Source organism: Benincasa hispida, chromosome 9 (genome assembly GCF_027475165.1).
Source record: "Benincasa hispida cultivar pf3 chromosome 9, pf3_genome.v1.1, whole genome shotgun sequence".
Lineage (NCBI taxonomy): Eukaryota > Viridiplantae > Streptophyta > Magnoliopsida > Cucurbitales > Cucurbitaceae > Benincasa > Benincasa hispida.
This window is the reverse complement of record NC_143486.1, coordinates 1,571,889-1,643,977: the sequence shown is the minus strand read 5'-3', so window position 1 is coordinate 1,643,977 and position 72,089 is coordinate 1,571,889. Positions and strand designations below refer to the sequence as shown.

The 72,089-nt window shown below is 36.3% G+C and overlaps 2 long non-coding RNA genes, 1 other non-coding gene and 1 pseudogene across 3 annotated transcripts; all 4 read left to right on the top strand.

Annotated features, from left to right (window-relative positions):
- Nucleotides 1–17,707: 17,707 nt before the first annotated feature.
- Nucleotides 17,708–17,814, top strand: LOC120087396 (small nucleolar RNA R71). Its single transcript, XR_005484533.1, has one exon. It is a non-coding gene; the product is annotated as a small nucleolar RNA R71 (small nucleolar RNA).
- A 5,885-nt stretch (nucleotides 17,815–23,699) lies between these two features.
- LOC150033573 (uncharacterized) lies at nucleotides 23,700–24,745 on the top strand. Its single transcript, XR_016532441.1, has 2 exons — nucleotides 23,700–23,900; nucleotides 24,368–24,745. It is a non-coding gene; the product is annotated as an uncharacterized LOC150033573 (long non-coding RNA).
- A 10,985-nt stretch (nucleotides 24,746–35,730) lies between these two features.
- On the top strand, nucleotides 35,731–39,389 carry LOC150033572 (uncharacterized; annotated as a pseudogene).
- Nucleotides 39,390–60,128: 20,739 nt separating this feature from the next.
- Nucleotides 60,129–61,827, top strand: LOC150033571 (uncharacterized). The gene is made up of 2 exons (XR_016532356.1): nucleotides 60,129–60,324; nucleotides 61,497–61,827. It is a non-coding gene; the product is annotated as an uncharacterized LOC150033571 (long non-coding RNA).
- Nucleotides 61,828–72,089: the final 10,262 nt, after the last annotated feature.

The window sequence follows — 72,089 nt, the reverse complement described above, 5'->3', positions numbered from 1 at the left end:
GGGTGAAATGACGCTCAACTTTGGAACAGGAGACGCCATTTCAGCACGTGCAGTAGGAGTTGGTAAGTTGTCATTTGGAAATAGATTTTTGTTTTTAGAAAACTTTTACATTGCTACCAAGATAAAGAGGAACTTTGTTTCTATTTCCTGTTTAATTGAACAATCATACTCGATTTCTTTTAATTCAAATGAAGAGTTCATTTTGAAAAATGGTGTGATTATTTGTTCAGCTAAGTTAGAAGACTACTTATATGTGTTAAGACCAACTAAATAAAAAACACTTTTAAATTATGAGATGTTTAAAACTGTTAGTACTCAAAGTAAAAGACATGGAATTTCTCCAAGTAACCTATCTTTGGCATTTGAAATTAGGCCACATAAATCTCGATAGTATTGAGAGATAGGTAAAGAATGGACTTCTAAGCAGGTTAGAAGATGATTCATTACCTCCATGTGAATCCTATCTCGAAAAAAAATGACCAAAAGGCCTTTTACTGGAAAAGGTTATAGAGTCAAAGAATCTTTAGAGCTCATACATTCAGATCTTTGTGGTCCAATGAATGTAAAATCTAGATGAGAGTACGAATATTTCATTTATTTTATAGATGATTATTCAAGGTATGGTTACTTATACCTAATAGAACAGTATGAAGCCTTTGAAAAAATCAAAGTCAAAGTGTATAAGGCTGAAGTTGTAGACCTATTAGGTAAAATAATTAAAACACTTTGATCTAATCGGGGTGGAGAGTATATGGAATTAGAATTCTAAGACTACTTGATAGAACATGGAATTTAATCCCAACTCAGCACCTGGTACACCTCAGCAGAACGGTGTATTTGAAAGAAGAAATAGAACTTTATTAGACATGGTTTGTTCTATGATGAGTTATGCTCAATTGCCTTACTCGTTTTGGGAGTATGTAGTGGAGACTGCAGTTCACATCTTGAACAATGTTCCCTCGAATAATGTTTCTGAAACACCTTTCAAGTTACCCTAAGAAAATGAGAGGTGGTTTGTTCTTTGACCCTAAAAAAATTAAAGTGTTTGTATCAACAAACGTTACAATTTTTTTTTTTTTTTTGAGGAAGAACACATGAGAGATCATAAGCCACATAGCAGAGTAGTATTAAATGAAGCTACTTAAGAATCAACAAAGGTTATTGATGAAGCTGGTCCTTTATCAAGAGTTAATTAAGGAGCTAGTACTTTAGGTCAATCTCATCCTTCTCAATTGTTGAGAGTGCCTCGACACAGTGGGAGAGTTGTAATACAACCTGACCCTTACTTGGGTTTAACTAAAACTCAGGTTGTCATACCAGATGATGGTGTTGAGGATCCATTGTCCTATAAACAGGCAATGAATGACATAGACAAGGACCAATAGGTCAAAGCCATGGACTTTGAAATGGAGTCTATGTACTCTAATTCAGTATGGAAGCTTATAGATTTATCTGAAGGGGTCAAACCCATAGGATGTAAATGGATCTATAAAAGAAAGAGAGATATAGCTGGAAAGGTACAGACATTCAAAGCTAGGGTTGTAGCAAAAGGTTATACCCAAAGGGAGGAGGTTGACTATAAGGAAACTTTTTTCTCTGTTGTTATGCTTAAGCCTAAAGAATTCTCTTGTCCATAGCCACATATTATGAATATGAGGTATGGCAAATGGATGTCAAGACTACTTTTATGAATGAAAATCTTAAGGAGAATGTCTTTATGTCTCAGTCCGAGAGGTTCATAGCCCAAGGTCAGAAGCAAAAAGTTTACAAGTTGAATCGATCCATTTATGGGTTGAAACATGCATCCAGATCTTGAAACATTAGATTTGATATGGTGATAAAATCTTTTAGTTTTTCTAATACTTTATATGGACGATAAAGTATCTACAAGAAAATCATCAAAGAGAAAGTAGCTTTTCTAATACTTTATATGGACGATATCCTACTTATTAAGGAATAATGTAGGATACCTTATTGACTCTAAGGAACAATGTACTTAGACACCTCAAGAAGTTGAGGATAGACACCTGAAGAAGTTGAGGATGTATCACTATATGCTCTGCACTAGGCAAGACATTTGTTATGCAGTGGGAATTGTCATTAAGTATCGGTTCAATCCAAGGTAAGACCACTAGACAGCGATTAACAACATCCTCAAGTATCTTAGGAGAACAAGGGACTACAAGCTGATGTATAGAGCTAAGTATTTGATTCTTACGAGATACACCAACTCTGATTTCAAATTGACAAGGATTCTGAAAAATTCACGTCAGGATCAATGTTTACACTAAACAGGGAAGTTGTAGTGAGGTGCAATGCCAAACAAGGATGCACTGCAAATTCCATTATGGAATCTGAGTATGTGGCTGCTTGTGAAGCAGAAAAGGAAGAAGTTTGGCTAAGGAAGCTCCTAAGTGATTTGGAATGGTTCCAAATATGGACTTGCCCATCCCTTAATACTGTGACTGTTGGGGTTGATGCCCTAAAGTCTTGTGTCCTGTAGTTTGTAAACAGTTTGTACGAACACTTGTGGAATGGTCACAAGCTTCTAAGGAGGTCGTCTGGCTAAGGAAGTTCTTGACAGAACTAGAAGTTATTCCAGATATGTCTAGGCCCATTACCCTTTATTGTGATAATAGTGGGGCAGTGGCGAACTCCAAGGAGCCGAGGAGTCACAGGCGCGACAAACATATAGACCAGAAGTATCATCTTATCCGCAAGATAGTGCATCAAGGGGACATGATTGTCACGAAGATCGCTTCGAAGCACAATGTTGCTGAACCGTTTACGAAGGCTCTCACAGCTACAGTGTTTGAGGGTCACCTACGGAGCATGGGTCTACAGGATCGCCCGCGGCTGGAATATGGCAAGTGGGAGATTTTCTTGTACTGGGCTTTGATGCCCTAGCTTATTGTTTTATACTAGTTTATTGTACACCCCACTTCGGTTTAGGACAATTGGGAGATTGTTGGGGTTGATGCCCTAAAGTCTCGTGTCCTGTAGTTTGTAAATAGTTTGTACGAACACTTGTGTTGTATAATATATAATATTTACTTCGCATCTTGTATTTTGCTCAGTTGCATGTTTTATTTGCTTTACCACAAACCAATAAACATAAAATCCCTGGTTATCTGTATGTGACTCAAGCATGTATGTGATGACATACAAGTGGATAATGTCTTGAGTGATAACCAAAATGCTCTGTAGTATATGGATATAGGAGGGAAACTTTATCCTAGTAACGCTACGGATGCGGCCCGCTTTTTGGAATGGTCACAAGTGTTGTGACTTGTCACAGATGGTTTGATCCTGATCATTCGTGTTGAGGACATGCGAGCAGGGGCATCTTATACAAAGAGTTTGTATAAGACCTGACCACGAAGTGTTAACATCTCGTTATATAACACCGTTCTTGACAGAGACTTCACTTCACTAGGATGACCATAGGTAACATGACCTCAATCCTGAGTGAGTTGGGAAATCCTACCATTGAGGGCGGTCCTTTGATTTGTATAGGTGCAAATGGCCAGGTCGTCGATTCAAACTTACCATTTTGGGGATTCGTCTGATTTGGGAGCTGGGAACTCAGCTACACAAGATGGAATTCACTCCTTTCTGGAGGTAGGGGTAAGTAGATAGATAGCTCTCTTAAGGGCTGATTTCAAGGCTTGAACGATGTGGCGCCATACACCTTCTCTTGGGCCGAGAGGTGTTCACACATAATTGAACTATGTTGTATTGTTCATTAGAGGAATCAGTGGTACTTAAGGAGTGAGATTTAACTATAGGGGCAAAACGATAATTTGGCCCAACTGTACTTACGAGCATCTGTGAAGGGTCATCGTACTCATGATTGGTTATATCCGATGGACACAGAAATATATCTGTGGTAAGAAGAGTTCAGTTATTGGTCTTTAATGGAATGGGTGACAGTTAACGGATGATGGATCTCGTGACTAAAGAGTTTAGTCAGCTATTCACGGACCATTGGAGTTTCGAGCCACAGGTCCATTAGGTCCCCTGGTAGCTTGAATAAAGTCGAGAATCAGTGTTTGGATTAATTTGAAATATTCAAATTGACAAGAGGAAGTTTGATTATATATGATATAATTGGACTGGTTAATTATATATGATATAATTGGCTAAATGTATGAGATACATTATTTTAGAGGAAATTAGACATAAATATGATTTATATCAAGTAGAGGAGAAATTACTGTAGTAGATATGTGATATCAAACTATAGGGTAAAAATATAATATGATTATATTTATTACTAATTTAATTGGTTCATTATATGATAATTAACCTAAAATCTCTCTTGGACGTGCATTAGTGGGAACAACGTCGGTTATTGTAATCGATGAATAAAAGTGAAATTTGTTTCATTTTGAATGGTTCGGAAAAATATCAGAAGGTTTTGTGTTGGTGTGAAAACGTAATCGATCGCTTAAACTTGAGAGCCTATACGATAGTCGCTCAGCGCCTAAACGATCGCATACCTCGCGCCTAAACGATTACATACTAAGTCCTAAACGATCGGTTAGCTTTCCTAAACGATCATATAGTGTGTCGTGTTTGCTAAATGATCACCTACTGTTTTCTAAATGATCGTTCAGTAAAATCTACACGATCATGTAGTTTCTTCTAAGTGATAAGCATTTTGCTATGTGATAGCTTCATATTCTCTCCCACTTGCTTATCGCCTATACGATCAGTTCTTTCTCCTACCTCTACCAAACTCACCGAAGACCACGCTTTGGATTCTCACTCCGATAATACCTAAGGCTTCTTTCTAGTGGTGTCGTCCCCATTGCGTTCGTGTGTTTGCGGTTGTTCATGCTGGTGTAGTCGACGCATCTACTGGGCGTTGGTTGTTCAGTAGAGGTCTTCCGCTGCATTGAGTTCCATAGTTAGAAGAGCGTCTTCAACTGGTATGAGAACTCATTCCCTTGTTATTTTGTTGTTCAAAGCATGCTGTTAATTACTGTTTGTTTGCATAACTGTGTGTTTGAATGTATATGGTGTATTTCAGTCAACGTGAAATTGAAGCGATCCGATCGAACTCATGGAACTCTTCGTTAAGAGATCCTTCAATTGGTATCAGAGCCAGGTTCTGATACTCCAATTTCATATGTTGCAACGAAATGACATTTACGTTCTTGGTGGGTGCATTTCTACACTGTTTAATCGTTAAATTGCTGTGGATGTGCGGGATTAATGGATGTTTTCGTGGATGATTAGCCTCGATTTGATTTAATTCTTTTACATTTGGGGTTGTTTGTAAAGGCCCCTGAGTTTTTGGGCATTAATAATCGTTATTGAGTCTGTATTCAAAGTTTGTTTGAAGTTTTGAGTCGTTCGTGAAGAAGATCCGAGCAAGCGTTGCGGTTCTTCAAGGAAGAAGGCAATCAAGGGTTGATCGCATCGTGCAGACGATGGAGTACGCAATCGCTGTTGACCACATCGTGTAGACGATGGGTACGCAATCACTGTTGATTGCATCGGTTAAACGATGGGGTATGCGATCAAGGGTTGATCACATCGTGTTAACGATCGGGTACGGGATCGTTAAATATCGCGTCGTTTAGACGATGGGATGCTCGCGTATCTTTAACGCACGCGTGCACTGGACGATCGTTTAGGTCAACAAGCTTCATTGCTTAGTAACTGACTAAACGATTGCTTAATAATGCAAGGTAAATCATTTACTTATCGCCGCGTTAAGCGATCGCATAGACGATCAGGCTTTGCAGCCTCGTTGTGGTCTACACGATCGTTTAATTTTGCTTCTATCATCTAGTGCGTGCTGGACGATTTTCTATCTACGGCATTTACTACATGACGGACACCTCCTGGTTGTTCAAGACCCGATTCGCCTGTGAACCGGTTTGCTCGATGAAAAATGTAATAGACAGGGTTATTTCATTCCCTTTTTTTTTTTGTAAAGGCTCATCCTGGTCCATTAATCCTTTATTTATTACATGCGATGTATGTTTTTTATATGTCATTTGGTATGTATATATAGTAAATCCCACCTTAGGTTATGCAATGGTCATGCATCATCTCTTTATTGTAATTGTTATAATTTAGAGAAGCATGATTTAATTATGTAAGAGCATGCTCATGCATCATATAATATAAGGGTTATATTTATGCATGCATAAAAAGCATTGACATGCATCATCTTTATATTATAATTGTTATAGTATAAGGGTGAATGATAATATGTTTGCTTGGTTGTTACGCGTTATATAAAAGTTATATATAGTAATGACCAGAAATTGCATGAAGCATGACACATAGGTTAATAGGATTAAATTGGCTAATAAAAGGTTAACGTGTAGCAAATCTATCTATAAGGGACCTTTTATCTAAGGCGGGTTCTATCTAGGCTGGGGTATTTAAGTTGACAGAAACGTAACACCGCTACCTGGGAACTTACCTGGAAAGGTGAATTAGATAGATTTGATGCATGCATGCAAATTAAGGACAATCCATTAAAGTGTTTAAATGTGACTACTTGAACTTGTTCTTTTTTCATAGACAATGAGCAGAGTTTAAAAAGTCGACTTAGACTAAAATCAGTAGCCGGATTGTCTAAGTTAATGAACCCCTAGGTAGAACATTCACTTAAACCTTTGGATTGTGTATAACCCACTGACTAGAATTTTTTTCAAGTGAGAGTTTGTTGGGTTTTATGCCCTAAAACTCGTAGATAGTAAATGTCATTAATTGAATGTCATTAAATCAATAAATGTTATTGTTTGTATTGTTGTATAATTTGTCTTAATAACCCAAAATTCAATAAACTAACGTCCAAGGCTGCCTTATGAGTCTTGAACTATATATGGAGATATATGGGGATAAATGTTCAAGATTTAGCCTATAGAGTCTATAGTATAGGTATAAGACTTGGTACCTTATCCTAGTAATACTATGGATACGACCCACTTTGTATTTGATAAACACGTAATGATCCAACACGTTTGTGTAGGTGACACGCGAGTGGGGGTATCCTATAAAATGAGTTTGTATAAAACTAGACCGCGAAATAATATCACTAGATGTAACATCGTTGACTAGTTTGGTTCCTATTTAAATAGGATGGCCTATGCTACTTAGTTTTAATCTTGAGTATATTTGAACTCCTATTCATGAGGAATTGTCCTTTGATTTGCATGGGTAAGGGTGGCCAGATTACGGACCCAATATGCTTACCATTTTGGGGACGAGACCGAGTGGGAAGTTGGGAACATAATAATACAAGATGGAATTCACTCCTTCCCTCCTTGAGGTAAGTAGATGAGTGTTTCCTTAAGTGGTGTCTCTAGGACTTGAACAAAGGGCCCTACCCTTTCATTGGCTCAAGAGAGTTTCTGTTTATTAGTTGAACCATAAACAGGTTGTTCATTGGAAGGTGATACTTAAGGAGCTAGAGGTAACCCAGGGGTAAAACGATAATTTGACTCAGTTGGAGTTACGACGTGAAGGATTAACTGGCTGTTATTGGTCTATATCCGTGGACATAGAAATATATCTGTAGTGAGAAGAGTGCATCTGCTGGTCTCTAATGGAATGTACCACGTTTAACGAATATTAATTAACTTAGTTAAAGAGTTTGACCAATTAAGCTCATATCGTTGGAACTTCTGATCTATAGGTTCACCAGATCCCCTCGTTAGCACGCTAACGGATACTTAAGAGGGGTCATTTGAATTGCTTAAATTAATTTGAGGAAACTATATATTAATGTGATTAATATATAATTAATTATGGATATGATCTATAATTAAATTTGGAGAAGCAATATTTGAATAAGATTCAAATTAATTAATTCAAGTGAATTAGATTCACAAAGAATGAATTAATAGAGAGATTTTGCACATATATAGGATGTATATGATAATTAAATATATATATTAAATGGGTTTAATTTATAAATATTTATTTAATTATTGTACAAATTAAAAATTAAATAAGTGTTATTTAATTAAATGGCTTATTAATTAAATAAAAGTTATTTAATTAATTATAGAAAAGAAAACTATTGGGAAAGATCCTTGGCCCTTCCCTATATAAAGACCTCCTCATAGCCCTTTGAAATGCACTGAAAACACAATTGGCATTGTAGAGAAATTCTGACAATACACAACAGCTTATTGTTATTGTGCAGAATTTTCTCTAGGTCAAATCCTCTCAAATCTCCAAGACACTTTTCTCCTCTCCCTCTACCAATAGTTGGATACCACCTATCTATCTATTGGAATCCCAGAGAGTAACGAGGTAACTCTTGTGATAGTGTTCGAGATCTCAAGGAATTGTTCGTGACCGAGACTGTTTGGAGATCCATTCGTTAGAACCTTGGAGAGGCTTGTTCCTGGCGCTAAGGAATGTACAAAGGTAAGAACTGTTCTAACCCTTTCTCCTAGAAGCATGCTAATTTACGTGTTTATTTATTCCATCTAGTATAACGATTATGTTTATTGTAAAAATCGAATCGCAAGATGCAAGGCGATCTCTCACGCGAGAACACTTCTACTGCAGGATTCGATCCCTACATCTAGTTATTTTTCTTCTTCTAGGTTCTAGGTCGACTTCTTTTGTAGAGGTAGGATTTCTAACTAGGGTTAGACTACTAAATCCTGAGCCCCCACCATTTCTCGATTTAAAAGAAAATCTATCCTCAAAGAAGTCAGTGTCATTTGACTCAATGCTACTATAGAAATTGGATTACTTGATTTTTTTCAATATCAAGTAGAGGGTATACTTGACGCTACTAAAAGCGTCGTCTATTCGACTATCAAGTATAATGTCATAACTTGATATTGTAAAAACATCAAGAGAAATAATTCTTGACACAATTTCTGTGTCAAGAAATATAATACACTTGACACTAATGGCATGTCAAGTGTATTAATTCTTGACACTTATTATTGTGATTACTCTCGACATTTTTTATTTTTCAAATATATTTTTATCTTGACACGAAATACTGGTCAAATAATCTAATTCTTGACACATTTCTAATGTCATCTATACTTTTTTTTTCCAAATTAAACATTCAAATTTAATTTCCATTTCTCATTTCCTACATTACATTTATTCTAATAAGACAATTTCATCAACTAAACAGTTGCACATATATTTCAGGTCTACATATCAGCCCAACATATCCAATGTAACAATTGAGAATACTAAAATAAACAATTCCATTCTTCTATTACTCATGTCTATATGAACGATTCCAAAATTTACAAGACGAATCGTACAACAGTATATACTCTATCAACCCATCCCAATATATGATAATTCCAAAATTGTAAGACCAATCTATATGTGCTATGTATTCCAAAAATCATAAGACTAAAATTCTATCCTCCACCACACATTTCTTTGAAGTATATAACCTATAATTGCTGAACAAAATATTTACACAAAAAAAGTTTTGGGCATTCCCATGTAGCCACATACACAATTTATAGGAAGTCCATCAGATATAGCTACCTAAATATTCAGCCCATTCCATGCGTACTTCGTCAAATTCAAGTTGCGCGTACGTGCTCCTCGTATCAATCTATAAAACATAGAAAGTGAGATATACATATTTATTTACTATTTACACTATCTATAATGTTACAATATATATAAGTAGTTTAAAGACATACCGCATCTATTATAATATTCTTATCTTTAGTCACGATTTCTCGCATATATCTCATAACTTAATACCCACATTCGACAGTTCCCACTTGTAAAGGACACTACAATACAAAGCCAATAATTAATACACATATCATATAGATGCATTAAATAAACATCATTCGAATGCCACTTCAAAACTACAACAAAGTAATCTAACCTATGAAAAGTTCAATAATAATGGTTACAAAACGCAAATCCCAGCAACTATGTAACAATTCCAAAAGAGTTTCAAGGCATCAATACCTATCAAAATGTCTAAACATCGTTAACTTTGCTTTCAATCCGTTGAAATCTTTGAATTGAACATCAAAATTGAAAATAACTCAATTATTTGACCAATACTTCAATGGGTCACAAAGAACTATTAATTCTAACCTCCAAACTTACCAAAACCTTGCAAAGATCGGTCTCAAACCTATGGGATAGCAACTCAACTCTTTCCAACACTTCAAAAATCATAGAACACAAATCAAAAATCACTTTTAACTTTTAAGCCCAAATCCAACAGACCAATCGTTCCAAACTTACCAACACGACTTACCCAAAAATTAGGCTAAAATCCAAATCCGCTTTATTACTTCACCAATGGACTCCAACCTATGCATAAGTCACAATTAAAGCTCACATAACCAATTTCTAACAATAACAATCAACCAAAAAGGATTTCAAAACCTTCGTACTCACTAAAATCCTTTGAAACAACTTCGAATTTGTTGGAAAATGACTTATGACACACCAAAACAACATTTGACCAGCTGGATAGTATCTCAAAACCTTCAAACCTCCAAATCTAGCATCCAACCATAATGGGTAAATTAAAATCCAAACCAAAATCAAGTGAGTAAACATAATTAAGTGATGCGTGTTGTTATGCGATGAAATAATGGTGTAGAATGCGATGGTGGAAAAATGCGTTGTGCATTCAAGTTTTCTCAATAAGATCCAAGTATAAATCCTACTGAATTGCCTGGTAAGCCCAGGGTCGAACACAAGGACTAAGGAAAACAGTATGCGATGGTAAATTTCGATTACTTTGCGGTAACAAATAAATCAAAGTGTTGGTTGGTTTGTTGTTTAAGGTATAAAGTGTATGCGGCAGATTTGAGAAAAGAGTTAATTATACGAAAGATACAATGAGTATGCAGAGGAACGAGTGAGAAGGTCTTTACCTAGCGTTTCCTGAGAATGCGTTCAAGCTATGCGATCATGCTACACTCACACGACATCAATTCATTTTCCAATGCAAATGCGATAGCTTCTAGTTTTAGGACGCATGCGATGTATGTGATGATGTCTATAGAGCTTATTCCTAAGTCTCTACTTCTTGCCTATGCGATGATGAAAGATGCATACAGGTACAAGGTGACCGCATACAATCATATCCTATCTCTAGGGTGCATGGGATACGTTAATAGCAAACAGAACTTATTCCTAAGCTTCTATCTCTTGATTATGTGGTTCTAATCTGAATCTCCCGAGCTTAGATTCTAATCTGACTTTTCCAAGCCTAGATTCTATCCTTAGACTACCCTCCCGAGTATCTCAAATGGACGAATGACGCGTACATAATACAAGATGATCGTAGAATAAAGATCTCAGGTTATGCTAGTTAAGTGCTTCTCAACCCATTCGACAGATTTAGCTACTCATGCGTAAAGAGAGTGGATAGATATAAAGATGTAATTTCAATTTTTATAAATAGGTTCAAAGTACAAAATGACAATGGAAAATAAGGGTAGAGAGCCTAGTAGCAATATCTTGCTTCACAAGGCTTTTACACTGTGTTATCTCTATTCTGCCTAAAAGATGTTCTTACTTCCGCAAGAGTTGGCTCTCTCTCTAGTTTCGACGCTTCCCAACACTCTTCCAAGTTCACTGGGATGATCTCTCGGTGTAATCTCCCTTCACTCGCTTACGCCTTCTAAGTAAAAGAAAACTATGAACAAGGCTAACTTCTATCTATATGGTGAGCTCTCTGGACTGAGCGAACTCCTTCAACGAAGGTGACCTTTGGTATTTATAGAGCTTCAGGGTGAAGAACTTTTTCTCTCGAATGATTGCACTGATGGGATGTCATTAATTCTGTCTGATGCACCGAATATTTGTCACTAAAAAGTTGAGTGTACTTGCTATAGTATGTCGTTAACGACTTGTCAACTTAATTTGGAATCGACCATCATCAGCTTTCTGTCCCATCGTGATTTATTAAGCTTTCACCCAGATCGCCCACCTTGATGCGCCGGCTCTATACGGCCACCTTCTTGAGCAGATTTTCACGAATGCAAACGATCTCATATCCTTGCGGTCGCAATCTCTTATGCGCTCGGACGCTAATTTCCTTGGATCGCAATTTCGCCTTGCGTCACCGCATTTTCCTACATAAAATACATAAGTTAGCTGTTTTAATGCGATGGACGCATGCAATCACAATATTGTAAACTTAATGCTTTTAGATGCAATATTATATATTTTTACCGTCGCAATCCTGCATTGTTTTATATCTTTGCGCTAAAATAACGTGCATTTCTTCCCGTTATCACACCCCCAAATTTAAAACAATGCTTGTCCTCAAGCATAGACTAAAGATTTTCTTCAGCAAGTTGACCGCCTTCTTTTTTCCTAGATTATTTTAAGGTTGCCTTATTCCAATCCTATGCACCAGAATCTCCTTAATTCTTATCCACGTCTCTTCTTGAAATATTTCTAAAATTTAGGGACCGCAAGTTTAACCTTCAAAAAAACTTTACTAGATTCTAGGGCATCGCATGATTTATTTTATAAAAAAAAAAAAAAAAACTTTTTTAACTAGGGTATTTTCAAATTATTTTTATCCTTGTGTATTTTAGACATGTATTTTTTTTTTATGACTTTGCGCTGATCCGAGTGCCTAGCCTTTGTTTTGGCTTGCCCCCACGTGTGTCATGTGGACATCCTACTATGAGCGAGGCGCTCTTTCTCAGTCTAAACCCGTGCCCATTTGGCAACGAAGTTGTGATCATTTATTTATGCGTTGCTCACGATTCCTACCTTCGTTTTGTCTTGCCCCCACGTGTGTCATGCGGACATCCAACTACGAGTAGAATCCGATCGCAACTTTATGATTTATTATTATTATTATTATTATTTTAAGACAAATAAACGATAATTGAAATAACAGAAGAGTAGTGAGAGTTCATTAATCATTGGTAAGAAAAGGATATTCCAAAAGACTTGCGCCCCTGATGATTTTCTATCGCATACCATCACAGGGGCCACTCGATTTTTCTTCATTCCGGATTTCTCAGGTCTACAAAGGTTTTTCCCCAATGAAAATCACCTCCGCAATATATCTTGACTCTTTGCCCATTAACCTTAAATGTGTGGGTCCCTTCCTCATTAATTAGTTCAACCGCGCCATGCGGGAATACTTCTTTGATTATAAAGGGTCCGGACCAACATGACTTTAATTTGCCGGAAAAGAGCCATAGCCGCGAATTGAAAAATAAGACCTTTAGTCCGAAGTGGAGATTCTTCCCATATAGTTGTTTGTCATGCCAACAATTTGCTCGTTCTTTGTAAATTTTGGCATTCTCATAAGCTTGTGTTCTCCATTCATCAAGCTCGACCAACTGAAGTTTCCTTGCTTCCTCTACTGCCTTTAAGTCGAAGTTAAGCTTTTTCTCCGCCCACAGTGCTTTGTGCTCCAGCTCAAGTGGTAAATGAGACGACTTACCAAACACCAGCGCATACGGAGACATGCCTATAGGTGTCTTATAGGCGGTCCTGTATGCCCACAATGCATCGTCCAGCTTTGTTGCCTAATCTTTTCGTGAAGGCTTTACCACCTTCTCTAATATCAGCTTGATTTCCCGGTTGGATACTTCAGCTTGACCATTTGTCTATGGATGGTATGCGGTGGCCACCTTCTGGAGGATATTATATTTGAGCAGCAAGTTATTGTGGAGGATATTATATATGAGCAACAAGTTGTTGACTATGTGATTGACAAAGTGGGAGCCTTCATCATTTATTATGGCACGTTGAGTGCCAAAACGAGTGAAAATATTTTTCTTCCAGAACTTGGAGACTACCGCTGCATCGCTTGTGGTGCATGCTACCGTTTCTACCCATTTGGAAACGTAGTCGATGGATAACAGAATATATTTATGACCATTCGATGGTGGAAATGGTCCCATGAAGTCAATGCCCTAGACGTCGAACAATTCCAGTTCTAAAATGATGTTCATGGGCATCGCATGCTTCCATGAAATATTACCCATGCGTTGGCACCAGTCACACTTCATCGCGTAGTCTCTTGCATCCTTGAATAGTGTTGGCCAATAATACCCACTTTGTAATACTTTCGCTGCTGTGCATTGGCGTCCAAAGTGCCCTCCATATGGCGAGTCATGACGTTGTGATAATATGCGTTGGTGAGCAGCATCAGGTACACACAGGCGCAAAATCTGGTCTGACCCCCTCTTATAAAGATTTGGTTCATCCCAATAATATGATATGCATTCATGTCTGAGACGCCTCTTTTGGTGGTCTATATAGTCTTCAGGAAATTGTTCGCAAACCAGAAAATTAACCACGTCCGCGTACCATGGTAACTCTTCAATCTTAAATAGCTACTCGTCTGGGAATGTTGCGCTGACCTCTGACTGGTTGTGGTCAACTTCTGGATTTTCTAATCTGGATAAATGGTCTGTAACCTAGTTCTCCGTCCCCTTGCGATCAATGATTTCCATATCGAATTCCTGGAGGAGGAGAACCCATCTAATCAATCTCGGCTTTGCATCTTTCTTTCTCATCAAATATTTTATCGCCGAGTGGTCAGTGTGAATGAGGACTTTAATTCCCAGCAAATAAGCTCTGAATTTTTCCAATGCAAATATCACTGCAAGAAATTCTTTTTCTATGGTGGTGTAATTTATTTGAGCAAGATTCAAGGTTTTACTCGCATATGCGATGAGGTGTAGTATTGTTTTCTTCTTCTGCACCAGCAATGTTTCCATCGCATAACCGCTTACGTCGCACATTAATTCAAAGGGTTATGTTCAGTCTCGTGCGATCAACACAGGTGCGACTGTTAATGCGTTCTTCAGTATTATGAATGCGTTGCGGCATTGATCATCAAAGTCAAAATTTCTTTCTACCTTTAGCAACGCACTCAATGGTCATGCAATCTTTGAAAAGTCTTTCACAAAATGTCTATAAAATCCAGCATGTCCCAAGAAGCTCCTGACAGCCTTTACATTCGCTGGAGGTGGGAGCTTTTCAATCTCCTCAATTTTTGCTTTGTCCACCTCTAGCCCATCCTTGGAGACCTTGTGCCCAAGCACAATGCCTTTCTTCACCATGAAGTGGCATTTCTCCCAATTTAGCACGAGGATCATCTTTTCACATCTTTTCAATATCTTCTCCAGGTTGTTGAGACAGACTTCGTATGTTTGCCCATACACAGAGAAGTCGTCCATGAAAATTTCTACAGAGTCTTCGCGATATTTAGAAAAGATGGCCATCATATACCTTTGGAAAGTGCTCGGTGCATTGCAAAGGTCAAAGGGCATGTGTCAAAATGAAAATGTTCCATACGGGCAGGTGAATGTGCTCTTCTTTTGATCTTCAGGAGCAATCATGATCTGGTTATAGCCGGCATATCAATCCAGGAAGCAGTAGAAATCATTTCTAGCTAGGTGGTCTAACATTTGGTAGATAAAAGGCGAAGGGAAATGATCCTTCTTTGTTGCCGCATTTAGTTTGCGATAGTCCATGCAAATCCGCCATCCCGTGATAGTCCTAATTGGTATCAGTTCATTATTTGCATTGGGGACTACCGTCATCCCTTCTTTCTTCGGCACGCATTGCATAGGGCTGACCCACGTGTTGTCGGCTATTGGATAGATAATTTCCGCATCTAACCACTTGATTATCTCCTTCTTTATGACCTCTTTCATTGCAGGGTTGAGTCTGTGTTGATGTTCGATCGATCCTTTGTGATTCTCTTTGAGACGAATCCTATGCATGCAGTATGCGGGGCTGATTCCTCTAATGTCTGCGAGCGTCCGGCCAATTGCTTTTACATACTTTCTCAGGACGCTCAACAGCGCATTTTCTTGGTCTTCATTAAGTGTAGAGGAAATGATTACAGGTAGCTTTTCATTCTGCCCCAGAAACGTATACTTCAGGTGGTTTGGAAGGGTCTATTGTTGGTGGTTATTCCAAGGATGATTTTGTTGTTTTTCTTTCTTCATTCACTGTCAGCTTATCTTCTTGGGATGCGATCATCTCATCTTCTTTGGTTGTTTTTTCTGTGATCGCATTGCATGCTACTATTGATGCAATCGCATCCTCATCTTCATTTTCATCTTCGGACTTTTCTTCTTCAATCAAACTTGGTTCATCTTCAGATTCATTAAGGTCTTCTTCATCAGGATATTTCATGGCTCAAATAATGTCAAACTTGAGCTTCTGTCCATTCACGCTCAGTGTGATCTTTCCTTTGTACACATCAATCTGAGCGCGATCGGTGGATAAAAATGGTCGCCTCAGGATGATGGGTAGATCCTTGTCTATTTTGTAGTCCAGGATGATGAAGTCTACCGGTAATATAAATTTGTCGATTGTAACTAGGACATCTTTCACCTTCCCCTCTGGATGCATAAAAGATCTATCAGCTAATTAGAGAGTCATCATCATGGGCACCAGTTGCCCCACATTCAGCTACTTGAAAATTGACAAAGGCATCAAGTTGATGCTTGCCCCGAGATCGCAAAGTGCTTGACCAATGTATAACCCTCCAATAAAGCAGGGTATAGTGAAACTTCTAGGGTCGCGCATTTTTGGTGGAATTATGGATTTTGAACTTTGCGTCAATGCCACCGTTGCGAACTTACCAGTGCTTCTCTTCTTTGTCACCATGTCCTTTAGAAACTTCGCATATGTGGGCATCTGTTTAATCGCTTCAGGAATGTTAATATGCAACTATTTTAGCATATCCATGAAGCCTTGGTACTGTACCTCATCATTTTTCTTCTTTTTGAGTCTCTAAGGGAATGGTGGCAGTTGTATTCTTACGGTCCCCTGTTCTTTCGGCTCCGAGGTGGACGCAATCTCTGGTTCCATCGCCTCATTTTCTTCTGTTTCTCCTCGAATCAACGCAATCTCCGGTTCTAGCGCAATTAGAGCAGTCCGATTGGGCTTCTTCTTCTCTCCTGCCACAGTATTTCCACTCCGCAACATCACAACTTGACATTGCTCTTTTCTCGTACCCCCTGGGTTGTGCGGGGGTTCCGTTGAACTCGGCAGAGCCCCTTGCGGTCTATTCTTGAGTTCCCCTGCAATCTGTCCCATCTAAATTTTTAGATTGCGGATAGACGTCGCTTGATTTTGAAGCACTATTTCATTCTTTTCAACATATTGCTTCGACAAACTCTCCAAAGATGAAGATTGCGTCGCCTGCGAACTACTGGCTTGGTTTTGCGTTTGATCGGCTGTTCGCAGGAGAAATTCTGGTGGCCCTTCTCTTTGCGCCACTGATTGAAAAATTCGTTGTTGATTTTTCCACGTGAAGTTAAGATGGTTTCTCCACCCAAGGTTGTACGTGTTAGAAAACGGATTATTCTTCACAAAATAGACTGACCGTGGGTTTCTTGGGCATTCCTCCATTGGATTTCCTTCACAGTAAGTAGCACAACTTGCGGTCATCTGGTTAATTGTGTTGACTTGCCCACTATGCATTGCTGGGCTACTGATTGTGATTTCCTGTATCAAGTTCATCATCACAGTCATTTGGTTCTGAAGGGATGTGATGGCCCCGTTATTCGCGTCACTGTCCTTGATTCTCAATCTTTGATCGCTTGCTCTCCAGTCTTCATGATTTTTAGAAATGTGATCAAGGATATTCTTGGCCTCATCATAAGTCTTATCCAGTAGACCTTCAGCTGCTGCCGCATTGGAAGCCATCTACGATGCAAGATTTAGTCCGTGGTAGAAAATTTCCATCTGTAAGTAGTCTAGTAAGCCATTATGTGGGCAATCTCTTACCAGCCTCTTAAACCTCACCCAGGCATCGCTGAGCGATTCGTCGATATCCTGTTCAAAATTGGTGATCAACTTCCTCCTTCTGGCGTTCTCCGTCGGAGGGAAGTACTTCTTCATAAACTTCTCAACTACCTGCTCCCATGATGTAATCTCTTCTGCTTCGAGAGCGTAAGCCCATTTTCGTGCCTGGTCACACAACAGAAATGGAAACAATATTAATCGAACCTCCTCAACAGAGATGTTTGGGAACATAAAAGTGTTGCAGATCTCAATGAAACTCCGGAGGTGGGTGATGATTGTATTTATGAAATGGAAATGTGGATGCTATACGTTGATGGAATTACGTTGTGCACTCAAGTTTCTCCAGTGGAATCCAAGTGTAAATTCCTCTGAGTTTCCTGGTAAGTCCAAGGTCGAACACAGGGACTTGTGAAAATAGTTTACGTTGGTAATTTTTATGGAGAAGTTTGCGGTAATCGGATAAATAAATAAAGTGTTGGGTTTGTTGTTTACGTTGATGAAAAAAAAAGAAATAAACAAATGCAGCGGAGTTGAGAAAAGACAGTTGCGTTGATAGATGCAATGAGTATGCGATGAATGGGTTGAGAAGATCTTTAGCTAGCGTTACTTGGGAATGCGTCAGACTATGCGATCATGTTACAACCATGCACAACAAGTCATTTTCCAATGTAAATGCGACGCTTCTAAATCTAGGACGCATATGTTGAATGCAAAATGTCCATAGAGCTCATCTCTAGGTCTCTACTCTTGTCCTATGAAATGATGTAAAATGCATGAAAGCAAGGTGACCGCATACAATCATATCCTATCTCTAGGATGCATGCAATGCATTGATAACAAATAGTGTTGATTCCTAAGTGCCTATCTCTTATTTATGCGTTCTAATCTGGCTCTTCCGAGTCTAGATTCTAAACTGACATTCCCAAGTCTAGATCTTGTCCTTAGACTACCCTCCCGGGTATCTTTAATGGACGAATGAAGCATACATAAACAAGATAATCACAAAGAATGAAGATTCCCTAGTTGTGCTAGCTAAATGCTTCTTGACTCATTCAACTGATTTAGCTACTCATGTGTAAATAACTGAGAGTGAACAAATATAGAGAAGGAAATTCCATTTTCATAAATGAGTTGAGTACAAAATGACAATGGAAAGTAAAGGTAGAGAGCCTGGTGCAATTCCTTGCTGACCAAGGCTTTCTACACTGAAATCTCTATTCTGATCTAAAGATGTTCCTTCTTCGTAGTCGTCGGCCCTCTCTCTGTCCTTGAAGCTTCCAGCGCTCTCCCAAGCTTATCGAAATGATCTACCGGCACAACATTCTCCCTCGCGTCCGCCTTAAAATGAAAGAAAACTAAGAACAAAGACGTGTGAACTGATCAACTGGTTAACCGTTTCTCTGAAGAATGCCCTTGGTATTTATAGAGCATCCATGGTGAAAGGTGGCTTCTCTTCTGGTTATACATATGGTACAGCTTTAATTCCTTACTGATGCATCGAGTAATTATCACCGAAAAGCTGAATGTACTTTGTGACCATTATCGGCTGTCAACTTAATTTGGATTCGACTGTCATCAACTTTCTGTCCCATCGCTCTTAATTAGCCTTTCACCCAGATACGCTCACCATGTTGCACTGACCAAGTTGCGGCGATCCTTCTTGGGCGAATGTTTGCGAGCACAATCAACGCAAAGCCTTGTGGTGAAGTTGCGTTCGACCAATGAATTCCTATGATCACAATCTTTGCATTGCGTTAACGCATATTCTGTACAAAAATACAAAAATCAACTGTTCTAATGCGCTGAACACATGTGACCGCAATATTACAAAACTGATGCTTAATAGACGCAAAGTAACATATTTCATCAACGCAATCCAACATTGTTTAAGAACTTAGCACTATGATAACATGCATTTCTGCCCGTTATCAGTGGACGTGCGGATCCTCGCCACGCCTACCATCAAACTATCCGGCAGTTTGGATCATCTGCAACATCACCGATTTCATTTCGAATCTCGATCCGTCAAGAGCAGGCCTCATGATTCTTGGGGAGAAATTATAAAGGTTGGGCGATGCATAGTCTCGAATGGGCCTATTGTGGTCGTTCGCCAATAGGATGGGATTCACCATGATATTATTTTCATTTGGCGCTCCATTTCCTGGTTGTTCTGCTATGTTTGGTTCTTTCTCTTGTTGTTGTTGTTGGCGGCGGCCATCTCTTAATCTTCGTCAGAACGTTCTTTCAATCTCTGGGTCGTAATTCACCAGAGATTGAAAGCTGCAAAGAAAATAAAAAAAAAATTACCGTTAGCACAATGTATTGCCGTGGTCCCCGGCAACGGCGCCAAAAACTTGATGCATGTTGTTATGCGATGAAATAATGGTGTAAAGTGCAATGGTGGGAAAATACTTCGTGCATGCAAGTTTTCTCAGCAAGATCCAAGTATAAATCCTACTGAGTTGCCTGGTATGCCCAGGGTCGAACATAGGGACTAAGGAAAACAGTATGCGATGGTAAATTTTGATTACTTTGCGGTAACAAATAAATCAAAGTGTTGGTTGGTTTGTTGTTTAAGGTATAAAGTGTATGCGGCGGATTTGAGAAAAGAGTTAATTATGCGAAAGATACAATGAGTATGCGGAGGAACGGGTTGAGAAGGTCTTTAGCTAGTGTTTCCTAAGAATGCGTTCAAGCTATGCGATCATGCTACACTCATGCGACAGTAATTCATTTTCCAATGCAAATGTGATAGCTCCTACTTTTAGGACGCATGAGATGTATGTGATGATATCTATAGAGCTTATTCCTAAGTCTCTACTTCTTGCCTATGCGATGAGAAAGATGCACACAAGTACAAGATGACCGCATACAATCATATCCTATCTCTAGGGTGCATGCGATGTGTTAATAGCAAACAAAACTTATTCCTAAGCTTTTATCTTTTGATTATGCGGTTCTAATCTGACTCATCCAAACCTAGATTCTAATCTGACTTTTCCAAGCCTAGATTCTATCCTTAGACTACCCTTCCGAGTATCTCTAATGGACGAATGACGCATATATAATACAAGATGATCGTATAGAATGAAGATCTCAAGTTATGCTAGCTAAGTGCTTCTCAACCTATTCGATAGATTTAGCTACTCATACGTAATGTAAAGAGAGTGGACAGATATAAAGATGCAATTTCGATGCTTCTCGGCACGCTTCCAAGTTCACCGAAACGATCTTTCAGTGTAATCTCCCTTCATTCGCTTCTGCCTTCTAAGTAAAAAAAAACTATGAACAAGGCTAACTTCTATCTATATGCTAAGCTCTCTGGACTGAGCGAACTCCTTCAACGAAGGTGACGTTTGGTATTTATAGAGCTTCAGGGTGAAGAACTTTTTCTCTCGAATGATTTCACTGATGGGATGTCATTAATTCTCTGTCTGATGCGCCGAAGATTTGTCACCGAAAAGTTAAGTGTACTTGCTACAGTATGTCGTTAACGGCTTGTCAACTTAATTCAGAATCAACCGTCATCAGCTTTCTATCCCATCATGATTTATTAAGCTTTCACCCAGATGCGCCCACCTTGATGCGTCGGCTCTATGCGGCCACCTTCTTGAGTAGATTTTCACGAACACAAACGATCGTATATCCTTGCGGTCGCAATCTCTTATGCTCTCGGATGTTAATTTCCTTGGATCGCAATTTTGCCTTGCGTCATCGCATTTTTCTACATAAAATACATAAGTTAACTGTTTTAATGCGATGGAAAAATACGATCGCAATATTGTAAACTTAATGCTTTTGGACGCAATATTATATATTTTTACCGTCGCAATCCTACATTGTTTTATATCTTCACGCTGTAATAACGTACATTTCTGCCCATTATCATTAACCAAAGAAAACAAAAAAAAAAATCATGAATCTCTTTACTCACTAGATCCCCCACCGGTCATGGAGTTCTCGACGGCGGCGACTGGCGAAACCAAGTAGAACGATGGCTGGATGTCGAATCTGGCGAGCCTGAGACGAATAATGACGACTGACGTGAACGGATTTGGTGGTGGAACTGACTGAAGGCAGCTCGACGGACTTACCTGCGGCGCTGATTTGACCGGTGAAGAAGGCGTCTGACAACCGTCGGGTGCGAGCACTAGAGGGATGCGACGAAGAAACAATTGGTGACGGAACTAGGGTCGTCCCTTTGCGTGATGGAAGCTACCGTCGACGAAACTGATGGTGCGGGTATGACAATCGGTGGCATCAGCAAAGGGCAACGAGCGGCGTGAAGGGGCTGGGCAGCGGACGAAGAAGATGAAGATTTTAAGGGGAGGTCTCGACGGCATGAGGGTGAACCGAGAGAGGGAGAGGGAAATAAAAAGAAGAAAGAAGAAAAAAACGAAATAAAAGAAAAGGAAAATATATATACTTTATTTTGTTATTATTTTTTTTCTTTTTCATTTCATTCTATTAAATTCCTTCCCCAAATCTCCAAAAGCAACCCTTCCCCTTCCAATTTGAAATTAATTCCTGACATTAATCTCAAATTAAATTATGAGCTATGAAAAGTCCAATTTCCCAAAACCATTAAATTGAAACACCCCTTATTCAGTAATTAAATTTCCGTAATTAAACTTAAAGTCCAAAAATTCCAAAAATACCCTCAAATAATAAAGATTACATAAATAATAAAAATTTGGGGTGTTACAATTAGAGTATTCATGTTAGCTACTAGCAACAAAGAGCTCTTTTAACTAAAATCTTTCAAATAGACAACAAACTATAGCGAGGTCTTTTTTAAATTTAAACTAAATCAAATCCAAAATTCCAAATATTTTAACAAATATATTTGAACCATTTACCATATCGAATTATCTCAAACTTCAGCTCCAAGCAAATAAAAACTAAAATAATTTAATACAATTAATTTAAAATTTTGGTAGGAGGGAAACCAAATTTGAGAGGGAAATGAAAATGGGAAGGAGGGGAAAAAAAATAAAGATTAAAAAAACATTATTTTTATATTTTACTTGACACGAAAAATATGTCAAGTAAAAGCTTCTTATACTTGACACAAAAAACGTGTCAAGTAAGACTTTATATTACTTGATACGAAAAACGTGACAAGTAATGGATCGCATGAAAATATCTGAAACATTCTGTTAATCTCCGCTCTTTTAACAATTTTACTTGACATTTTCTTTTCTAAAAGGTTATTACTTGACTCTTTTTTTTTTTTTTCAAATAAACGTCAAGTAATTAAAAACTGCAAGTGTCAAGTAATATAGATTTTATAGTAGTATCACTTAGTTTACTAGGTCATAGAACCTATAGCCTTTACTACTTATGACATAACCTATAAAGACACACTCATATGCTCTACTAGCTAGTTTTCTTCTTTTAGGGTCAGAAATCGTTACAAAGACTAGACATCTCATTAATACCATGTTGCTCGCAACACATGGAGCATTGAATGAGGAATTAAATAAAAGAAAAACTAGAATAAAATTATAAGAAAATAAGAAAAATATTTAATAAAAAAATAATCCCATGCCATGCTCGATTGAACAATCAATTTCACTTCCCAACCTAAGCAATGTGGGATTCTCAAAAGCATTTTTTTCCTTTTAAAACTCAAATTGTCACCGAGAACCAATAATAATCAAAACCAATTGGCATAAGATATTGCATTTTTATTGAATTTTCTATGACATAATAACAATATTGAAAGAAACACACGTTGACATGACAATGTAATTAAATTGAATATACCCGAATCCTAGTGTGAATTCAAACTCTCAGTCTTTTGACATTCAATTTAAAATATTTGTACATGAAGCCAAATCATGTGCAAGATTGTATAAAATATATAGTGACGATAAGTTTATGATTAGAAAAAGGGATTATAAAAGTTGAGATAAAAAACTTTGAAAGTCAAAGAGAGGGCTGTACCTTGATTCATACAAAAATAATAACAATAGAGAGCTAGCTATATATTATAAGGGAAGATATGAGAGTTAAAATCATAATGGTGGCTCTTCTAAGGTCTGGTTATACTCTTCTTTTTGTTGCTCTTTTCATAGTTTTCATGATGGTTTCTTCTCCTCTCATGATAACAACCTCCCATGCTGCTCGTTTATTGCCCAAAGCAGGTGAGCAAATTAGTATCTCATTAATACTATTATCAAAATGTTTTGGAGTTGTTTTGAACATTGTTTTTAGGTTAATAATGGCTCGGATAAGTTAAAAGTTTTGTGTCAATCTTATTTTTAAGTGTAATTTCACAATGTTTGTCTAGCTAGCGAAACAAGTTGTATATTGTAGATGTGTAATTTAAGTTTTAAACGATAACGGGAGATCATTCAATCATTGGATTAGGTACTTAGTTAGGTTGAAATTTAAGTTGAACAAATTGGATTAACTTGAGAACTTTATCCTATTAGCAATAACACATTAAAAATGGATTGAAAAGAAAAGGAAGCAGTAGTAAGGTTGATATTTAGTTTATTTCTAACTCTATTTTTAGTTTGATATATAAAATTTAAGGTGGGGATCAATCAATCAATCAATCATTTGGAAAAGTATAGATATCTTATTTACTAAGCTATATATTGGGCAGATCAGAAACTTTTGTGTTGCATGTGCTGCGATTGTTGCTCTAATTCTCAGTTGCCTCCATGAATTTCATTGCCACTATTACTTCATCAAATCCTACTCAAGATGAATCTTTTTCAATCAAACATAATCCTGAAATAAAGCTAATATTGAGCATATAACGCTCAACAAGCATAAATCATGTACTCTCAATTAAAAAGTTAGAAGGTCGTTTGAATTTTCTAATCTCCATATTATTGAACACAAAGCTAGCTAGGTACTTGACCTGCCCTTCCTTCTTGTAAGTATGCATTGTACTTGATTATTGTTGCACTGTAATGGTAATTTGAACATTGGATCTGTCTCTACTATGTTAGTGATTCAAGAGTTTTGGTGATGTTAATTATCCTTTTTGTATGAGATTTGACCCCAAAAAAAGAAAAAAAAAATTGGTTTGGGAAATTCTCATTTAAAGAATTTTGAGGGGTAATAACATGTAATAATATAAATGGTCAGCAGCGAATTCAAAATTTTATTTGGGGGCTTTTCTTAAAAAAAATTGACGAAAAAGAATTATAACTAATCGAATTCAAAATTCATAAACGGATGGAGTGAAAAGTAAAAAAAAAAAAAAAGTGATAAAATGAATATGATTTACAAAACTAGAAAACTAAAATTTGAGCCCATTTGGTAATCATTTGATTTTTTTATTTTTGTTTTAAAAAATTAAGCATATTTTATTTATATTTTTTATAATGATTTGCATCAATGGTTGAATTCTTAGTCAATTTTAAAAACAAAAGTAATTTTTTGAAAGCTACTTTTTTTAGTTCTCAAAATTTAACTTGATTTTTTAAACCATGGGTGAAAAGTAGATAAAAAATGAAGAAATTTGAAGATGAAAGTAGTGTCCATATGCTTAATTTTAAAAAACAAAAACAATAAACAAAATAATTATCAAACGAGATCTAAATTATAAAAAAAAAAAAACAAAATTTAATGCTCAAATGGAAAAGAAAAAAAAAGGAAAAAAGCACTCAAAAGTAGTGGCTTTTTGTTTTTAAAATTTTCTTTTTAAAATTTGACTAAAAATTTAACTGTCATGAAATTAAGAAAAAGGATGGACAAATTTTCCGATTGTCTTAAGATTAATATGATTTGTCAGTATAGCAGGAAAAAAAAACTATTGCAGTATTGTCTTTAGCGAGATTTTTAAAAATAAAAAATAAAAAATAACTATTTATATAAAATAACAAAATTGTTAGAATAGTAGGAAAAAAACACTATTACACTTAGTGTTTTTAGCGAGATTTTTAAAAATAAAAAATAAAAAAAAACTATTTATACAAAATAACAAAATTTTCATCAGATGATAAAAGTAAAAATTTTCCAAATTTTTGTATACATTTGTCTGTTGTGCATAGAAAATAAGGCTCAATATTTTTTACTAATTTTTATTTTAAAGAAGTTGCGTTCTCTCATCCATACGACTACCAATAATTAGTTAATTAATCAGAATCACAAATATAAAACTTTGATGTTTATTTAATTCATTTCAATTCTCTATAGAGGTGAATGACTGATTTTAAAATATCAACTAGATTTAAAATATAACAAATATAATGTTGTTTCGTCATCAATTTCGAATCTCAATTATTATTGTACCGTGGAAGATTTACTGTCTTGAAAACAAAATCGGCGTGACTTCAATGCTAAATTTCATATGTTGGTTGCTCCCCAAGATTAACACAACGTCCCAACTCAAACGTACACTTGCTAGAGAAAGGATTGAAATCGTCTAAAATTTTTCTTAGACCACAGAAGAGAAAAACGATCGATTTCCATTCTACTTTTTTAAAGAAAAAAAAAAAGGATCCATTTTAAAGGAAAAAACCATTGTGGAATTAGTTTTAAAAACCATTTTAAAATAAAAAAAAACCATTGTGAAATTAGTTTTAAAAACCGTTTTTGAATTAATTGAGACTAATTCTAGAAATTAATCACAAACAATTAATTCTTTTCGTTTTCCTTTTGTCATGGACCAAATGTCTAAAATCATTCCCAACATTGCTAGCAATACTTTAGAATTCCAAAATTTTGACTAGTATTGTAGGTAACCATTTTAAATTTATAAGTATTGAAAAAACCTCCTTCATAAAATTAAAAAAAGTATATGATCGAAAAATTAATGATAAGAAAGTACCTAAATGCATCGAGTCTATATTCATCTCGGTTCAATAACTCATTCAGTTGTCTAATCATATTTTTTTAATATTTTTTATTTCTTGTGTGATTAAAAAAAATTACACAAAGATAAATACAATTCTAGATGAATCCATAAATTGGTTTAATAATAAATGAAAGTAGAAAGTATCAAACCATGTGCGTATCACCCTCACATTACAATCAAAGAAGAAAGTGTCAAAGATAAAAAAAAAAAAAAGAAATATATATAAGTAGTTTTCAATGATTTCTTAAAAAATGAAATGAAAAAAAGTCATTCTTAATTATCTCAATTATTTACCAACATTAAATAACTAGCGGACATAAAATTTATACTTCTGACTTTAAAGCTAGAGAAGGAAGATGATTCAAAACAGATATTAAGGTAAAAACTGGACTTACACTTTAAAGAAACTGATAAAAAAAACTACAGTTACCATAAGCACATATTAAGATAAAAAAAAAAAAAAAAAAACTACAGAGGGTTTATTCCAGCAAGTGTGTGCATCACCGATGAAGAAGGTCGGAGGTACACAGTTACCGTTTCTCCAGCGAATTTATGGAACCTTTACAAGAGAGGCGGTTGAGAATTTTAATGTGTATGATGTCTCATCAAAAGAGTTTCACTTTCAAGGTTGTATTGCATACTGATTTGAATCGTCAGGCATCCAAATTATTAATTAAATTTTATTTAGTAATTTTGACGTAATTTTAGTATTTTTTAATTTTATTCTTTTTATTGACATTTAAGTTGGGGTAATTTTGTCTTTTTATGTTGCATTAGAGTTTTTATTGGAAGACTGTTTAAGTCTTGCTATTAGGTTATTTAATGAATTCTACGATGAATTAAGTATTAGCCTTTGTGTTTGTTTTCAAGATTAGTCAGAGAGCTTCTTGAATTTACAATTCATTTGAGTTGCATGCCAACAACATTCAAGTGATATTGATTATCCTTCCTGTGGAGTTTTCAAATCTTGGGATAGGGAACTTGTTCTTTATTACAAGATATTTTGATCTTAAGGCAATCCGTGTCTAACTCAATCTTAGGGTTGATATCATATTGATTTGAGAGTTTTAGTGATTGGGAGTTGGGGGTTCCCATTCCAAAGGGTTTCTAATTTCAATTATTAGAGTTTCCATATCATTTAGTATCAGAGCCTAGATGCTCTAGATCGGATATATCGTGTGAATATTATTTTTATTTGATTTAGTTAAAAAAGTTACATCTTGAGATTTTATCGTGTGTTTATGTCGTTGATCTGAAGGAAAAAAATTGCTTTGAATTGTTAGGGTTTTTCTTTTCTTTTTAAAGTTACGTTGAGTTTGAAATTCATTTGAGGAAAAAAATTGATTCTAGAAATTGCTTGATTGAATGGAAAAAGAAGTAAAAACAATGGGATGAAAAATATTCATAAGATTCAACTGAGTAGAACAAAAAAAAAATCAGCTCGACTGTAGATTTGGGAATTGAAAAAGGAAAAAAAAAAAAGTTTGATTGTTGCCACTGAAGACGTGAAAGAATTCAGAAAGAAAAAAAATTTAAAAAAAAAAAAAAAAATCAAAAGGCGGTGGATTGAAGGAAAAAAAAGAGATAATTGAAAAAAAAGGGAAATGGAGAAAAAATGGAGGGTGCTGGCTGACGGACATTAGAACGAAGGTGAGAAAAAAAAATAGCAGGTACGTCAGGCAACATCTCAAACAAGCATGTAAACTAAACACGTCAAGCAAGCACCTCAAACAGGCACGTCAAGCAAACAATTGAATTTTCATGAGTTTTAAGCTACTGAATTGTTGTAAGTTATGTTTCCACAAGCAAGAGTTTCAAGGAGTAGTTGTCAGATGAGTATCATCTTTGGGAGGAGAAAACTGAGGTCATATTTCATCACCACCACTATAGTGAAAAGAGATAGGTAAAACTTATTGTTTCTACGTTTGAAGATTATGCTCTAACATGGTGGAATCATGTATTTTCGAAAAAGGAGTAGAAGCGAAAACCATGCAATACCATCATGGAAAGAAATCATGGAAAGGAGTAGAAGCATTTTGTTCATAAGACTTTCAACAAATTGCAAGCTTTGAAGCAAGCGAGCAAAAGTGGGAACAATTACTATGAGGAGATGTTGTTATTACTTGATGAGGCTAACATATTTGAGGATGAGGAAGCTACCATGGACCGATTCTACAACGGACTTAATGAGGAGATTTTTTATATGCTTGTGGATTGAGAAGAAATTCGACCTTGTGAGGATTTGGAAGAGATGGTGCACGTTGCCATCAAGATAGAAAAGCAACTCCAAAGAAGATCTTCAAGGTATACTAAATTCAAGCCCAATTCCAATGTCAATACATTAGTGGAAAAGGTTAATTTACCTATCCTGCATGAGCATTTTGACAAGGTAAATAGTAGTAAAGAAAAACTGGTTGATGTTGTACTTATGCATGATGAAGGCATTTTGCCTAGTAGGACATTAAGTAGCAAGAACTCACATGATTGTAATCTTAGTACTACTGTTGAACCTTTATTTCTAGAGAAGCATGTGACAGTAGTAATGGAGTAGAGAAAGTAGATGGTAATGAACTTGAAGCTAGCATACTTTGTGCTAACATTGCTAGTCCATTAAAGCCCAAAGTAACTTTTGATTCTATGGTTTTATCATTGCTTCAAAGAGAAGTAAAACTTGATGTACGTGAGTTGGAAAACTAAAGGCACAAGACCAAGGAAAAAGCTATAGAAATATATGAATGAGAAAAGCATGTGAATAATACTCGGACTATAGATAAAAATGAGAGAAAAGCAAAAAATGTAAGCTTGAAAATTTGTGAGGTTAACAAAAGATTTTGTTTTCTAATAGGTGAACTTCAACCAAGTTTGCATAGCTTTTCTTTTGAGTTTTTCCAGGATGTTAAAATGATTCCAAAGCAAAACTCAAAGGATGAATATTCTTTCCAAAATAAATGAAATCCAAGACATTGTCAACCTTTGACATCTCATGACTACAAGGTTGCTTTACAAGGAAGATCATCTAGGAGAAGTGTTAGGAAATTCACATCATTTTCTTCTTACAACTTCAAAACTGCTTTACAAGGTCTTGATTGGATTCGAGGACAAACCTTCAAAAGAAGAGAGGATGATGTGAACTGCCAAGACATCAAAATTATTAATTAAATTTTATTTAGTAATTTTGATGTAATTTTAGTGTCATTGACATTTAAGTTGGGAAATTTTTGTCTTTTTATGATGCATTAGGGTTTTTATTGGGAGGCTATTTAAGCCTTGCTATTAGGTTGTTTAATGAGTTTTACGATGAATTGAGTTTTAGCCTTTGTGTTTGCTTTCATAATTAGCCAGAGAGCATCTTGAATTTGCAATTCATTTCAGTTACATGCCAAGAACATTCAAATGAGATTGATCATCCTTCTTGTGGAGTGTTCAAATCTTGGGATAAAGAATTTGTTCTTTGTTTCAAGATATTGATCTTAAAACAATTTGTGTCTAACTCAATCCTTAGAGTTGAAATCATATTTGTTTGAGAGTTTTAATGCTTGAGAATTAGGGGTTCTCATTGCAAAGGATTTCTAATTTCAATTGTTAAGGTTTTCATATCACATACCCTAGCTTATCCGGAACTAATAACTACTTTAGAAGCTCTACAGACTGTCATATGCTAGATGCCACAAAAAACAGGAAGGAAGCTAATACTATCAATTTCTTGAATTATGAAAATTAACCCTTACAATGAAATAAGAGATAGAAAGGAAAGATAAAGGCAAAAGTAAATTAGAAGACAGTGCTACTAAAGAAGAAGGAAAACAGAGGAAGAAGGAAAGTAGGGTTACATTTCCCTCTTCGAAGAAAAGTATTAGACTTTTCAACGCTGATTCAGCCCTAGTTAAAGTGTCCAAACCGACCACTGAGCTTGCCGTAAAGAAGTATAAAATAGCCTAAGTTAAAGCCTTATGAGAACAAAAAAAAAAGAAAGGAAAAAAAATCCCAAAGACAAGGTAGATTTCAACACAATGAGGAGAATGTGAAAACCTACTTTAAAAAAGGTACAATCCAAATAACCGAATCTATAAGAAAAAGCTCAAAATCTCTAAGTACCGAGGAACCAAATTTTTATATTGATTTGGGTGAAATATCTCCTTTAGAAGAGGGCAGAATCTCAAGTCCAAAAATTACTTCAAGTATATAAGATCGAGAGATTACTAAAACTGGTAAAAACTCCATAGTGATATCACCAGTAACTATCATAAAGAAAAGCTTGGAAGCTCTATTTGATCTAGAAGAGGAAATAGAGAACCATATGTTAGACATATTTAAATAATAATACGTTTAATTTAAGTATGGCTATATATGTGGATTAATAATTTATCACATTGTGTTATTTTATTAGTTTGGGTCATATTATATCGTTTAATTAATTAAGATCCTAGATTCGTAATTGAGTATAGATTTAATGGGTAGAAGCCCATTCCTAGTTGTTGTCCCAGATGACAAGATCTTCACGTTAACAATCACAAATCACTCGGATATAACGGTTAAAAACAATTCAAGAGTTAGGGGAGGTAGTATGCTGAGGCTTGAAAATCCTTCTGTCGTTTACCAAATGGTAGCTCGATCGTGTAGACGAAGTGCCAAGAACTAAATGATAGTTCAATTATGTAAACGATTAGATGAAGCGCTAGACGATTGTGTAGACGATAGTTGACTGGAGCTAGACAATTGTGTAGACGATAGCTGAGGGGCTAAACAATTGTATAGAAGATTGGACGCTGAGCTAAACAATCAAGTACACGATGCGGTAGGAACTACACGATCGTGTAAACGATACTTTAGAAAATTCTAAACAATCGTAAAAATAAGAAGAAAAGACACAGGAGTTTAAATGGTTCGGCCAAAGGCTTACGTCCACTGTGGAAATTGGAAGGTTCTCTTTTATTACTCTTCAAAGTATTACAGAACGAACCAATACCTTGCTCTCTTGTTTTCTTATTCACTCTTACACTAATCTCACATTCATTTTCCTTTATATATGCATGCGATATAGTTAACGATGAAGCTCTGGTGGTTACAACACATAATAAAAATATGTCGACAACGGTTCAACTACCAGTTGTGATGTCCTTCTTGATTTCGAGTCTTTCTATAACAATCTCCACCTTTGTAAGCATCCAAAGTACCTTCCCTCTTTGCTTCATTGAGCTGACTTGAGCTAACCTTTTTTAGGTAATTCGAACTCGAGAAGGTCCAAGCATCTACCAAGCTTGTTTAATGGAACAGTTTTGGTTAGCATATCAGCTGCATTATCAGAGGTATGAAACTTCACTACCTCGACTTCCTCTTTCTCAATCTCTAGTCTGATGAAATGATATTTAATATCAATATGCTTTGTTCTGCTATGAACGTGTTGGTTCTTAAATAGGTATATTGTGCTCTAATTATCATAATAGATTCTGACTTTTGTTTTTGTTATGCCGAAATCGTTTAATAAACCTTTCAGCCACAAACCTTCCTTCACAACTTCAGACAATGCGATGAACTCAGCCTCTGTTATGGAAAGAGCCACAATAGGCTGCAAAGTAGCTTTCCAACTGATCAAATTGTTCCCCCATAGGAAAACATAGCCTAATAGGGAACGTCTTCTATCCAAATCTCCTGCATAATATGCATCTACATAACCATAAACTTCATCATTGGATGGCTCATTCTATCTATATAAGACTCTTGCCTCCTTGGATGAACATAGATACCTTAGTTTCCACTTGACTGTCTCCCAATGTCTTCTACCAAGATTTTCCATGTACCTACTGACCATACTTGTTGCATAGGACATGTCTGGTCTTGTAGAAGTCATAAGGTACATTAGTGACCCACTACTTTGGAATAGGGGACAACCTTCATATGATTCAAATGTTCTTCAACTTTGCTCTTTGGACTATTTGAAGTGAGGTGTAAGAGGAGTGCCAACTAGCTTAGCACTTTTCATTTTGAACCTCTACAGTATCTTTGAACAATATTCAGACTGACTAACAAGCAAACTACCCTATTTTCTGTCTCTATCAATCTCAATGCCTAGGATCCTTCTTGACTCCCCTAGGTCTTTCATATCAAACTCTCTTTTAAGAAGCGTTTTCACTTGCCTCAATTCTTCTTTGGATCTCCTGGCCAGCAGCATGTCATTTACGTAGAGAAGTAGATAGACCGGTTCCTTGAAGCTACTAGAGTTTGTGTAGACACACCAATCATATGAGCTCCTCTTGAACCCCATCTTGAAGATCACTTCATCAAACCTCTCATACCAACATCTCGGTGACTGTTTGAGGCCATATATATATTTATTCAGCAAGCACACTAGGTCTTCTTCTCCCTTTTTAACATAGCCTTGAGGTTACCTCATGTAAATTGTCTCATTCAACAACCCATGTAGAAGGTTGTCTTTACATCCAATTGGTCAAGCTCCAAATCCTTTTGCACAACTAAGGAAAGAAGTAGCCTGATTGAAGTACGCTTTACAACTGGAGAAAATACCTCATTGTAGTCAATACCTTCCTTTTGAGTGAACCCCTTAGCAACAAGCCTAGCCTTGAACCTAGACTTTTCCACATCTGGAATCTCTACTTTAAATTTGTAAATCCATTTGCATGAGATAGGTTTGTACCCTTTTGGCAAAGGTACTAGTCTCCAAGTGTCATTTTGGTTGAGGGACTTCATTTCATCATTCATTGCCTCAATCCATTGCCTAGCATTCGGCTGTTTGTTGCTTTTTCAAAGCTGGTAGATTCATTATTACTCAAAGAAATGACAGCACTCAATGCTACATTAGCAAAATCAGACTCTTGATATCTTGCTGGTGGTACAATAGTTCTTCTAGGTTTGTCTCTTGCCAATGAATAGTTTCTATGCTGATTGCCCACAAAATCCGCAGTCAGTATGCTTCATTAAAAACAGCCCATTTTCCAATACATATAATCCCGGATGGAGGAACCATCCAAATTTTTCTTGGGTAGGAGGAAACCAACAAGAGCACTACCCAGAGGCGAACCAACAGCAAAGGCAAGAACCGCCGCCTACATTCCAACCAACGCATCAACCACACCAACATTCCTTTAATAGAAAAGGTTAGGTGTCAATTTCAGGAGAACCTATTAAAGGAGAACATCACCCAGAATGATGCGTTGCTGAAAATCCAGGCGTCATCTATCAGAAACCTGGAGATATAGGTAGGGCAGATAGCGAACAAGTTGAAGAATAGGCAGCCTGGAGTTTTGCCTAGCAACACTGAAACTCTTGGGAACAACAATGGAAAGAAGCAATGTTATGTAGTGACATTGCAAAATGGCAAAGCTCTTGAAGAAAGAAGAATGAATCCAAGAAACAACAATCCTTCAAAAGAACACAACACACGTTCAATGGCATTAGAAGATCAAGAAGAAAGAATGCCTGAAACAACAAGCCATTCAGAGCCAAGCACGTCTAACGTGGGAAAACCTGCGGTGCCGCTGAACACACCATTCCCTAGACGCTTGATGAAGAGGAATGATGAACAACAATTTAAGCATTTTCTTGAACTCCTGAGGTAGTTGCATATCAATATTCCACTTGTAGAAGCTTTGAAGCAAATGCCAAAATATGTCAAATTTCTTATGGATATTTTGATGAAGAAAAGGAGAGTCAACAAGACGAAGGTAATTGTGCTAACGCAGGAGTGCAATGCGTTAGTAAGCAACAATCTACCCAAGAACATAAGGACCCTGAGAGCTTTACAGTTCTGTGCTCGATAGGAGGGTTGGATGTGGGACATGCGTTATGCAATTTGGGAGCAAGCATTAATCTCATGCCACTCTCAATCTTTAAGAAATTGGGAATTGGTGAAGCACAACCCATTTCTGTTACTCTTCAACTCGCGGACAGAACAATCAAGTACCCTGAAGGAAAGATTGAAGACGTTCTGGTAAAAGTTGACAACTTCATATTTCGAGTAGATTTTATCGTCTTAGACTATGAAGCGGATAGGAATGTACCAATTATCCTTGGACGCCTCTTTCTAGCCACTGGGAAAGTTTTAATAGACGTGCATAAGGGAGAATTGACTATGCGCGTAGACAATCAAGAGGTAAATTTTAATGTGTTAAAAGCATTAAAGTTCCCGGACAGTGAAGAATGTCAATTAAACAATATAGAGTTGCCTGAAGAAGAAGTGACCAAGTGTGCGAGGTTCTCGTTTGAGAAAAGCATGAAAGAACCTGAGCCGCCAAGTCTGAATGAGTGGCGGACAAAACCAACGTGTCCATCACTAAAGGAACCACCAGAACTTGAGTTGAAACTGTTACCTAATCACCTGAAATATGCCTTCCTTGGAACAAACAAAACTTTACCTGTAATTATTTTCGTGAATCTTACTGAGCCTAACGGACATTCTCTTTTGCAAATGCTGCAAAAGCACATGCGTGCAATAGGTTGGATGCTAGCAGATATCTGTGGCATCAGCCCATCTTATTGCATGCATAAAATCAAGCTCGAAGAAGGGAAGTCGGATCGATTGAGCCTCAAAGAAGGCTGAACCCATAATGAAGGAAGTGGTCAAGAAAGAAATCTTAAAATGGTTGGATGTAGGAGTGATCTATCCTATATCCGATAGCAGCTGGGTAAGCCCAATCCAAAGTGTTCCCAAGAAAGAGGGAACAACTGTGATAGTCAATAGCAATAATGAACTCATTCCTTCAAGAACTGTCACAGGCTGGCGCATCTGTATGGACTATAGGAAACTCAATGTGGCAACTAAGAAAGACCACTTCCCCTTTCTTTTCATTGACCAAATGCTTGACAGACTTACTGGCAAAGAATTTTATTGTTTCCTTGATGGATACTCTGGTTATAACCAGATTTTGATTGACCCAGAAGATCAGGAAAAGACAACATTTACCTGTCCCTTTGAAACTTTCACGTTTAGACGCATGCCCTTTGGGCTATGCAACGCACCTAGAATATTCCAAAGGTGTATGATGGCAATTTTCTTTGACTTCTTGGAGAAGACCATTGAAGTCTTCATGGACGATTTCTCAGTCTTTGGAGACTCATGCCAATCATGCTTAGATAATTTGGAGGTCGTCCTCGCTCGATGCGAGGAAACAAACCTTGTGCTGAATTAGGAAAAATGTCACTTCATGGTGACTAAAGGAATTGTCTTAGGCCACAAAGTATCTAAAGTTGGGTTGCAAGTTGATGAAGCCAAGATAGATGTCATAGCTAAACCACCACTACCACCATCTAATGTTAAAGCTCTACGAAGTTTTCTAGGATATGTTGGCTTCTATCGAAGGTTCGTTAGAGGATTTTCTCAAATTGCACAACCTTTGAGCGGATTACTAGAAGCAAACCGGCCCTATGATTTCAATGACGACTGCTGTGACGCGTTTGAAACATTGAAATATGCGTTGACTACAGCTCCGGTACAAATAGCACCGAATTGGACGCAACGTTTTATTCTCATGTACGACGCGAGTGATGTTGCAGTAGGCACCATGCTGGGGCAGAAGAAAGGAAATTTGATACATCCCATCTCTTATGCGTCCAAGACACTAAATGACTCTCAGGAACACTACACAACCAAGGAAAAAGAAATGTTGGTTGTAGTGTTTAGCATCGAGAAGTTTAGATCTTATTTACTTGGTGCGTCAGCCACCATCTATATAGATCACTCAGCCATAAAGTTCCTGATGAGTAAAAAGGACGCGAAACCAAGATTAATAAGATGGGTGCTGCTATTACAGGAATTTGACATTGATATTCAGGACAGAAAGGGAACTGAGAATCAGGTGGCTGACCACCTGTTCAGGTTAAAAAATCAGGAAATGCAAGATCAAGAAAGTGAAATCAAAGATTCATTTCCTGATAAAAGCCTGTTCAGAGTTGAAAGCAGGGAACCTTGGTACGCGGACATAGTTAATTACTTAACTACCAAGCAATTCCCTGGGAACTTCAACTCTCAGCAAAAGAAACGGTTAGTACATGATGCGTTATTTTATTAAGTGTGGAATATAGATGATATGCGTTGATGGAATTACGTTGTGCACTCAAGTTTCCCCAGCGGAATTCAAGTGTAAATTCCTCTGAGTTTCCTGGTAAGTCCAGGGTCGATCACAGGGACTTGTGAAAATAGTTTACGTTGATAATTTTCTTATGAAAACTTTGCGGTAACCGATAAAATAAATAAGGTGGTTGGTTTTTTGGTTACGTTGATTGAAAATAAATGAAATAAAAGCGGCAAATTTGAGAAACGAAAGTTGCGTTGATAGATGCAATGAGTATGCGATGAACGGGTTGAGAAGATCTTTAGCTAGCGTTACTTGGGAATGCGTTAGACTATGCGATCATGTTACTACCATGCACAGCAAGTCATTTTCCAATGTAAATGTGATGCTCCTAAATCTAGGACGCAAGTGTTGCATGCAAAATGTCCATAGAGCTTATTCCTAAGTCTCTACTCTTGTCCTATGCATTGATGCAAAATGCATGAAAGAAAGGTGACCGCATACAATCATATCTTATTGCTAAGATGCATGCGATGCGTTGATAACAAATAATGCTCATCCCTAAGCGCATATCTCCCGTTTATGCGTTCTAATTTGGTTTTTCCAAACCTAGATTCTAACCTGATCTTCTCAAGTCTAGATCCTGTCCTTAGACTACCCTCCGAGTATCTCTAATAGACGAATAAAGCATACATAAACAAGATAACCACAAAGAATGAAGATTCCCTCGTTGTGCTAGATAAATTCTTATCACCCCATTCAACTAATTTAGCTACTCATGCGTGAATCACAGAGAGTGAACAGATATAGAGAAAGAAATTCCATTCTTATAAATAAGTTAAGTACAAAATGCTAATGGAAGTTAAGGTAGAGAGCCTGGTAGCAATTCCTTGCTGCTTTTTACACTGGGATATCTATTCTGAACTAAAGATATTCCTGCTTCCGCAGGAGTCGGCCCTCTCTCTGTCTTGGAGCTTCCGATGCTTTCTCAAGCTCGCCGGAACGATCTACCAGCACACCTTCTTCCTCGCGTCCACCTTAAAATGAAAGAAAACTATGGACAGAGACGCGAACTTATAAAATAATGAAAATAATCTATTGCTTAACCCCTCCTCTGAAGAATGCACTTGATATTTATAGGGCATCAAATGTGAAAGGTGGCTTCTCTCTCCTAGTTGTACAGATGAGACGGCTTTAATTCCTGATTAATGCGCCGGATAATTGTCACCGATAAAGCTGGATGTACTTTGTGACCGTTATCGGCTGTCAACTTAATTTAGATCCAACTGCCGTCAGCTTTCTGTCCCATCGATCTTAATTGTCCTTTTGTCCGGATGCGCCCACCATGTTGCGGTGATTCTTCTTGGATGAATGTTTGCAAGCACAATCAACGCAAAGTCTTGCGGTGAAGTTACACTCGACCAATGTATCCCTATGATTGCATTCTTTGCATTGCGTTAAAGTATAATTCTGCACAAAAATATAAAGACCAACTGCTCTAATGCGTTGGACGCATGTGACCGCAATATTATAGAATTTATGCTTAATGGACACAATTTAACATATTTCAGCAACGTAATCCAACATTGTTTAAGGATCTAGCACTATGATAACGTGCATTTCTTCCCGTTATCAGTACATGACAGCAAATTTTATTTTTGGGATGAACCGTTTCTCTATAAACAAAGCCCTGACTTCATAATGCTTCGATGCATTCCGGAGGAAGATACACAACGCATCTTGACTGAGTGTCATGACTCTCCTTACGGAGGACATTTTGGTGGGCAAAGAACTACTGCAAAGATCCTTCAAACCGGATACTTCTGGCCCACCCTCTTTAAAGACGCAAGGGAGTATGTTCATAAATGTGACCCCTGCCAACGCACCAGGAATGTATCATTAAGGGACGCAATGCCCTTGAACAATATTCTTGAAGTTGAATTATTTGATGTTTGGGGCATTGATTTTTGGGACCTTTTCCCCTATCCTGCGGCCAACAATATATCCTGCTTGCAGTAGACTATGTATCAAAGTGGGTAGAAGCAATAGTTTGTGCCAGAAATGATGCGTCCACTGTTTCTAAGTTTCTTACCAGGAACATCTTCACACGCTTTGGAACGCCAAGAGCCCTGATAAGTGACGAAGGTACGCATTTCATTAATCGCATCATTTCTAAATTACTTGCCAAATATAATGTTAGGCACAAGATCGCTACCGCCTACCACCCATAAACGAACGGTCAAGCTGAGGTATCCAATCGGGAAATAAAATCTATCCTGGAGAAAGTTGTCAACGCATCACGGAAAGACTGGGCACAGAGACTGGATGAAGCACTCTGGACCTACAGGACTACCTATAAGACCCCCATAGGTATGTCTCCATACTCTTTAGTATTTGGAAAAGCTTGTCACTTACCCCTAGAGTTGGAGCACAAAGATTTCTGGGCAGTAAAGAAGCTAAATTTAAACTTGGACGCCGCGGGCGATCAACGCAAACTTCAGCTCAATGAGCTTGAGGAGTGACGATTGAACGCATACGAGAACAACAAGCTCTACAAGGAGAAGATAAAACGTTGGCACGACCAACGCATTAGTAAGAAAGAGTTTGTTATTGGCCAAAAAGTTTTATTGTTCAATTCACGATTGTGTTTATTCCCAGGAAAGTTAAAGTCAAGGTGGTCAAGACCATTCATCATTAAAATAGTCTTTCCCCACGGAGCAGTAGAATTAACACAGGAGGATGACACCAATGCGTTCAAAGTAAATGGCCAAAGAGTGAAGCCATACTTTTAAGATGGCATAAAACGTCAAAATTCATCTCTCATACTACGTGAAGCCAACTGAGGCTCGCGTCGAAGCATCCCTACGTTCGCACCGACACAAATTCCAGGGACGCTTTCTCTTTCCTTATTCTTTTTGCATTATGTATTTTATCAATGCGTTTGAGTTTACTTTGTTTGTTTGTCTGTGTTTTAAGTTGTGTATAATCGGGATGGGAATAAACGGCCACGTTAGACTTAATTCTAATGCATGGCCCAAGTCGAAAGGACGAATCTCAAAAATGCAAAACACTCGAGTGCTTGGAAGCCCAATGCACGTCCTTTCAACTCGCATTAAATGTGGACGTCAGGCGGCCACTCTCTCTCCCCAGGCTTATAAAAATCGATACCCTTCATTTTCTTCTTCTTCATTGCCCTCGAGCTCTCTGTGAAAGAAAAAAAAAAAGAAAAACCCTAGCGACTTTCGTTTCCCTCACCATTGTTCGCTCAAGCATTTCGCTGGCCACTCTTCAACCACGATGTCGTCAGCATCTGATAGTCAGAATCAATCAATGAGCTTTGGAGACATCTCGTCGGTAAGCTCTTTCTCCTCCTCGTCTGTTTCAACATCACCTCCCCCAAGCCCTCGACAGACCTCAAAAACCTCTGTCCTAACCAAACCTCTACACGGCAGAGCATCCTCCACTTCCCAGCAACCGTCTCTGTCGAAGCCCACCAAAGCCATTACAACCCTTCCTTCTAAGACCACCCAACAACCCAAAACCACCCCTAAACCAAAACCTAAAACCCCTTCAAAACCAAGGCAGCATCCTTCGTCATCCACGGCTGCCAAGAATCCATGTACCAAGTTTGCCCCACCACCATTCATTCCAAACATCACTCCGGTGGGTGCGACACATGACCTCATCGCCAACCGTGCGCCCACCTCCTTTACTATCAATCCAACCCTTGGCCACCATCTACCCAGTTGAAGCAGATGCGTCCAGCCAACCGCCACATTCATCTATCATCATCTCATCCCTTGGGTCGTCACATACCCCATCAAGCACCCACCACTTACTCCACCTAGTCCCAGCTCTAACAATCCTGCGTCAGAGCATAACCTTGAAGAATTAGTGGAATTGGCTCGAAGGGACGAGCAAGAAGTGTTTGAAGCTATCATGGCAAGTCTGAATCAAGGCCAAGAAGAAGAGCAAGTGATGCATTCTGATCCACCTAATGCATCACTTGAATTGGAAGAAGCGGAGCGCTACGCAATGATGCTCGAAGCAGAGTTAGAAGAAGAAGATGAAGAAATGGGATTTGGCCCAGACGCATCGCAATCACGTCAAACTGACGTGAATGAAGGGCCCTCAAAAGCAAAGAGAGTAACAAGAAAGAGAAAATTAATCTTGGAGGAAGAAGATGAGCAATCAGCATCCGGTCCTGAGGATGCAACGCGTGGGAGCTGCTCAAGGCACAACACGTTAGAGAAGGAATTGGAAGATTATCAGCCCGCAAGGCAAAGCGAAGGAAGTCAGCTCTCCAAAGGGAATTGGAAAATGAATTAAAAGAGATTGCGTGGGAAGCCAAAGAACATGCGATGGGCAAGCGCAAGGTAACCGACGCGTTACCTAAAAAGACCATGGGAAGGAAGCGCCAGTTCAATGATATTCTTGTAGAGAAAGGATTCTTTCCCGAACGCCACCCATTGCTAGCACACATAACTGAAACCATAGACGTAATGGGTTGGGGTCAACTATGCGTTGGGCACACAAGAATTTGGCCCAACCTTGTTCGCCAATTCTACAGTAGTGAGTTCGACATGGAGAAGAATACAGCATTTGTTGATGGGGTATTGGTGCGCTTCGCATCCGATAAGATCAATGAAGTGTTCAACATCAGGAGTAATCTGGACGCAGAAGGTAACCGCATCTTGGAACAACCAACGTCGAGCTAACTTAAAGATGCGTTAAAAGTGGTAGCCAAGCCTGGAAGCAAATGGCAAACGTCTAGAAATGGAGCAAAGATGCTAGCTTCCAGGAACCTAAACCCAGACACAAATCTATGGTATTATCTGATTAAGAAAAGCATCATGCCTACAATGCATGATGAAACATTATCGAAAGAACGCGTCTTGGCTACCTATTGTATCATGCAGTGCATCCTTTTAGATGTTGGGAGAATAATAAGGGATCAGATCAAAGCCATCAAAACCAAACCAAGAGGACAACTTTATTTTCCATGGCTGATCTACGCACTGTGTGAATGCGGGGGCATCCCTCTGAGGATGATCATGAAGAGATCGACGGTCTGATGGACATCAAGTTAATCAACTGTTTACTTTGCAGTTCGTCGCATCAGCCTGCCTTACCTCCCAAAGAAGTGGCAGCCAGACCTCGATCATCTAAACACGCCCCCAAAAGAAGATGCGTCCGGATAATTGAACACAGTAATGAAGCTTCAGAGCATGAAGATTACGAAGTAGAGCTTGAACTTATGGATGAAGAAGTGCAGCCAACCCTAAACCTCACTCTCCAAAACTCACCAGCGGCCTTGCCAGAAGGGAGTCTTGATCCAACGCACCAAGAACCTACTGATATAGATCAAGACATCCCTTGCCCCCTTCCTTTGCCCTCACCAAGTCCAATTCCCAATTTTGTGCCTTCTCCAACCATTTTTGAACCAACGAGGTTAGGATCGAGTAACGCAGTAAATTTTGAAGACCCAGTTGAAAGAAGTGAAGAGCCAGCACCACCTCAACGCAGCACTAACAATGAAGAGTTGAAAACTTTCATCATTAATCAGCTCAGACCATTGGCTGCATCCATTGAAGGTCTTCAACAACAAAACAGGGTTCTAAGAGATTACTTAAGGCAGCAAACAAGAAGGATGCAAGACCAATTTGTTTATACAACGCAGTACATTAATCAGGTCTTGGTCGGAATGTTTGCCCTGCCTCCCCTACCTGCTCATCTTAGAAACCCTTTGCACTTTATGGATGAAGACCCTACAGAAGAATGCAGGGATGACGCACTAGCACAATAAAGTTTTGGGGTGTTGGTTATTTTGTATTTTGATTTAATTGATGATCTTTTGTATTTGTTTGATTTGTTTGTTTATTTCATGTTATCCTATGAAAATGAATGCAAAATTTCTATCATTTTTTTTCTTGTGTTTGACCTTAGCATACTTTTCTTTGTTCTTTAGCTATTTTCTAGTCTTGTGCTTTACCTTACCTCAATGATATCAACAATATGAAATCTATAAGTATAGAGTAGGCGTTAGGAAAATCAACAAAGCCTGAACTTTTCTAAAAAGACTACATGTTTTTTTTCTAATGCATACAAGCTTTAATTCAAAACTCATTTCGGAATTCTCAAAGCCTTTTCGAAATTTTGTTTCTCTTTTAGCAATGAGTATTTAGCTCATCTCCAAATTTGGGGATGAGGGAAATTCGAGTTTAGACGCATTATCTGAATACATCAAAAAGAAAGGGAATAAAATAGAAAAATGTTAAACGCAACTCCTCTGTCATTACTTCAAAAGAAAAACTTCAAAGTAGCATGAGTTAAAAAGTTGGAACAGGCACTTAGCCGTAGTTGGATGCTTGCATGACACCCGTGGGGGTAAGCCAAAACAAAGTTAAGTCTCCTAGACCAATGCGTCCCATAAAACTCTTCTATCTAGTCTAAAGAAGTTGTGTCTTGAAACGCATAAATATTAGATATGATTTTAGTTGTGAAGGGTTCTCACCTGTAGTTGGATGCTCGCATGACACCCGTGGGGGTAAGCTAAAACGAAAGTAGAATACCTGGAACAACGCATGGGTAATTGAAAATTCATATTTTTTTTTTTATCCGGCATCTATCTTAAAAAGAGCATCTAACGCATTGCTGGTTTAGAAAAAACGGGAATGTTTTGAGAAACAAAACGAGTTGTTGATAAAAGGTTTGATGCACCTGAAACTAAACATTATTCCTTTTAGAAAAGAGTCAATCTGCGTTACATTTTCCAAACTCTTGTCTCGAGCTTATAATTGAATATTATGAGAGGCGAATTCTGCACACTAAAGACAAGGGAGATAACTTGTAGAAATACAAGTTATTTTGGCTCTTAAGTTGGAACAACTAAGGTTTTTAATGATAAAATCTCCTCATTTTTAGAAGAAACGCATGGAATTACTCAAACATTAGCAAACTCATGCAAAAGAATGTTTATTACTAAATACTGCGGCACTAATGCGTTATATTGCAGGATTTCAACAAGAAGCTAACGCATGATTAAGAAGTGTCGCAAGAAAAGTTCTAACGCATGGGCCATGCGTCGGAGGGATTCAACGCAAAGAAGATTCATTGATTCAGGCTGTTTGTGTTAAATCACCACTTGCAAGTATGAGCACCTGTAGCAGGCGGCATCTGAAAAGCTTCCGAGTGTCAAGCGGCTGACCAGACATGGACTTTAATGTTGCCCATCACCAAGCTGGAGATGACCAACGTCTATAAATAGATGAAATCCCTCCAGAGTTCGAAGATCAGAAATTTTCAAGTTCTCACTCTTAGTATTAGCGTAGTCGTAGTTTAGATCTTTAGAAGTTGTGCTGTGGTGCCAAGAAGAGCAGAATGGAAGAGAACCACCATCACCGCCGGTCAAGGAGCAGAGGAAGCCGAGCTTAAGAAAGAGACTTCGTCCAATTCTTATACAAGTGATTGTACACAACTAGAATTGAGCCAAAGAGATACAAGAGATTGTACTCTTCGGCTTGACTCAGTTCCTTTCATCTCATTTATCACTTTAGTACTTTCATCTGATTAAATATTGCTTTTGTAAAGACAATCTGCTTTTTTATAAATTCATATATTTGATTCATCACACTTTGCCATTGTTTATTTCTTGTTTATGTTGAATGCATCTATACTTTATGCAAAACTTCATTTCAAACGCCTAAGCCAACTTGATCAATTGGTAAAAGCATCCTTAGGTTAGACTATTCGAAAGAGTAAATAAGCCAGCATCAAGTAGAACGCCTAGTACATCTAAAGATAGACTTACTGGTGTTTATTGCATTCTGTGTTTGACACATACATCCTAGAGATAGGTTTTGTATGTTATTCACATTGAGAAGTGTTGAATAAAGTCTAACGCATAAACAAAGATAAAAAAATCATCCACATCACATTCTGGTTCGTGTACATTCATCTTAGATCGACGCATACCACGTATATTAAAATCCATTTTCACATGATCCATCACTCACTACTCAACTCTTTTGTATCTTCTGGCACAAGCACAGCACCTTAGTGTAAAAAACACATTTCTTCATACATTTAGGAAATCCCTACAATAGCTACAACGCAAGGTCTACGTTAGCTTAACCTGAATCCCTGAGTTCAACCCTAGACTTACCAGAAACCTAAATTGGATTTATACTTGGGTCTGATTTAGGAAAACTTGAATGTCAATAGAAGGAGTGTCATGTGTTCTGTTGCACATTTCTAACGCACCAACGCGTTACAAATACATAAACACATCAAAACATCAACGCATCATTCATACTTAGAACTTATTCTTCTAATTTATTTTATACAATACACTCCTAGCTCGAATCACGATAGCAATAAACAAAGATTCTGGTAGAGAATTTAATAGTATGAATGCCTCATTCTCTTCCCCCAATATTATCTCCGATTGATCTGAACTCAGAAGACGGTCTCTTGAACTCATTAAGATTATCCGTGAGGAACTTTGTTGCATCCATCTTGTAGGTGAAGAATCTTTCCCTCAAGAAAGCTTTATTGGACAAGTCTTTGTTGAGATATATCTCACTCAATTTATTCCACATGGCATAGGCAGTAGGCTGGTCTACAATCTGCCTCAAAACACTATCTATGACATTTAGAACAATGGTCACCCATATGCATTTACCTCAATAGTCTCTTTGTCTACCTCAGAGAGTGTTTCAGGGTACTTTGTAGGGTCCGCAATGGCCAAGAGAGCCTTCTGCTACCCCAAGACTACTTTAATCTTTGCTTTCCATAGTTCAAAATCTGTCTTACCATCGAACTTCTCAATCTCATATCTGGTAGTTGACATTCTTAGTCTTCAAGATTGATTATTCTGAATCAAGAATTCAAATCTTGGAGTTGTCTTGAACTGTTCACTGAGCTCTGATACCACTTGTTGTCCCAAATGACAAAATCTTCATGTTAACAATCACAAATCACTCAAATATAACAGTCAGAAACAATTCAAGAGTCAGATGAGGTAGTATGTTGAGGCTTGAAAATCCTTCTGTCGTTTACCAATGATAGTTCAATTATGTAAACAATTGGATGAAGCGTTAGACGATCATGTAGATGACAGTTGACTGGAACTAGACGATCATGTAGAAGACAACTGAGGAGCTAAACGATCATATAGACGATTGGACGCGGAGCTAAACGATCGAGTACACGATGCGATAGGAACTACATGATCGTGTGAACGATACTTTAGCAAATTCTAAACGATCGTAGAGATAAGAAGAAAAGACACAGGAGTTTAAATGATTCGGCCAAAGGCCTACGTCCACTGTGTAAATTGGGAGGTTCTCTTTTATTACTCTTCAAAGTATTACAGAATGAACGAATGCCTTGCTCTCTCTTTTTTTATTCACTCTTACATTAATCTCACATTCTTTTTCCTTTATATATGTAGCCGATATAGTTAACGATGAAGCTCTAGTTGTTACAACACATAACAAAAAGATGTCGACAATAATTCAACTACCAATTGTGATGTTCTTCTTGATTTCGAGTCTTTCTGTAATACTAGTTAATTAGGGTTTAATGGGAACCCTAATTGAACTAGTGTATAAAGAGATCTTTAGGCATTCAAAGTTTTAGTTGAGGGAGACAATAGCTTGCTTATAATTTTTATCAATTTTGCAATGGAATCTGGTATGTTATTCTTGACAATTTAGCATAAATGATACTAGGATTATATCTATTCATTAACAAGTGGTATCAGAGAATGATTTTCATATTGGATTGTTGGTTTATATTTGTTTTTCATTGGAATTGTGATTTAATTTTAGTTTTGGTAAAGTGACGAAAGGTTTGAGATCTCTACAGACAATTTTTTCCCTCTTCTTTTCGATAATATGTGTTCTTGCAATTCTTGTTCTTGTCGGTGTAATTTGGTATACCCATCACCGAATATGTATAATGTGCCAACTGTGGATTAAAAAGGGTTTTGTTTTTGGTTGATTATATTGATTGAATCGGTGGTTTCTTAAAGTTTAAAGAAAGGGAAAAAAAGATTGATTGAAAGTCTTATAGTTATCCAGAATTAATCAATCAAAATTAATGAATTTTAATTTGGGAATTATTCAAACTGACGGCAATTCCTGTTTAATTAGGAATTGGTTGATAATTTAGTGAATTTAAAATCAAGATTTTTACTTGATTATTTTGTAATTTAAATCTCAATTTTTATTGATATAATGTTGTGAATTCGGTTTTAAATTTGATTAAATTTTTACGGATGTTGCTTGTTTGATCTTGTCGGTGGTTAGTTCATGATCTTGATAGTTGATAATTGAGTAAACTTAAATCTAATTTTTAAAATTAAGTTTGTAAATTTGAATCTAAAGTTTGATTAATGAGATTCAAGTTTAAATTAAATAAATGACGTTGTGAATCTGGTTTATTTTTTATTAATCATTTGTAGATTTAAGTTAAATTTGATTAATCATGTTGTGGATTCAAGATTAATTGATAATATGGTAAATTTATATTTAAATTTGATTGATATTTTGGTGAATTTAAATTTAAATTTGTTTCCATTATTTTTGTACAATAATATTGTTATATAATTGTGTCTAGTATTTTAGATTGGATTGGTCAAAATAATATGTTATCAAAGTAGCCTCTGTTATCTAGATTAATTTAATAATAAAAAAAATAAGATGTGCATATTCATGAATTTATGCTGATAATTATCGGCCCAAAAAAAGATAATTATTTGGCTAAATTGTGGGTATGGATGTGGTATTGAGTAGGTGACAATTAGAAGGATTGCTCATATGAAAAATAGTCCGTCCAAAGAAAGACTATTTTTTAACAGAGTTTATTGTTAGTATTTTGATTACTGCATTGAGAGTATCCTTTATAGTTGGTGTTTTGGCCCAAAGGCTGAACATCAATATTGTGCTAGGTATCTTGTTAAAGGGATCACCATATATGTGAAATTATTTTGTTATATTTTAATTATGAGTATATATTTTGTTGTTTATGGTTTTTGTTGGTCTTACTCAAATATCTGGAAATTTGAGTTCAATCCTTAAGTTGAATGGATCGAACTTCAAGATTTGGAAGAAAATCCTAGAGATACTTCTTGGTTGTATGGATTTAGACCTTGCATTAAGGACCGATAAACCTACTTCTACTGAGAAATAGCCAAATACAGCTAATATTGAGAAGTAGGAACGGTCAAATCGCATGTGTCTGATGATCATTAGGCACTCCATTTCAAAGTCTTTTCGAGGTTCTATCACAGAAAGTGAAAATGGCAATAAGTTCCTTATTCAAATTAAGAAATATTTTGCTAAAAATGAAAAAGGAGAAGCAATTAGTCTTTTGACTTCTTTAACTTCTATGAGGTATAAAGGCAATGGAAACATAAGGTACTACATTATGGAAATGTCCAATCTTGCAGGTTAATTAAAGACACTTGATATCGAGATAAATGAAAATTTACTCGTGCATCTAGTACTTATCTCTCTTCCTGCACAATTTACTCAGTTTAAGATAAGCTATAGTACTCAGAAGGATAAATAGAGTATTAATGAACTTATCTTACAATGTGTGTAAGAAGAAGATAGGATTAAGAGAGAAATACAGAAAGTGCTCATTTGGCAACTGACTCTTGTGATAAAAGGAAAAAGAAATTTGTGGATGTTGCAGAAGGGACATCTCAGCAGAATAAAAACAAGAAACATGCTAATGAAAATCTTTGTTTTTTTTTGCAAAAAGGAAGGACACTTCAAGAAAGATTGTCCCAAGTATGCCAACTAGTGTGTAAAGAAGGGTAAACTTCTTACTTTGGTTTGTTCTAAAGTTAATATAGCTTCTGTACCTACATATATTTGGTGGGTAGATTTTGTGCTACTACTCACATAAGTATATTAATACAGGGTTGCTTGTGGAGCCGGCCGCCAAGTGATGTTGAAAGATTCATCTATGTGGGCGATGGCAAAGCAGTTCCAGTTGAAGCTATTGGAAATTTTAGATTACTTTTAAAAATTGGTTGCTATTTGGATCTAAATGAGACTTTTGTTGTACCGTCATTTAGACGAAATTTTGTTTGTATTTTCAGTTTGGACAAATTTGGTTTTTCATGTTCTTTTGGAAACAATAAAGTTAGTCTTTTCAAGATTCCAAACTTATTAGTAACGATTCTTTAATTGATAATCTATATATGTTTGATTCTTTTGCTTCATTTAACAAGAACCTGTTATCTAATTCATGTGGTACAAAGCGTAAATTAAATGAGAATTCTGCTATGTTATGAAGCGTTTAGGTCACATCTCTAAATAGAGAGAGACTTATGTCATATGGAATTCTCGATTCCCTTGATTTAAGTAACTTTGACATTTGTGTGGAATGTATTAAGGGAAAACAGACAAACATAAGAAAATTAGGTGTCAATAGATGCTCAGACGTCTTAGAACTAATACATACTGACATTTGTGGCCCATTCCCTATGGCTTCTTAGAATTGACAATAATATTTTGTTACGTTCATAAATGACTATTTAAGGTATGGGAACCTATATTTAGTTCATGAGATGTCTCAACCTTTGGATGTTTTCAAGTCTTTCAAAGTTAAAGTTGAACTTCAACTTGGAAAGAAAATTAAGGCTGTCAAATCTTATCGTGGTGGTGAATACTACGAGAGATACGATGGATCAGGTGAACAATGTCCAAGGTCCTTTGCCAAATATCTAGAGGAATGTGGAATCGTCCCACAATACACTATATCGGGCAAACCCAGCATGAATGGTGTAGCGGAAAGGCGAAATAAATACTTAAGAATATGGTAAGAAGTATGATTAGTCATTCTTTTCTACCAGAATTCATATGAGGTGAGGCACTAAAGATTGCAACATATATCCTTTATAGGGTATCTAGTGAAGGAGTTATATAATATGCAACGGAAGAATTCAGAATCAATAAGTACTCTAACTACACTTAATTGAGTTTTAAACATGCTACTCATTGGAAGTTCACAAGAGGGTTTGAGCTACACTTTACCTTTGAAGAAAACTCCACGAATTCAGCAAGTAATCTGGAAATTTGAGCTTGAATCTTCAAGTAGACTGCCACCAATATCTTCTCTACTAATCTCAATGAGGATTGTGTGGTGGAAGCACACAAATTGAGCTGAATTTGGATGAATTTGAGAGAGGGAAGAGGGTTTTTACTTCAACAGAGGTCTGGTTCAAAACACAGCATGCATGGCTTAGTTCTCAGTCTTAAGCTTCAATTTATAAGCTAAAATGATGCATGGATATAGTGTTTGTGAAGGAACTCTTGACGAAGAGCATCCATGAGCACGTTCGGATCTTTCCGATTTCATCATGATCGAAATACAACACATATATTCTAACAGAAAGTTAAACAAATTAACACTAATTAATGGCATGCTTCGAACAATAAAAATACAAGGGAAAGAGTTTTCATACCAGTTGAAGACCCTCTTCAAACGTCAAACTCAGAAGTAGTGGAAGAACCTCTATGCAAACTCTATCATCCAGCAAATCAGTCGGCTGCGGTAGAACGATCGTCTACACCAACAGCAGCAACACGATCAGCCACGAACAAGAAAGTAGTGAGGACGACACCACCAATTGAAGCCCTTGGTATTCTCGTAGTGAGAATCCAAAATGTGGTCTTTGGTGAATTTTGTAGAGGTCGAAGAAAAGACAAATCGTGTAAACGATAAGCAAGTGGGAGAGAAAGAGCTATCGCATAGCAAGTGTGCTTATCGTTTAGAAGAAGCTACACGATCGTGTAGGTTTTACTAAGCGATCGTTTAATAGATGGTATACGATCGTTTAGAAAACGCAGCAGACTATGCAATCGTTTAGGAAAGTTAAGAGATCGTTTAGGGATAGGCATGCGATCATTTAGGCACTGGTGTGCGATCGTTTAGACAATGAGCAACTATCGTATAGGCTCTCAAACTAGGCGATCATTACGTTTTCACACCAATTGCGAATTTTCAAACTTTTTGCAAAATGAAACAAATTTTCATTTTACTCTTCGGTTACAATAACCGACTTCGGATTCTCCCACTAACGCACGACCGAGGAGAGGTTTTTAGTCAATTATCATATAATTAACCAATTTAATAATTAATGATTATAATCATATTATATTCTTACCCTATAGTTTGATATCATATATCTACTATAGTAATCTCTCCTCCACTTGATATAAATCATATTTATATCTAATTTCCTCTAAATTAATGCATCTCATACATTTAGTCAATTATATCATATATAATTAACCAGTCCAATTATATCATATATAATCGAACTCCCTCTTGTCAATTTGAATATTTCAAATTGACCCAAACACTGATTCTCAAATTTATCCAAGCTACCCAAGGGACCTAATGGACCTGTGGCTCGAAGCTCCAACGGTCCGTGAATAGCTGACTAAACTCTTTAGCCACGAGATCTACCATTTGTTAACTGTCAGGCATTCCACTAAAGACCAATAACTGCTCTTCTTACAACAAATATATTTCCATGTCTATTGGATATAACCAATCATGAGTACGATGACCCTTCACATATGCTCGTAAGTACAGCTGGGCCAATTTACCGTTTTACTCCTGTAGTTACATCTCACTCCTTAAGTACCACCGAATCCTCTAATGAACAATACAACATAGTCCAACTATGTGTGAACACCTCTCGAGCCAAGAGAAGGTGTGTGGCGCCACATCGTTCAAGCCCTGGAATCAGCCCTTAAGGGAGCTATCTATCTACTTACCCCTGCTTCGGGGAATGAGTGAATTACATCTTATGTAGTTGAGTTCCCAACTCCCAAATCAGACGAATCCCCAAAATGGTAGGTTTGAATCGGCGATCTGGCCAATCGCACCCATACAAATCAAAAGACTGCCCTCAATGGTAAAAGTTCCCAACTCACTCAAGATTGAGGTCATGTTACCTATGGTCATCCTAGTGAAGTGAAGCTCTGTCATGAACGGTGTTATATAACGAGACGTTAACACTATGTGGTCAGGTCTTATACAAACTCTTTGTATAGGATGCCACCGCTTGCATGTCCCTACACAAATGATCAGGATCAGATCATCTGTGACAAGTCACAACACTTGTGACCATTCCACAAAGCGGGCCGCGTCCATAGCGTTACCAGGATAAGGTTTCCCTCCTATATCCATATACTACAAACCATCTTGGTTATCACTCAAGACATGATCCACTTGTATGTCACCACATACATGCTTAAGTTACATACAGATAACTAGGGATTTTATGTTTATTGGTTTGTAGTAAAGCAAATAAAACATACAACTGAGCAAAAACAAGATGTGAAGTAAATATCATATATAATACAACACAAACGTTTGTACAAACTACAGAACACGAGAGTTTAGGGCATCAACCCCAATAGTTTGCATGGAGGCCAGCTTCAGCTTCACCAATTTAATGAACTCAAAATGGATTTTGGTGATTAACCACTCAAATGAGATAGTGGATTTTTCAAAAATTGGAAAAATCCACTAAAACTCATGTAATCATTTTTTTAATTAAAATGTTAAAAAATGATTTTCTATTTAAATAAACTATTTTATTTAAATATTTATTTTTATAAAATTAATTCAAATTAATTAATTTAAATAAAACTAATTTTAATTTTAATTAAATTATTAATTTAATATCTTAGTATTAAATTAATAAAACACCAATTCCACTAAATTAAACGTTTCAATTGTATCGTATACAATTAATTGAAACCCTAAAAACGAATTTGAACATTTCAAAATCATAACCCTAATTTCAAATTTCATACAATAATACTCAATTTATTAATCCAATTTTTGAGCTAGTAGAGGGATCTAATGGACATACAGATCATGATATATGTAATTAATTGGTTAAACTCTTTAAACCGAATTAATTACTATTCTTTAACTATCTAGGCACACCATTATAGCTCGATAATTGCACTTTCTTCACTGTAGATGTATTTCTGTCCATTTTGACCATAATCAGTAAGTCGATCCTTCACAGATCGTTCGTATTTATAGCTGAATCAAAATTACCGTTTTACCCATGTAAATGCATCTTGTTCCTTAAGCTCCCACTGACCCTCTATCGAATAACTGATTCATAATACCACTTATGAATTATGTCCCTCTGTACCAAGAGAGAGTAGGGCCCCATTGTTCAAGACCAGAAACTAGCACTTAAGAGAACAATCTATCTGCTAACCCTAAGACCGGTAGGAGTGAATTCCATCTTGCAAGGGTATGTCTCCAACTATCTATCTGGTCTTATCCCCAACATAGAATGATTATTGAGAAATGTTTTTGGACTACTCTCACCTATGCAGATCAAAGAATAATTCCGAATAAACAGGAGTTCATAGTTAGCTCAGGATTAAGATTGAGTTACCCTAGGTTATTTTTGTTTGAAATAGTCAGTTTAATAGTAAACGGTTGTTGTAAAGAAAAGTGACTATTTCGAGGTCCAGTCTTATGAAAACTCATTGCATAGTATGCCCTCACTCACATGTCTCTACATGAATGATCTATGGATCACATCATTTATATCAGCATACAAAATGAGTCGTATCCAATAGTGTTACCAGGATGAGATACCCAATTTCATCCATATACTTATAGATCTTTAGGCTATATACTATAACTTGATCTTATTTATGTCACCACATAAAGTAGTATTCATACTATAACCATGGATTTGTTTATTGAATTTTCATAATAGAATGCAATCTCAATAATTTTATTCAATAAAATACTCAATAATATTTTATTGATAAATAAAATGTTTAACACGAAATTTACGAACTGTGAGTTTTAGGACATTCCCAACACCTGGTAAAGCAGTAGCTAAAACCCCTTATGAGTTGTGGACAGGAAAGAAGCCTAGTATTAGACATCTTCACATTTGGGGTTGTCTAGCTAAGGCTAGGCCTTACAGGCCTAATGAAAGAAAATTGGACTCAAGAACTATTAGCTACTATTTGTTGGGTATTCTGAGTGCTCTCGGGGTTTCAAGTTTTATGATCCCACTTCTAGATCATTGTTTGAGATGGGAAATACTAGATTCCTTAAGGATATTGAGTTTGGGGAGGAAGATAACATAAAGAAAGTTGTCCTTGAAGAGGATTAGTTTCTTTTCCTAATGTGGTTATAAATGATGTCCAGTCTCCAATTCCTGACTTCATTATTGAACCAATTATAAAACAAGAAAAAATTGAAGTCCTGTTGTTGAACCTGAATTTCAAACTTAACACCTTTAAGAAGTGGCATTAAAGAGATCCACTAGGGAATAAAAAAGTGAAATTCTAGATGATTATATTGTATTTCTTCAAGAACATCATAATGATGTGGGTGTATTGGAAGATGATCCAATCAACTTCCAACATGCTCTATAAAGTTCTAACTCTCAAAAGTGGATAAATGCTATGGAAGTGAAAATAAAATCTATGAAAGACAATGACGTTTTGGAACTTGTTGAATTGCCATTAGGAATGAAACCCATAGGTTGTAAATGGATATTTAAAACCAAAAGAGATTTACATGGAAATATGGAAAGATATAAGTCTCGTCTTGTTGCAAAGGATTTTACTCAAAAGGAAGGCATTGATTACAAAGAGATTTTCTCTCTAGTTTCATCAAAAGACTCTTTTAGGGTAATCTTGGCACTGGTAGCTCACTTTGATTTAGAGCTACACCAGATAGATGTAAAAACTGTGTTTTTCAATAAGAACATTAATGAGACGATTTATATGGTGCAACTAGAAAACTTTGTGTCTAGTAATTAAAAGTCTATGGTGTGCAAATTGAAGAAATCCATTGATGACATTGGAATGGATGTGTTATGCATGCATTGTGACAATAGATAATATGCTACAAACTCATGTTGCCATAAACTTGTAACGCTAAAAAATTGGAATGTCATGTTGTGTCATCGCTTATGCACACTACTTCTAAATATGCATTGTTAATGATAGGCTTGTAGTATGCGATAGAGTAATGCGTGTCACAAGTTTCCTTGCGCTGAAACCAAGTATAATTCCAACGCAAGTTTCTCAGAATAATCCGAGGTCGAAAACAGGGATAGTTTTCATTAATGCGTTACTTTTGTGATACATGTGACCGGTTTTTACAATTAATAAAGAATTGGGTTTATACAGGAATTTAAAGTGTGATGAAAATAAAATTGCGTTAATAAAATAAAGTTGCGTTGAAAATAAAATCCTAAACTAATATGATATAAAGTACATGATACATGATACTGAGTTTGAGACTGACTGTGAAGTTATACAAAGGATCGTGGTATGCGATGGCAAGTCTTCATGGATGAATCAGAAATAGAAGGAATAAATAGTAAAAACATCACAAGTTTGTTAATTGTGTTAAAGATGCAACTAAGGTTCCGCTTTCCCTTGGCGTACACCTCTCGGTGATCGGTTGCGTTCCCATATCTCTATGGTGAAACAGGGATGAACATGATGAATGCAAGGTTGCTTCCATCTCTGGAAGTACTTCTCGCTTTAGTTACCGCATTCTTTCAACCTTCTCTCGATAGGCGGAATAACATCTTCACTTCTGCTCTCACAGGTGAAGATGCCATCAAGCATGCTTTGACTAAACATAATTATTTCCTTAACACAAATTAATTTACTTGCTTAATTCTTGCTATTTACCCAGAGAATTAGGAAAACATCATGGAGAAAATGGATTATGGATGAACGGAAATAGACAGAGATATGACAATGGGAATGATCATAACATTTAATACTAAGATTAAGCGTTCGATACATGGTGTGAATGAAAGATTAAGAAGATGAATACAGATGATGAAAAAGAGATTAGAAACAAATATAAAAAAGTGTCAACATCTTGACACAGATTCCTGGACGGAGGTTTTGCTTGTCGGCGTGTGGTAGAAATGGAGAGGAGATCTTCCCTCTCAGGCTTGCTCTTCTGGTAGAAATGACCTTCACACAAAGCTTCAACGGCGGGGATTGGAAGGATTCTTTCGGAGACTCACCTCTCGGCCTTGTCTCTTGATTATACCGGATCTACTCTGGAAATCGCTTTAGACCAGTCTCTCTCTCAAATCAGTATATATACGTCTCTATGTATTCAAGTATATCTTTCAGTGAATTTACAGAAGCTATTTATAGGTGAAGCTTGGCTCTTTGACTTCATGGTCCCCACTTTATAGTTATGGTAGTTTCTGAAATGGCGGAGTGAATATTCCTTCTGTTACGCAATCAATCCATCAGAAATGCACAACTGAAAGTTGTACATTTGTCAGAATCCTCCGCAAATGTGTTGCTCTTTACATCTTCGATCGATCGTCGCATACGGTGTTATTTTTTATTACCGCATACGGTTGAAATTGCGTTGATCGCTAAGCTCTTGATCGATTGTCGCATGCGCCGTCATTGCGTTGATCATCTCTTCATTCCTGAATGATAGGCGCAATGCGACATAGATGCGTTGTTTATTTTATCTTTGAGCCATGAACACATGCGGTGACTGATTTCCTGCAAAACAGAAATTGAAACACTCTATTCTACCATCGTAATGGTGTTAGTGGGTGTATTGACGACAATTTATAATTCTCGCATTTCTTAGCCAATTTCTATACTATCGACGCAACTTTTCTTTCTTTTTGCCGCAATATCTAAATAAAACAGTATAAATAACTTGTATTTCTACAAGTTATCATCCATCTACAGTCTCAAGCAAGCCTCTCATCAATAGTATCATAAATTCCATGAAGTGATAACCTCCTTTGGTTTTGAGGGGAATATAGTGGAAGATTGTGTATGATGTAGGTTTATTGCATGACACCAAGAGATTTCTCAAAAAGAATTTTGAGATGAAGGATCTTGGTGATGCTTCTTTTGTATTAGGAATTGAAATACTGTGAGATCGTTCTCAAGGTATTTTCAGATTGTCACAAAAGAACTATATTGAAAATATTTTGAGTAGATTTGGCATGAAAGATTATGCACTAGGAGATACCCTGGTCACTAAATGTGATAAATTTCATTTAGGTTAATGCTCCAATACCACACTTGAGACTAAGGAGATGCAGGAAGATTCTTTATGCATCGGCTGTTGGAAGTCTAATGTACGCTCAAGTATGTATGCGTCCAGATATTACGTTCATAGTTGGAGTGTTAGGTAGATATTTGAGCAATCCAGGGATGAATCATTGGAAAGTAGCCGAATGGGTTATGAGGTATTTACAGAGAACAAAATATTATATGCTTACTTATCAAAGATCAGAAGTTTTGGAGATCACTGGGTATTCTGATTTCGATTATGCTGGATGTCAAGACACTTTGCGATCTACTTCAAGCTATATCTTCATGTTTGCTGGAGGAGTTGTATCCTGAAAAAGTGTTAAACAAACACTTATAGCTTTTTCTACCATGGCTGCGAAGTTTATAGCAGATTATGAGGCGTCTAATCCTAGAATATGGTTGCGAAATTTTGTCACTAGGCTACGAATAGTGGTTGGCATAGAAAGACCACTAAAATTATTTTGTGACAATAAGTCGGCAGTCATGTATTCCAACAACAAAAGAAGCAATACAAAGTCAAAGTACATAGACGTGAAGTTTCTGGTTGTTAAAGAAAGAGTTCAGAATTGTCAAGTTTCGATAGAACACATAGGAAAAAACTCTATGGCGGCAGATCCATTGACTAAAGGTACCGTCTAAAGTTTTTCATGAGCATGTTGTTCACATGGATGTTAGTCACTTTTCTGGTTCTATGGTTTATGAGAGTTTGTTATTGAAGATGTTCTTTGACCTTATTTTGTTTATTTTCTATATAGAATAAAGTTGGTGGTTTATGTTTTATTATCTGAATTTTTTTATCATGCATGCGGTTTAGCATAAAGTTTTTAAGAATGATCTCACTAAGGAATTTGAACCAGTTGGAAACAGGCATGATCTAGATCACTTTGCATGTAGTTTTAATGCTATCCATCCATACTTGATCTATCTCATTAAATGTATCAGAATTGGTGATCAAGGAAGGTTTAGTTATAAGGATAGTGACGAAAGCCGCCTTGATTCCTTGCTAATACAGGAAATGGATAGATTGAACTAAAGGGGATTCTATTATTGAAATAACCTGTTTATACACGTTTAAGATTTATGTGATTTAATTATTTCAGGTATACAGACACAACCCACGTATGAGATTCTTAGACGTATTTAAATAATAATACGTTTAATTAAAGTATGAGCTATGTATGCGGATTATAATTTATCACATTGGTTATTTTATTAGATTGTGTCATATTATGTGGTATACTTAATTAAGACCCTAGATTCATAATTGAGTATGGATTTAATGGGTAGAAACTCATTCCTAGTTAATTAGGATTTAACAGTAACTCTAATTGAACTAGTATATAAAGATACCTTAACGCTATAGTCTTCAATATACCAAAACAATAAATATTCGTCTTTTTTGAATTCTATCTCGAGAAAGATCCCACTTAGGGCATTTAGAGTTTTGGTTGATAAAGACAATAGCCACCTTATAATTGTCGTCAATTTTGGAATGGAATCTAGTATGTTATTCTTGACAATTTAACATGAATGATCCTAGGGTTATATCTATTAATATAGATTTAAAGTATTTATGCTAACACAATAATCATAAGAAAAAAAAAAAGAGAAACGGAAAGAAAAGCTAAGAAGATAAAAACAAAAAAGAAAGAGCCAACTTTCGACGAGCAACTAAACATTTGGCTCGAAGAAAACAATTGTTATTTAATACGAATGGCTTCGATCAACCAAGGTCATGCTGGAAAGGCTGGAAATAAAGCTGTAGATTAAAAAGAAGACTTTCCATTTTTCTGGGCCTCGACGTATTTTGTTTGAAAGTGTTTTATTGTTGCTGTTGGAGATAAGAGACTAGTACTGCTTCTATCATCATGTTTATTGTTTTATGAATCGATTATTAATTTATACTCTTGTTTTTGTTGCCCTTTTCATTGTTTTCATGAAGGTTTCTTCTCCTCTCATGATAACAGCTTCCCATGCTGCTCGTTTATTGCCCAAAACAGGTGAGCAAATTACTACCTTAATTAATACCATTGTCAAAATGTTTTGGAGTTATTTTAAAATAGGTTAATAATGGCTCTGAATGAGTTAAAAGTTTTGTGTCACATGTAATTTCACAATCTTTGTCTAGATAGTGGTATTAATTTGATTAGGGCATATCCAGACGTCTTTTTTAATTAATCAGTTTAGAGAATTAATGTTTACGAAAAATCGATGTGACAAATTGTATATTCTAGATGGATAATTTAAGCTTTAAATGATATCAAGAGATCATTCGATCATTGGGTTAGATATTTAGTTAGGTTGAAACTTAAAGCCGAACAAATTGGGTTAACGTGAGATTTTTATCTTATTACCAAAAACATATTAAAAATGGATGGAAAAGACAAGGGATCAATAGTAAGATAGAAAATTTGTACTTTTGACCTCGAGGTTAGAGGTTTGATTTCTCCACTATATATATTATAATAAAAAAAAAAACTCAAATATTTAACTTATGAAATTGAATGCTAAACTTAAATAAATGAGAAATTTAATATTCTTTATTGATGCTTGATCAATTTTTATTCCGTTAAAATTTTCTTGAGACCAAGAGAATTTTAGTTTTCCCTAAGGATTTTGGTTGATTAAGTTCAATTGATTTTTCAGCTATGTTCAAATATTTTTGTGCTTGAGTTTAATGGAACATTTTTATATATAGCTTGATGTCTTTGTTACTACTTTATGAATAATTTTTTGGTTAGATACAAGATTGATATGCATGCCTTTAATACAATTTTAGGAAAATATCAAGCACAAATTATAATTTTATCACTTAAAAATAAGTTTTTATACCTCGTTAATTATTAATTGGGATAATTGCAAATATAGACATTAGACCCAAAATATTAGCAGATATAACATAATGTAAAAAAAATTGTAAATAGGGCCAATTTTAAATAGTCTATCAGTGATAGACCATATCACTGGTAAGAGTTTATCAACGATAGAAGTCTATTGCTTATAGACTTGTCTATATATGCAATTTTTTTAAATGATGTTATACACTTGACTATTATCCCTAAAAATGCTACCAATTGTAATTATCCTTATTAATTTATATTATACGTTCACATTATTGATATTTTCTTAATATGACATATAATGAAAATATGGTTAAACTCTTAGTCTTAAATGTGAACAAATGTGAACTTAAACTCACTCTTTTGACATTAAATCTCAAATTTGTTTATAAAACCCAAATCAAAGTCAAGATATGAGGTATAAAATATGAAATGAGGATAAGTTTGATGAGAATAAGTGAATATAAAAGTTGAGAAAAACATTGAAAGTCAAATAGTGGGCTTTGCTTTGATTCAAAACAAGCAGCATATATAAGTAATAGAGAAATGGAGTGTGATTATTGGAAGCCACAAGAGAAGAAGGATATTATTATTATCAGAGAGTTGATAAATTATTTTAGTTTGTGTGTGTTAAAAAATGGCTCTACAAAGGTCTACCAATGTTGTTTTTGTTGCTGTTTTCATAGCTCTAATGGTGGCTTCTTCCACTGATCTCATGTTAACTAGCTCCCATGCAGCTCGTTTGGCCAAAATAGGTGAGCAAATTGGTATCATATTTAATATAATTATGATAATGTTTTCGGGGTTGTTTTGAAAAATGAAATACGATGCTTTAAGATTATTATGATATCCGACGAATCTGATATAGTTTACTTCAAAATTTGATTGTCCTTTTTATTAATATAGATATGTCGATTTGGTCTTTAAATTTTCAAATGTTTTTATTATAATCAAATGATATTTTGTATAAGTATTTGCTAGAGATGTTTTAAAAAATGATTTTTTGAAAAATACTTTTTTCTCAAGGCAATCCAAATGGGCCGCTAGTCTTTTGTCTTTTTTCTCTTAATTTTTTTATTTTTTAAAAAAATACTTTTTTCTCGAGTGAATCCAAATGGGACGCTAGTCTTTTGTTTTTTTTTCCCTTAAATTTCTTTATCATAAAGTGTTTGATCTACCTGAATAAAATATGTAATTCAACTCAAAACTTTTTGTCCAATCACATCGTGTTAAGTAGCAAATTTTATTTTATTTTATGTTTTAAAGTTTATTTTTTTTACTCGACTAGGCTAACAAAAAGTTCCAATCTAGCTAGGTTGCAGCCAAATATTGCCCATTCAACTTTAAGTTCTACTCTGGTAAAACTATTTATTAAATCATCAATCAATCCAGAAAAACTTAAGGCTCTGTTTATTAATGATTTGATTTTTAGTTTTTTTTTTTTTTTTTTTTGAAAATTAAACCTACAAATACTACTTTTACATCCAAATTTCTTCCTTTATTATATTAAATTATGCCAAATTTTGAAAACTAAATAAAGTAACTTTAGGTTCCTTTTGGTAACTAATTCATTTTTTGTTTTGATTTTTGAAAATTAAACCTATTTTCTCTACATTCTTACAAGGATTTGCATCTTTCTTTAGTACAATGATTGAATTCTTAGCTAAATTTCAAAAACAAAAACAAATTTTTAAAAGCTACATTTTTAGTTTCCAAATTTTGATTTGATTTTTTAAATCATTGATTAAAAAAAAAAAGACAATAAATAAAGAAATTTGAAGGTGGAAGTAGTATCTATGGATGAATGTTAAAATTTTGAAGATACATGTAAAGGTTGACATAATGTTAAATCTATCATAAAGCATGAAAGAAAGTTATATATTGTATGTTATATGGTGGATTATGATATGTTTGTTGGCATGTGCAGATCCACCAATGTGTCCTCAATGCATGTGTTGTAGTTCTCCACCACCAGGCTTTTGCTGTGATTGTTGCTCCAATTCTCAGTTGCCACCATGAATATTTCTATAATACCATATCCCTTCATTCAATCCAACTCAAGATCAATAAAATCTATATATAATATATATAGTTGAAAACTATGTGATCTATATACATAATTTCTAAACAATAAACTACTTAGTTACTTTGATGTTTGTGTGTGTACGAATCGTATTTTATTACGGTTGCTGTGTAATGGTAAATTATTCGAAATGTTGCAATATATTATAAATTACAGTATATAATTATTAATATCATCTAATTAGCTTTTCGTTGTTTAGTTGTCTGTTTTATATGAGATTTTGAAAAAAATACAACAATTTTAACCTATAATCTCAGTTATAAACTGACATCATAAATGTATGATGATGGATTACAAATTATTATCGTCAATAGGTCGAGTCATTCCTTCAAACATGATAGATCGCGATAAGTGGAAATACTTCCCATTTGAATCACGAATATCAGCCACAACTATTACTTCACCAGATGTCAAGACCTTAGCTCCTGAGCATCGACACGGTCAGCAATTAGCTCCTGAGCACCACCCCATGACACCAAGCACAACAACCACATTTTTTTAGCTTAAATTAAAATTTTAATTGGCCACTTAAATATATATACATATATACACTAAAAGGTTCTATCAAGAGTCAAACCCAAGTCACTATACTATATACCACATGACTATTTAATTTCAATATTAGTTAAACCAACTGTTAAAGTATTTAACATTATTTGTTATAGAGACTTATATTATGTTGTTACCCAAAAGAAAAAAAGACTCATTAGGCCTCTTTAATTTTGGTAGTATTTAAGAAGGGGCATTTTATAAATATAACAATCATATTTCAAAGAATTTACTAATAGAACAAAATTTAGATTCAATTCTCAGAGTTTATCGGTGATAAGAGTGTTGAGATTGATGTCCTAATTCTCCCAGAGTCTCGTAGTTTGTAATCTATATACATTGTTATGAATAAAATAAAAGTTATTTTATCTGGCATTTACTCATATTCAATAAACACAACTCCATGGTTATTGTATGTAAACTTAAGCATGTATATGAGATATACAAGTGGATCATGCCTTAAGTGATAACCTAAATAGGCCTGTAATATAAGAGTTGAAAAGGGATACCTGATCCTTGTGACACTACAGATACGACCCACTTTGTAGAGGTTTGAAAGTGTTGTGAACTACTACAGATGGTAGATCCTGACCATTTATGTGGAGACATGTGAGCAAAGGTGTCATATACAAAGAGTTTGTATAAGACCGGACCACGAGATGACTCGTCTCTGTATATAACATCGTTGATACTGGAGACTTACATCTCATCTAAACGACCATAGGTGACATGACCTCAATCCTGAGTGTTTTAAGAACTTCTACCTTTTAGAGCGGTCCTTTGATTATTATGGGTGAGAATGACCAGATTGTTAACTCAACATGCCTACCTTTTTAGGGACTTGTCTGATTTAGAACTCAGTTACATAAGATGGAATTCACTCCTTCCCCAAAGCAAGGGTAAGTAGATAGATTGCTCCCTTAAGGGCTGATTTCGAGGCTTGAACATAGTAGTCACAACTTCTCTTTAGAAGAGAGAACTCAGTCATAGTAGGACTATAACTTATGTTCATTAGAGGGATCAGTGGTACTTAAGGAGTTAGATGTAACTATTGGGGCATAACGGATTGGCCCAACTGTACTTATGAGTGATTTGTGAAGGGTTTCGCACTGTTGATTGGTTGATATGTACACCTAATATATCTGTAGTATGGAGAGTTCAGCTGTCGATATTTAGTGGAGTGCCTGACAATTAACGAACGATGGATCCCATGACTAAAGAGTTTAGTCAGTTATTCACATACCGTTGGAGCTTCAAGCTACAGGTTTATAAGGTCTCCTTGGTAGCTCAATGGATTCAAGTTGAGAATCAATTCTTGGTGTTGATTTGAAATGTTCAAATTGACAAGAGGTAATTCGATTATATATGATATGATCGGTATGATGTATGAGATACATCAAGTGAAGGATTAATGTAAATGAGATTTACATTAAGGACCATGAAATAGAAAAAGAACTATGGTTTATATATGTTTCATGAGATGAAATAATAAAACTATAGGTTATATATATAATATGGTAAGTTGGTTATCATATATATTTATAATAATATTAATTATTAGATAATCATCTCTTTTTCTCTAATAACCAATTGAGTGAGAGGTTATTGGTGGTTTCATGGTAACTATGAGATAAAAGGAAAAATATTTTCCTAAATTTAGAAGTAGTGGTTGTGAGATTTTCTATTCTCGGCAAGTTACTCACGGTGGCTATTAAGTGAATTAGATTTACTAAACAACAGCTGAAGAGAGACTAAACAATCGGGAGTGACACTATACGATAGTTCACTCAACTGGCCGATAGCTAAACGATTGCGGAGCTTCTTCTAAATGATTGGGCATCGTCTAACGATAGACCTTGTCATCTCCCATTTGCTAAATCGTTTACACGACTGTTCCTCCAGTCTCTTTCTCTAACCAAGTCCACGCAGAGCCCAGACTTTTAGATTATTTCATCGAGAATACCAAGGTAGCCAGTGTGGTGGTGTCATACTCAACTCGATATTGTTTGAGGTAATTGGAGGACGCTCGCTGTGTTCACGGTCTTGGAGTTTGTTGTGTTCGTGGTTTCTGTGATTGTGCTGTGTTGCGGTCGTAGTGTTCAAGCGTTCGGGTTTGTTGTCTTGTTGATTGTTCGAGCGTTCATGATCAAGGGAGATTGAAGATAAGTCTTTAAAGGTATGATTCTTTTTCCCTTGATCTTATAGAAAGCATGTTGTAATTTCGTATGTTGCATGACCAGTATGTTTTCGTTTCTTGATTGTAATTGTTAATGTACAAATACAAATGGAATTTGGAACGATCATTCCGCTGCTCATGGAAATCCTCATGTCCGATTTCCTTCAAAGAGTTGAACTCAAATTAAGTTTTATTATTTCAATTATTTTCATATTAATAATTAATTTACAATTTATTATAATATATTTATTTAACATTCCATATGATTAATTGAAATTTCAACTAATTTTATGTTTGTAGAAAATTGATGTTGGGGTTGATGCCCCAATTTTCGTGGGTTCTGTAGTTTGTAATTATTTTATTTATTTAATAAAATATGAGATATTTTATTCGACATGTAGTAGCATTAACCCACAAAACCAATAAACTAACATCCAAGGTTATCTTCTGTAGCTTAAACATGTATGTAGAGACACGCAGGTGGATCATGTTTAAGTGATAACCTAAATGGTCTATAGTAGATAGATATGAGATAAGGTTGGATCAAATAAGGTTGGATACCTTATTCTGGTGACACTACGAATACAGCCCGCTTTGTAGATGTTACAATTATTATAAAGTGCTACAAATAATCTGATCCTAATCATTCATGTAGAGACATGTGAGTGGGGGTGTTCTATATAAAAGGATTTGTATAGACCGGACCACGAAATGCATAGTATCATTATATAACACCATTAATAATAGAGACTTACAATTCACCAGGATGACCATAGATGATATGACCTGAATCTTGAGTGAGTCGTGAACCTACCTATAAAGGCGATCATTTGATTTGTATGGGTGAGAGTGGTCAGATTGCTGACTCAATAAGCCTACCATTTTGGGGATTCATCTGATTGGGGAGCTGGGAACACAGCTACACAAGACGAAATTCACTCCTTCCCTAATGACAGGGTAAATAGATAAATTACTCCCTTAAAAACTGATTTTGGGGCTTGAACAATGTGGCGCCTCACCCTCTCTTTGATCGAAAGAGGTTTGGTCATAGTTGGACTATGACTTATTATTCATTAAAGGAATCAGTGGTACTTAAGGAGTTAGATGTAACTACAAGGGGAAAACGATAATTTTGGCCCAGCTATACTTACGAGCAGTTTGTGAAGGGTCATGGAGTTGTTGATTGATTATATCCAATAGACACAAAAATATATCTGTGGTGCAGAGAGTGCAACTTTTGGTCTTTAGTGGAGTGACCGGAAGTTAATGGATATTGAATAATTAATTAAATTGAATAATTTAATTAAAGAAGTTTAATTAATTATTCAACTACCATTAGAGCTTCAATCTACAGGTCCATAAGGCCCCATCTGTAGCTCAATAGGGATTATTGAGAATTAATTTTAGATTAATTTGAATTGCTCAAATTAATTGAGAGAATTAACTATATGTGATATTATTAATTTAAATAATTATATGTTATATGATTAATATAATGTATTTGATACATTATAGTATAAAGTTTATTTAGAGAGAATTAAATATTTGAATATGATTCAAATATTAATTATATGGATGAGATTCATATAATTAAATATAATATGAATTGGATTTATAATAAATACCATGTACCATTGAGCGAAATAAAAACTATAGGTTATATTATATTTGATACAATATAAAAACTATAGGTTATGTATTATATGAAATAACAAGAACGCAACGACCGAAACAACAGAGCACAACACGATCAACAACATGACCACAACGAACGGCCAAAGGCTCCTCAAAACCAATCAAGTTGAGTGAAAACACCACCACAGGTTACCTTGGTATTCTCGGTGTGAGAATCCAGAAGTTGTGGGCTCTGTATGAACATGGTTAGAGGAAGAGATTGGAGGACAACAATCGTGTAGATCGAGCAAGTGGGAGATAGGAAGTTGTCTATCGTATAAACGATGTGCTCGATCGTGTAGTAAATGGCAGCCTATCGTATAGACAAAGCCACGTGATCATTTAGTTACAATCAGTTGATGAACTATTGCATAGTCAAACTCCACGATCGTTAGTGAAACACTTTCACTTGATAGCTTTCTCCGTGAGTTTTTTCTGAAAGTGGCATCTCTCTAATTTTAGGAAAATATTTTTTCTTTTATCCCACGGTTACCATAAAACCACCAATAACCTCCTAGTCAATTGGTTATTAGAGAACAAAAATTAATTATCAAATAGTTAATATATTATAAATAAATACGATAACCAACTTACCATATTATATTTATAATCTATAGTTTTAATATTTCATCTCATGAAATATACAAACCATAGTTCTTTCTCTATTTTATGGTACTTAATGTAAATCATATTTACATTAATCCTCCATTTGATGTATCTCATACATCACACCGATTATATCATATATAATTGAATTTCCTCTTGTTAATTTGAACACTTCAAACTAACCCCAAGAACTGATTCTCAACTTGAATCCATTGAGCTACCAAGGGAACCTTATGGACCTATAGCTTGAAGCTCCAACGGTACGTGTATACTAACTAAACTCTTTAGTCACAGGATCCACCATCCGTTAACTGCTGGGCACTCCACTAAAGACCGACAGTTGCACTCTCCTCATTACAGATATATTTCTGTGTCCATATCAACCAATCAATAGTACGATAACCCTTTACAGATCGCTCGTAAGTACAGTTGGGCCAATTTACTGTCTTGCCCCTGTAGTTACATCTAACTTCTTAAGTACCACTGATTCCTCTAATGAACAATAAGTCATAGTCCTACAATATATAATAAACTAGGGCATACTTTATACCCCAGTATCATCTCCCACTTGCCCTAGACAAGATGTTGCATGTCCCGTAGATCTAGACTTTCCAGATGACCCTCGAACACTTTAGCCGTAAGAGCCTTTGTAAATGGATCAGCAACGTTGTGCTCCGACGCGATCTTCGTGACTATCACATCATCGCGATGCACAATCTCCCTGATCAAATGATATTTCCATTCTATATGCTTGCCTCTACGATGACTCCGAGGTTCCTTTGAATTTACCACAGCCCTGTTGTTATCACAATAAAGAGTGATCGGTAAAGACATATTTGGAACAACTTTCGAATCTGTAAGGAACGTCCTAGGCCAAATAGCCTCTTTAGCTGCTTCACAAGCAACTATGTATTCGGCTTCCATAGTGGAGTACACGATGAATCCTTGCTTGATGCTTTGCCAAACTACAACCCCTTCATTCAGAGTGAACACTGACCCTGATGTCAATTTCCAAGAATCTCTATCAGTCTGAAAGTCAGAATCTGTGTATCCTATAAAGATCAAATCCTTGTCTCTATACACAAGCATGTAGTCCCTCGTTCTCCGAAGATACTTAAGGATCGTTTTGACCACCGTCCAGTGATTTAATCCCGGATTGGGCTGATAACGACTGACAATCCCTATTGCATAGCAAATGTGAGGTTTGGTACATAACATTGTATACATTAAGCTTCCAACTGCCGAAGCATAGGGAATCCATCTCATCTCCTCAATCGCTTAAGGTATCTTAGGACATTGATTCTTAGATAAAACAATTCCATGTTTGAAGGGTAAGAAACCCCTCTTGGAATCCTACATCCTATACTTGATCAACATTTGATCAATATATGATGCCTGAGACAAGGCTAATCTCTTGTTCTTATGATTCTGAATTATCTGAATCTCTAGAACATATTACGCCTTTCCCAAATCTTTCATTTGGAATTGGGCAGCTAGCCACTTCTTAATGTCAGTCAGAAAGCCTAATCCATTCCCAATGAGTAGGATATCATCCATATACAATACCAGGGAAGCTACTGAGCTATTGATGATTTTCTTGTAAACATAATGCTCATTAACATTCTGATCAAAGCCAAACGATTTGATCACACTGTCAAATCTAATGTTCCACGATCTAGACGCTTATTTCAGCCAATAAATGGACCTATTAAGCTTGCAAACTTTTTGCTTTTGATCTGGAACAATGATACCCCTCTGGTTGAGCCATGTAGATGGTCTCCTCAAGATTACCATTAAGAAAGGCAGTCTTGATGTTCATTTGCTATATCTCATAATCATAAAATGTGGCTATGGATAGGAGTATCTTGATAGATTTCAACATGACAATAGGTGAGAAAGTTTCCTCATAGTCCACTCCCTCGACCTGGGTATAACCCTTTGCCACGAGTCTAGCCTTAAAGGTCTTCACCTTTCCATCTACACATCGTTTCCGTTTGTAGATCCACTTACATCTTATAGGTTTTACCCCATCAGGCTGATTCACAAGTTCCCAGACATTATTGAAGTACATAGACCTCATTTCCTTGTTCATGCCCTTAATCCACTCATCTTTGTCAACATCTTCCATTGCTTGCTTATAAAACAATGGATCCTCAACCCCATTATCAGAAATGATGTTCTGGGCTTCAGTCCAACCCATGTAGCGTTCCGGTGGGTTTATAACCTTCCCACTATGTCGAGGCAGTCTCAACTTTTGAGATGGTTGACTAGATGTACCGACATCAACGACTCTTGTTGATCTATCAGTTTGTTCAACAATTCTTGTTGAACTCTCAGTAGTCTCATTAGAAATCTCATGTAAAACAAGCTTACTTCGTGGCTTATGATCCCTGATGTGGTCTTCTTCCAAGAAGATAGTATTTGTCGACATAAACACTTTGTTCTCACTCAAATCATAGAAGTATCCACCCCTTGATTCCCTGGGGTAGCCTACAAAGAGGCAAACATTCGAACGCGGTTCCAACTTCTTTGGGTTAGCCACAAGCACGTGGTTCAGACATCCCTAAATCCTGAAGTGGCGTAAACTACCTTTACGGCCTCTCCACAACTCAAAAGGTGTTTTAGAAACAATTTTCGAGGGAACGTGTTCAAAATGTAATATGCAGTCTCCATTGCAAATCCCCAAAACGAGTCGGGAAGACGAGCATAACTCATTATAGACCGAACCATGTTCAACAAGGTTCTGTTTCTCCTTTCTGATACACCATTCTGCTGAGGTGTACCTGGGGCTGAGAGTTGGGATATAATTCCATGTTCTATCATATAGTTCTGGAATTCAAGGTCCATATACTCTCCACCACAATCAGATCGTAGTGTTTTTATCTTCTTACCTAACAAGTTTTCAACTTCAGCCCCATACTCCTTGAATTTGTCAAGGCTTCAAACTTATGTTGCAATAGGTAGGGATAACCGTACCTTGAATAATCATCTATGAAAGAGAAGAAATATTCTTACCCATCTCGAGCCCTAACACTCATCGAACCACAGAGGTCTGAATGTATAAGCTCTAAGGTTTCCTCGGCTCTGTAACCTTTTATAATAAAAATTCGTTTGGTCATCTTGCCTTCAAGGCATGATTCATATACCGGCTAGGAGTTTTCTTCTAAACTCTTTAGAAGTCCACATTTCACCAATTGCTCAATTCTATTGAGGTTGATGTGACCTAACCTTAGATGCCAAAGATGGGTGTTTTCCTTAGGAGAAACCTTTGGTCTTTTAACTGTTGTTACTGTACTTAACATTTCAGTATTAAGCAAGGCTTTATGACTGACGACCTTAGTATATATAAGTTATTTTCCATTGAACTAAAACCAATCTTCATTCCATTCTTGAAAATAAACACTTTACTCTTAAAAAAGGAGACGGTATAGCCTTATTCAATGAGACAAGAAACCGAAATTAAGTTCCTCGTGATATGAGGAACTATAGAAATATTATCCAGTAACAGATAACGTTTCTTGTCCAAAAATTACTTCAGCCCGCCTACAACAACAGCTGAAACAACATCACCAGTATCAACTCGAAGAGTCAACTCTCCCTGTGGCAACATTTGCCAGGAACTAAATCGTTGGTAGGAAGAAATGGTGTGATTAGTAGCACCTGAATCAAGTATCCAGGAAGAATCATCATTCTCTACCAAACACGTCTCCAAGACATATAAATCACATTTACTGTCTTTAGACTTCTTCCTCTTTTGGTGAGTAGTGAGATCAGTATCAGAACCTAAATAAGCTCTAAGTTCCATTTCAGAGAACACTTCTCGTCGATGAACTTTTCCAGAGTCAGCAACACATGCTTTCTCTAACTTGAGGTTATTTTGGGAACTGACATTACTGGTTTCTTTGTCATCCATCCTTTTGTGCTTGAAAAGTGAGAACTGACGTTCAAACAATTTTGGCAACGAGTCCATGATCTCACATGCAATGACCATGTTCTCAACCCTTTTGGCCAAAGCATCAGGTATGCTAGCCAATATGTGATGTCGGGCCAATGAATTAGTCTTCATCCATAACTTATATGCATTGTGAACATTTCGCGGTGCATCAAGGGTTGAGACTTGAGGAAATTTGTAATGACCCGACCCCCTAGGACTTAAGTTAGGCCGTTACAAAATCATGCATGCATGGAATTTAAAACGACACTTTTTTATGGTGAAATAAATGCTAAATAAATAAGGTAAGTGCAAAAGGCTTTCATTAAATTCAAATATTAGAAACAACAACAGGGTACCCATAAATCATAAATGATAATAAATAAGTCTAAAAATGATTCATGATAGTAAGTTTCAAACATCAAAACTGAAAGTTAAGAAAAACATGAAAAGAAATCTAAATCTCATGAGCGGAAGCATAAAACTAGTCCCAGTGGCTCGATCACGAAATCCGCTTGTCCATCGTCAGTGCATCTCTATCCTTACCTGAAACAACAACATGAAAAATAATGAATATAAAATACTCAGTAAGTAACCCCACTACTGGGGTCAGGTTAGGCATCTATGACCTTTAGATGCCTACCTCTGGTGGAACATATAAACTATCCTAGTTCTCATGGGACACATACATACATGAAAAACTGAGTTCTATCCTACTGTAGCTAAATATGCCCACTACTTCTGGTGAATCCCGAAGGAAACACAATCTGGTGAATCCCAAAGGAAACACAAACTGGTGAATCCCGAAGGAAATACAATATCTGGTGAATCTCGAAGGAAACACAAACTTGTGAATCCCGAAGGAAACACAATATCTGGTGAATCTCGAAGGAAACACAAACTTGTGAATCCCGAAGGAAACACAATATCTGGTGAATCCCGAAGGAAACACAAAATGGTGATTACAATATCTGGTGAATCCCAAAGGAAACACAAACTTGTGAATCCCGAAGGAAACACAAACTGGTGAATCCCGAAGGAAACACAAACCGATGAATCTCGAAGGAAACACAATATCTGGTGAATTCCGAAGGAAACACGAACTGGTGAATCTCGAAGGAAACACAATATCTGGTGAATCCCGAAGAAAACACAAACTGGTGAATCCCAAAGGAAACACAATGTCTAGCGAATCCCGAAGGAAACACAAACTGGTGAATCCCGAAGGAAACAAAATATCTAGTGGCCATTCTAACTAATCCGTAAAATCACTATCACAATCTCAACATGGTTCTATATCATACATATACATCTCATCATCATGATTCTACAATATACATATAAATTTCTTCGTCATAGCTTTACAACATATGTATGCATCTCATCCTCCTCAGATTCAGCAGGATCTCCAATAAAAATAATATACTCAAATCATACTAGTATTCAAACATCTCTATACGCAACTAGCCTTTTAAACTCTCATATCAGCAAGGCATACATA